We start from the raw sequence: 71492 nt of genomic DNA on the forward strand, positions 1-71492 counted from the left end.
GGAATCCAATCCGCTGCCAGTTGCGTCTCGGACGGAGCTGATGAGGGCGAGCGAGCGAGAGGGGTACAAGAAAGAACGATGCCGACGCGACGCCGCCGGAAGGAATCAGCGGAGCGCGACCCGCCGCCAATTCAGGTGCTCCGCCGCCCGGCGCGGGGACGGCTCGGCTCGGGTCCGGGTGGAACTTGCAGGGATATTTTGGTCGAAAATCTCTATTTCTCAGGTGCCACCGAGAGTGCTAACGGAATGGTGTAATGGATGTCATGGTCAAGGTTAACAATTTCGTTTTGAGTTTATTTTCCGGTAACTACCGAAAATGAAATTCAGCGCTAAATTTTGCCAAAAACTGCAGAATTCGAACGGAATGGTCTGCCAAATTAAAAAAATAAAATCCAGAAATCCCGGACCGAAATCCGGTGTTTTCCGACTGAAAAATGGCGAAAAGCAACCGAGAAATGGTGAAAAGCAACCGAAAAATGGTGAAAAGCAACCGGGAAAGCACCGAAATCCGACCGGGAAGTAACGAAATCCGGTCGGAAAATCCGGTTTTTGTTTTTATGATTTTTTTTGAATTTTTCACCGAAAACGAAAATCCACCGGAAAAATCCACCGAAATCCGGTTCCCGGCTATCAGCGAAAACAAAAAAATAGCGAATTTCGTCGAATTCCGAGCGAAATTGTATTCCCTGGTCATGGTAGGGCTCAGGAAGGAAGGATACAAAATAAAAAAGGAATTAAAGAAGGAAGTTTGAACTTTTCAAAATCAAATAAGAGACTGTTATTTTTTTTAGGGTTATACAACAAATTTACGCTGCAAGACTGTATTCAATTCCATCCTTTTGAGTTTGCATCAAATCTCAGCGATCTGCTTGAGCATCTTCAAGAGATTAGCAAAAAAATTAGCCAAATTTATTGATTTAGCTACTCTCTAAAAAATAGATTTGACAAAAAATACTAGATTGGTCCAACAGAGACTCTGTAAACCTAAGAGATTGGATGGTTAGTGAGGTAGGCTATCTTAGAGACACATTTACAAAGTCTGTTGGATACTTTTTTTTCTTTAATAATAGCTAAATTTATCTTTACAAAATAATTTAGCTAATCTCTAGAAGATGCTCAATATTCCATCCATGAATGACAGCTCTAGTAATAAATTACTGTGACAATTAGGTTTTGCAATTCAGAATCTTAGTACCAGCAGCCTTTGGTGACAGGCAGCGCACCCAGCATTTCAAACTTGCAAGTCAAACAAAATCCTGTAGTTTGACAGGGAGACTTTGATAACCACTGTCAAAGTGTATGTGTTAGTTTAGGTGTACAGTCATGATTTCCACCACTAGTAGTAGCTGACTCCGTCTAGAATTATGAGGTATCAATTTTTCCTACTATTTCTTCACATTAACACTCTATTTGCTTAGCAACATTGAGGACTATTTCTGCCACTGGGATGGCAATACCTATATCATGCTTGTTTTGTTAAGAAAAGGCCTTGAATTGCTTTCAATGCTGAGAAAATTGGTTCTTGGTCTTAAAGTGACTTATTTTTAGGCATAAAATTTGAATCCTAAAGTGACTTATTTTTTAGGACGGAGGGAGTAGTTTCTTAGCTTCTTTTCAATTGAATATCCGGCCCCAAATCAAAATTCGTTTGGTCTGTTGACTCTTCCATTAGATCCGTCCAGAGCTGTTGTTAACCCTTCGACCTAGGGCGCGCAAAATGACCATACTATCCCGTGTTACCTTCGGAGACTTGCGGATACCCCCAGCACCGCTGTTCCTAGCAGCGAACTCCCCCGAGGCGCGGCCAGCGTGTACGTCTTCACGGCGGTCCTCCTGGTGGCCGGGTTCCTGGCGCAGCTCCTCCTCGCGCCGTGGGGCGGCCGGGCGGGCCTCGTGCCGGCCGCGATCAGCCTCGCCGCCGTGCTGGCCGTCAACGCGCAGGACCTCCTGGCGCACGTCGCCGGCGTCGACTACCACCTCGGGACAGCGGCCGGGCTCGACGCGCTGTCGAGGTCGCCATCCCCGCCGTGCAAGAGCCATAGCTCTCGGCAAAGAGCCAGTTTCCGGTTGTGGCAGATCGCTGGCAAAGAGCCATAGCTGTCGTGTTCTTCGAGATTCAGGCTCGATTCTGGATAGGATCTTCGTTCTCGATTTAGCGAGACAGCATCAATCCATATTGATGTTGCTGCTCGAATGGAAATCCTGTTTAATTCATCGTGTAGATGACGGGCTGTCGAGGGCTCGAGGCACGGCCTGAACCTGCTGATAGCCGGGCTCATCTGCCAGGTGTACGAGCGCGCCAGCGGCCACGCCCAGCTCCTGCAAAAGGGCGTACAGGTCCCATTCCTGCTGGGGAGCACCCTCTTCCTCGTCGCCGGCATCTCAACCGCCACGACCGCCGCAGCCGCACCACCGCCTTCTCGCTTCTGGTAACGTACATACTAGCTGTGTTGCTAAGCATAAGATCTCTGATTCCGTCATTTAGCATGTTGGCTTCACAGACCGTTGGCCTGGCTTGGTTAATGTGAACTTTTTTGCGAACTTAGACATCTCTTATATGTGTGCACTTTTTTATGTATGACCTAAATCTATCTCATGTTTCATTATCCTTTGATTTGAAATTATTGTGTATGTGCACACTTCAATTGCAATTGTGAATTTATATGCAATTTAAATGGTCAGTGTGATGTCATCCGTAAATATATATGAAAATAATAAATTTATGCTTTAAAATAAAATTATAACTTTTTGTAGATTATTGATAATAGGCAGCCCTAAAGTACCCTAAAATGATTGTTTGAATTTACTGTATGATGCTGTGGTGTTTCATTTGCCTAAGGGGTAAAAGAGTCATTTCATGTTGCTTTTAACACCATTTTCTTGTCAAACTAACGGAAGGGCCAAGAACCAAAAGGAATTTCGATTTGGGGCCAGATAGCAAAGTTCAATTGAAAAGGGGCTAATAAACCAAGCTCAACTTTTTTGGGGGACAAAAAACTAAAAAAAACCCTTCAATGTTTCATGTTTCATGCGAGATTTTCTTTACAATGCGGCATGACAAAATTAATTCCAATCATATCCGCAGCAGGTCGTGGCGCGACGCAACCCCATCTCTGCCAGACTGGAGTGTTGGTAGGATAATTGAAAATATGGAAAATATATATATGTCTTTCTGGGCTACTGTGCGTAACTGTAGCTGGTTTCTTACTTCATTCCAGCAAAACTATCTCGGGTGCAGCAATTCATTATGCTGCTATGAATAGTTTGCGCTTCAGCACACAGCCATGAGCTTTGTTGACAACTTCACATCCATGGACCTGACTCTGTAGACCTTTGGTACTACTATCGCTTTTATCTTTCACTCAGGAACTAGCAGGACTTCTGAATCCATGTCGTTGTAAGTTGTAACTGTTCTGGTGTGTAAGGATCGTGGCCCAAGAAGGGGGTTGAATTAGGACTTTTTCAAATTTCTATCTAGTACTTAACCTAGACTAGTATGCCCAATCTATAAATTTGAAACCTAGTCATTAGAGCATGCTAGCACAAAGTCCTTAGGTAGGTAAACATACTATCATGATCATGTTGCTTAAAAGATATCACACTAGCAAGATCAAAACATAAGCAAAGGATCACACTATCATGCAAGTTGTCCTAGTCAAACTACAAGCAATCAAAGACAAGAGTAACAACAAAAGGATTTAATTGCTTGAAATAAAAGTAAGAGACACGAGACAACCGGATTTTTTCCCGTGGTATCGAGGAGTTGACGTTCCCCCCTAATCCACGTTGGAGCACCCACACAAGGATATAGCTCCCTTGCTTCACCAAGGAGCAAGTGATCACTAAGAATGCTCTTTCTCCATCTCCGGAACGGCGAGCTTCACACCGTGTACAATCTTCTTGTCTTGGGGCTCCCACAAATACCAAGAGCTCACCAAGAACCTCCCGATCACCAAGACCGGCTAGGTGCCGTCAAACACCAAGAGTAACAAGCTCCTAAGCCTTCACTTGACCTACACTCAGTTGGCCCTAGCTCAAGCACACTTGGTACACTTGCAAAGGATGGAATCTTCAAGGTTGAAGCACAAACAAAGTGCTAGATCTTCTCTTGTTTGCTCAAAGCACTTTCTCTTCTTCTCAAGGGTGGCCTCAATTATTCAGGGTGTCAAAGGCAACTGAAATGAGCCATGGGGTGCCCTTATATAGAGTGGAGAGAGTTACATAGCCGTTGGAAGTCCACTGCAGAAAAACCGTGGGCACCGGAAGAACCGATGGGTGTCAGACTTGAGGCGTCAGTTCAATCGGTCTCTCTGTGTCCAAATTGTAGCCGTTGGGATTCTGACACAGTATCCAGGCTTGCGTCAATGCACCGGTGCATGCTCTGTAGGGGCATCGGTTCAACCGGTGCTGAAGAGTTTCACTGATCAACACAAACAAGCTCTCTGGAACATAGGACGTCTAATGCACCGGTGCTTTGATTCTGAAGCGTCGGTTCAACCGGTGCTGAAGAGAAGTTGAAGTCCACCAAAACATGCTCTCTGGAACAAGGCACATCTAATGCACCGGTGCTTATCTTTTGACCGTCGGTTCAACCGGTGCTATAGAGTTCTTGACTTGATTCCTGCCTTCATTCAGAGAAGATAGACCGACAGGGCATCGGTCCTTCCGCCAAGCATCGGATGCTCCGACGCTAGGGCACCGGTTCAACCGGTGCTGCTGTTTTTCATTGTTTTCAGCTGAATTGACTTGGATTCGAATGTAACTTCGACTGTTTTTTCTTCCAAGTGTTGTGTTGACTTCTATTGACCATCTTGGGCTGTTTTTGAGCGAGTGTGCATGATTTCTAAGGCCAACTCAATTTTGATCAAGCTAATAACTCATGAACCCCTCTTAATAGTACGGTCAAGAACTAAAAACTATAAACCCTATCTAAATCAAGTGTCCTTCAACTCCTTGTGACACTTGAGACTAGAAAGGTCCTTGATCTTTGAAATTGAGTCCTTGGCACGCATGGTTGTTCCGAATTGAGGGGTCTCTTTTCACATTTCATATGAGACTAAATTAATCATTAATTTTTCCTTCAAAACACACGTTAGTCGCATACGGTTGTCATTAATCACCAAAACTTACCATTAGCATCTATCGGCCTAGATGCACTTCAATCTCCCCCTTTTTTGTGATTGATGACAACACAAAGTAGAGATACATACTATAAGAAATTGAAAGCGATAAACAAGCATGCATTACTCGAAATAAAGCACATGTAGGGACATGTCAACACAGAGCATACACAATATCCAAATAACATGTCCATACACAAAATCCATGAAGATCCAATCACGCCACAAACCACCAAGCTCCCCCTATCTCTACTCCCCCTATCTATCTCCCCCTTTGGAAACAAAGCACCAAAAAGAAAGGCGATCTAATCCTGAGCTAGAGAAGGCGGGGTCTTCCGGCTGGGTCCGGTGGAAAACTGAGCGGCGGAGTCGTCGGCGTCATCGTCCGTCCAGTCGTCATCGACCGAAGAAGACTTCTGCTCGACTGGAGTCGTCGGAGCAGCAGAAGTAGCTGGAGTAGCGGTAGAAGCTGGCTCGGCGACGATCGTGGAGTCCGTCGGAGGAGCAGACGTGACGGGAGTCAGGTCTGGCTGAGTGGGGCGCATGACGGACGGACGGAGCACCTCAGGCTGTGAAGGTGACTCGAAAGTGAGAGACTGAGCCGAGGGGTGCTGGAGCTGGTGTAGGATCTGCTGCTGCCTAAGAAACTCTGCACGCTGCTCGGCAGTCCAAACACTAGGCTGTGGAGCAGGAGCCGGAGCAGCAGTAGGAACAGGACTGGCAAACAACCCGGTCTGAAGAAATGGTGACATCGGGAAGGATGACAAGGGTGTCTGCACAAAACCGCCAACGGGTGGAGTAGGAGCTGTGGGCTCAAACTGGAGCTGCTGGGGTGTAGGGAGCTGAGGCTCAGGCAGTCCAGTGTGACGGTATAGCTGACCGAAGCATCCCGAGAAGAATGTGGACATCTGCTGCTGAATCTGGGACTGCTGCTGTAGCTGTAGTCTCATGGCCTCCTGCTGCTGTCGAATCCCCACAAGCACTAATGTCTGGGCCTCCTGCTGGCGAGCCTGCTCGGCTTGCATACTCAGCTGAGCTGCTGCAAACCGGTCCTGCTGGTCAGAGAGCCGAGTAAGTATAGCTGCAAGAGAGTCTGGCTGTGTGACCTGTGCAGTGGTAACTGGAGGAGCAGGGGCTCGTGCTGCACCGGAGGATCCTGCCTCATCGTCAATAGCACCTCGAGGAACAGTAATAGTGGGAATGAAATCCTCGTCATCCTCCGAGTCCTCCGAGTCTGTGACCAGGTAGTGTGGGAGCTGGGCCTCTGCTGCTGCTAGTGAAGCGTCCTCGGCTGCTGTCGGATCATCTGCAACTCTGCCCTCAGCCAAGATACGCTCATCCAGAACCCGCTGTGCTCGACGCTGGCCTCTCGAGTCACGACGACCGTCTCGAGGAGTAGCAGGTGAGTAAAAACTGAAGTGTGTCCTCGACTGCTCCAGCTCATCCATATGCTCATTCTGACTGAGCTGAGCAAGAATCCAGCAGATCCAATGAGCAAAAGGATGGCGACGGTGAACTGTCATCCCATCCAGAATCACGTCCTCTAGCTCGCAGATAAAGAAGTCGACTAGGTCAAAGTCACGACCTGTCATGATATACAATAAGAGCCACTGCTGCAGAGCTGTAATCCCCTCGTTGTATCCAATCCGGAACAGCAGACTCTTCCTCAGTGCTAGGTGGATAGAATGTGCCACGTGAGTCAGCCTATCCGGAGTCCTCGGTGTGCCAGGCAGGAAGGGCTGCTGAAATAGAACACTGATCTCCTCGTCAGATGGGACGTGAGACTCATGAGGACGACAAGGAGGCACCGTGCTGCCATAAGCCTGATAGTGCACGAAGTGTGGCTCCTCGGCAATCTGAACTCCAAGGAGGGTAGCCAGTCGAGCTCGGGTCAAACGATAGTGCCTCTCCTGGAACATGAAGTCAATAAACTGCCGGTCCTCCTCAATAAACAGAGTGGCATAGAAAACTCGAACCCACTCTCGAATGTATCTGGACCTCTCACTGAGTAGAGCAGGCAATCCATCATACCTCTCGAAGAGAGGAAGCACTGGCGTCCCACCTGCTGCTACACGCATAGCCACCCAGTGGAGCAACTTGTGCTCACTGATCTTGATATCCAACTGGCAGTAGGTGTGGTAAAAAGACTCCTGGAGCAGAGTGTGAAAGCGACGGTCAACTCCAATATCCCTCTGCTCAGGAAACCACTGCTCCGGGGTCACATATCTCAGTCTCTTGACCCTAGGTCCTGGAATACCCCTGAGATCAAATAGATCAACCTCGGGCAGCTCCTCACCACTGTCCTGACCTCCTATCTCAGTGCCACTGCCGGTGTGCTGCTGCTGTGCCTGACCTGCTCCCCTCTGAGTACCACCACCTCGAGTCCGTGGACGAGAGCGGGACTCAGGTGTGGTCTGAGCTGTCTGAGTACGTCCTGAGCGACGTAGCTGCTGCTGTGGCTCCCCCTGAGCCTAAGGATCCCTGATCCGAAGTGATCCCTGCCTGTCTGCAGCATCTGCAACTGCCTCAGCTTGCTCTCGCTCGCGGTCCTCACGGGTGCGCTTCTTCTTCTTCTGCACAACCATCTTACCCTTGCCCTTCTTGTCACCAGCCATCTGTCATAGCATGGAATGATATGAGCCTAACATGGTGAGATCTAGTGGATAACAACTTCACTAACACTCTAAAAGGACTATTGAAGTGACGAGATTAGATGTGAGTGATCCAATTAGCATGTGAGTGAGTAAGGCAAGGATATAGAGAAACATGTGTGTAAAGGATAAGAAAACTAAGATACAACACATGCTAGGAGAGGCAGCACCATACCCTTGCTAAACCAAGAAACGGTCGAGAAGAAGTCGAAGAAGAAAGCCTAAGAGGCAATTCCTCGAACACCTTGCGTGCACTCAAACCAAGGGTGGAGGGATCAAATCGATCTTGAATGCACGAGCGTGGGAGGCAGATTAGAGCAGGAGAGGCTGCGCGCGTGGGGAGAGGCCGTCGGCGGCGGTGAGCGGCGGCGCGTGTGTGGCACAGGCGCGGCGTGGGTGCGCGAGGGGCTGCGGAGCAGCAGCGCAGGAGCGGTGTGTGGGCGCGCGCGGGCGGCGGCGCAGTGGAGAGCTCGGGCGCGGCGGCGGCGGCTGAGGAGCAGCGGCAGCGCGGGGGCGATGGTTCGCGAGGTAGACGAGAGAGAGAGACTGACGCGCGGGGCCCGCGGAAAGGTTAAGTGAAACAGGACGAGCGGGCCTGCCAACCCTAAGGCATCGAAAGTTCCGATGGTTCAGAGAAAAGGGCATCGGTGTAATCATCGGTGTAACTTTGACCAGATCTGTTTGAGATGAAAACGTGGTCAACAGGGGCATCGGAAGATCCGCCACTGAGGCACCGGAACAACCGACGGTCGTCGGTGCATTGGCAGGAGTAAAGTCCAGAGACTCTGCAAAGGCCATTACTCCATGCAGTAGCACCGGTTGAACCGATGCTGAGGCGTCGGTTCATTCGCCAACCATCGGATGCACCGGTGGCCATCGGTGTAACGGTCGGAGTTTGTTCCAGAGATGATGCAGAAAACCAAGCCATGAAGTCTTAAGCACCGGTTGAACCGATGCAGTGAAAAACAAGGCGTCGGTTTAACCGGTGGTTAAGGAAAAATTCTGCTGAACTGCAAACTCTACTTCTGATCCAAATTTTCAAAAACAAAGCCATAAACACTTAATTTGGACCAGTTTCGAGAGACAACCTCACCCCTCAAACACTTATACTAAGTGCTCGCAAGCTTTTATATAAACATAGGCAAATTAAGATTCAAGCGAGGTTTAAACACTAAAACCAAATGTATGAGCCACTTTGCCTATGAACTTAGAGATGGAAACTTTAAGTTCGATAGAACGTGGCTCAATAGGCATGAAAGCGCAAAATTGATCTTATCACTCATGTGGAGATGATATTTCATATTTAGCATGAATATCTTTCTCGAAGTGTGATTTGATCCCTTGTGATGCTACTAACGTGATGCAATGCCAATGCAAAGCAAGAAATTAAACATGGATGCATTCTATATGACAAGCACATGCATTGCAAAAATTTAAATCTATCTTGTCAAGTTTGAACCCTCGGCAAGCTTCTTCATGATGAACCATTCTTCATGCCATGAGCAGAACCAAGACCACCGGCTCATGCAAACACATGTTCATCACTATCTTGACAAGGTTAGACAAGCCCCTAGCACATGTACATATGAAATGCATCTATATGACAAGGCAATTATATGACGTTAGAAGCATCTAAAACGTTAAGCTCACTTCGCAACCTACAAAAGGTGCTCTCATCTAGAGGTTTGGTGAAGATATCCGCCAATTGATCTTCGGAACGAACACCACAAAGTAGTATATCATTCCTTGCCACATGATCTCTTAGAAAGTTATTAGCAATTTTAACGGCACTCTCGTTATCACAAAGGAGCGGGATCCTATCTAGTACTACACCATAGTCCAAGAGGCTTTGCTTCATGTAGAGGATTTGAGCACAACAAGCCCCGGCGGCAATGTATTCTGCCTCCGCGGTTGACAAGGCCACGGAATTTTGTTTCTTTGATGACCAAGAGACTAAGGAACGCCCTAGCAAGTGGCACCCACCTGATGTACTTTTGCGATCCACACGGCATCCGGCAAAGTCCGAATCCGAGTATCCCAAAAGTGTAAAACTAGCGCCTTTGGGGTACCACAAGCCTATGCTAGGCGTATGCTTGAGATATCTAAGGATCCTCTTAACGGCACTAATGTGTGATTCCTTAGGATTAGCTTGAAAACGGGCACACATGCATACGCTAAACATGATATCGGGCCTAGATGCGGTTAGGTAAAGGAGTGACCCAATCATAGAACGATAGAGAGTTTGGTCAACCGATTTACCTCCTTCATCCAAGTCAAGATGTCCATTAGTTGGCATTGGAGTCTTGATCGGCTTGCAATCATCCATCTTGAATTTCTTGAGTATATCTTTTGTATACTTTTCTTGATGGATGAAGGTCCCTTCCTTCAATTGCTTGATTTGAAATCCAAGGAAGAAATTGAGCTCACCGATCATGGAGATCTCGAATTCCCTAGCCATCATTTCTCCAAATTCTTTGTAAAGAGTGGGGTTAGTTGAACCAAAAATGATATCATCAACATAAATTTGACATATGAATAGCTCTTCATTGATGATTCTTGTGAATAGAGTTGTATCCACCCTCCCGATCTTGAAGCCCTTGTTAAGAAGGAAGTCACGAAGACGTTCATACCAAGCCCTTGGCGCTTGCTTGAGCCCGTAGAGCACCTTGTGCAACCTATAAACATGGTTAGGATATCTAGGGTCTTCAAACCCGGGAAGTTGTTCAACAAACACCAACTCATTAATTAAGCCATTTAAGAACGCATTCTTCACATCCATTTGAAAGAGTTTCATGTTATGATGTGAAGCGTACGCTAAAAGGATACGGATGGCTTCAAGTCTTGCAACGGGGGCAAAAGTTTCACCAAAATCCAACCCTTCAACTTGTGCAAAGCCCTTTGCCACAAGTCTTGTCTTGTTACTAATCACTACACCATGCTCATCTTGTTTGTTGCGGAAGACCCACTTGGTACCAATGATATTCTTGTCTTGAGGACGTTCTTCAAGAACCCAAACTTCATTGCGGGTGAAGTTGTTGAGCTCTTCTTGCATGGCTATCACCCAATCCGGGTCCTCAAGAGCTTCATCTATATTTGTGGGTTCCAAGCAAGAAACAAACGAGTAATGTTCACAAAATGAGGCATATTGACGTCTTCGAGTTCTTACTCCACTGGAGGGGTTACCCATGACCAAGTCAATGGGATGATTTCTTGAAGTTCTTGTAAGCCTCTCTTGTGCTTGAGACGTTGATTCTTCTAGTGATTCGCCATCTTGATCTTGAGCTTGGGCTTGTTCACTCGTGATGTGCGTGTCATCAAATGGAAGTTGTTCTTCAACCACTTGTTCATCTTGGGCATCATGGAAAGGAGGTGAGGCATCATCTTCTTCATTGAATGACTCATCATGGTGATGTGATGGTGTAGACTTGTCTTCATCCTTTGAGTCATCCTTGGAAGTGACTTCAACTTGAGTGGATGAGACTTGTAGATCTTCAACCTCCTCCTTTGGCTTGACTTGCCCAATAGCGATGTTCTTCATGACTTTTCGAAGTGGTTCATTACCTACATCATCACAAGAGAAAACTTCCCCTTGGGAGCCATTAGTCTCATCAAACTCCACATCACAAGTTTCTTCAATCTTGCTAGTAGCACTATTGAATACTCGATATGCTTTGGAGTTTGATGAATAACCAACAAGAAAACCAACATCACATCTACTTTCAAACTTGCCTAGGTGCTTCCTTTTCTTAAAGATGTAGCATTTGCAACCAAACACCCGGAAGTAGGAGATGTTGGGCTTCCTCCCAATGAGAAGCTCATAGGGTGTCTTTCCCAAGAAGCGGTGAAGATAAACTCAGTTGGATGCATGGCATGCGGTGTTGATGGCTTCCGCCCAAAATCTTTGTGAAATGCCATAGTCATCCAACATTGCTCTTGCAAGAGTGATCAATGTCTTGTTCTTCCTCTCCACCACTCCATTTTGTTGGGGTGTGTATGTTGATGAAAACTCATGCTTGATTCCCAAGTCGTTGCAAAGCTCTTCTACTTGAGTGTTTCTAAACTCCGTGCCATTGTCACTCCGGACCTTCACAACACTTGACTCAAATTCATTTTGAGCTTGTTTGACAAAAATCTTGAAGATCCCCATAGTCTTGCTCTTGTCCTCTAAAAAGAAGGTCCAAGTATATCTAGAATAATCATCAACAATTACAAGACAATAGAGATTACCGCCAAGACTTTTGTAGGTGGTTGGCCCAAAGAGATCCATGTGTAGTAGCTCCAAGCTTCTTGATGTTGACAAATAAGCCTTCATGGGATGTGATGATGCAAATTGCTTCCTGGCTTGACAAGCACTACACAATTTGTTTTTGTCAAATGTAACATCTTTAACACCAACCACCATACCTCGTTTGAAGGCCTTCTTGAGTTGGCTCATGCCAATATGAGCAATGCGGCGATGCCAAAGCCAACCCATGGAGTTCTTGGAGAAGAGACATGTCGCCAAGCTTGCATCATTTGATGAGAAATCAACAAGGTAAATGTTACCATGTCAAAATTCTTTGAATATTAAGCTCTTGTCCTCCTTGCTTGTCACTACAACCTCACTATCACTAAAGGTGCATATTAGTCCTAAATCACAAAGTTGAGCAATAGATAACAAATTGAAACTAACCGACTCAACAAGCAACACATTAGAGATAGAAAGATCCTTGGTTATGGCTACCTTACCCAAACCTACCACTTTTCCTTTTGAGTTGTCACCAAAGGTGACATGTTCATAATCGCCCACATCTTCATCTAGTGAGGTGAACATCTTTACATAGCCGGTCATGTGTTGTGTACATCCGCTATCAAGCACCCAATGCTTGCCACCGGCTTTGTAGTTCACCTACACACAAATGAATCACTTTTGAGGTTTGGGAACCCATGCAAGTTTGGGTCCTTTGACATGAGTTACTAAAGCTTTAGGAACCCATAGTTGGTGTGGTAGCTTTCCCTTAATTTGAGTGCCAATAAATTTTGCCTTAACCTTGCCACTTTTAAGCTTGCTTAACAAGAAATGATTTTCATTGAATTGAGACTTGTAGTTAGGAGGCAAGGTAGGAGGTGGACGAGTAGGAATTGGACACTCCCTTGTGTGATGCCCAGTGATTTGACAATGTTGACAATATGAGCCAACTTCCTTGGTAAAGCATGCCTTGAGCTCCGGCGACTTGGGACAATTTTCCGGAGCGTTGGGAAATGATCCAAGTCCATTTGTCCCATAGTGCCTTGCATTGTGGAAGAGAATCTCCTTGTGCAAGTATTCTCCTCTTGTCACATTGAACATGCATTTGGTCATGCTTTCAAGTTCCTCCTCAAGTTGTTTCTCCCTATCATGGTTAGTCTTTGAACAAGAAGGAGAAGCATGATGACAAGTAATAGGGTGAGGCAACTCCACAAGATCATCACAAGAAGTAGCTATATTGACTTTGATGACTTTCTTTTGAGTTTCTTTTAGTTCTTCATCCAAAGCATCAAAGGCAAGGTCAAGTTCTTGATATTTCATATTTAAGTTAGCATAATCAAGCTTAAGCTTCTTGTTGCATGAAGTAAGTGACTTGTTAAGCACAACTACTTCCTCATATTTAACATTCAATTCATCATAGCAGGGTGTTACAGCAATTCAGTTCAGGAATACTAAAGAAACTACATTACATTTTTTTCAAAAAGGAAAAAAAGGTGAAAACTGGAGAAGTTGCAGTCCCATGTAGCAGCAATTCATCGCTCCCAACTTCCAGGTGCAGGTTAACGATCTGACCTCTGTTTATCCAACCTAAAGTCCTAAAAGTCAACCCTCACAGCCGAACAAACTCCATATTACAACGACTTTCATGTTTCATCACATATGTATAATGACAATGAAAGAACAAAATAATTCTTAAAGAACAGAATACCATCTAGCAGCATCAGTGAGAGGATGAATACAACAGCGAGGGCTGCTCTGCAGAGTGCGGGGCAACCAGCTACATTATATTGATGAGTATATATGTTGACGCTCAAACCCTTTATCTTTGGTGACCTTCCCATGGAGCAGTGAGCAGTCAGCAGGGCGACCTTGTCCGAACTAGATTATGCAGACTTTGGCCGCCCATAGCTGTCCCATTCCCAATCACATAATCCCTCCCATCGCCCATTTGGAGGGCCCATCGGCCAAGGAGCCAACCGCCGCAAACACCTTGCCACCTCTGACCTCTTCCTTGCACGGTATGATCCTCCCCAGTCCCCACCCCTCCCGTTACCGTCTCTCTCGTCCCCGCGCGCGCCCGCACATCTCGTGCCAATCAGTCTATCGCGCATTTGGGCGAGGGTAGATTGCGAATCTCGTGCCCTCCACGGTTTGTGTTTGCTGCATGTTCTCACTTGTCAATGCAGAGATGCTGGTGCAGTGGTGCAGGACGGACAAAGTCACTTCCTGCTGTTATGGTCAACTAGGGGGCTAAACGGGCTCTCGCTTCCGCAAATTTCTCATTGGAAATTTCCCTCTTCTGATCAGCTCGTCCGACCAACCTCTTGATTGTCCTATTTGATTTTTATAGTTGTTGATTCAATAATGTTTTGTGAGAGAGAATAAATCAGAATAAGATGAAAGCAGATAAGCCGAAAAGAGATGGGAAGGAGCGGTCCTGGAGGAGTTTTGGGCTCTTGTGCTCCGTTTCTACCTGGAAGCATAGCAGAATAGCAGGGCACTTATTTTATTGAACCATACGCTCTGTATTTATTAGCAGCGACAGTAGCAGTTAATGCAATTGTACAGAGTATTTGGAAGCAATCTAGCTTGTTGGGCCGTGAATACCATTTTCCTAAACAAAATATTTTACTTGCCATTTCACTGTAATGAATAATTCTAATGGCCTGTTTGGATATGCTTATGAGCCGATTCTCATTGAAAATAATTGAGAATCTCACCCAAACACCTCGCTTAATTTTTTACTTATTTGAGAAGCGGCTCAGCTGAGAATGACCAATACAACGTGAAGCCTGGTTCTCTCGAACGCCTTCTTGAGCTCGCTTCTGATATTATTATTGCAAAATGTAATTAACTGATATGTTTAGCACCTACAAGGGACGAATGGATCATATTTAGAAATCACTGTTGGTCTATCTTTCGGTATATTTATATCCTTAACATATATTTGTTATTATTATAATATAATTATGTAGTCAAGATACTCAACAAATATAAGAATTATTGACTTCTACTCGTATTTAGTAGAAAAATGAGATATCATCGGTCTCATGGGCACTTCAGACATTTTATCACTTAACTCAGAGAATCGACTCAAAACAATTAGGATTACAAAACACTCGGCTTATCTAGAAATCCGATTATCCAGACAGCTAACTTATATCAGAATCTTGCTTCTCAGAAAAGTGAAGTCCAGATAAGCAGAAACAAATAGGGCATAATTCTGATCACTGACCCCATATATGACTAGCAGGTAATAGTAAGTCAAAGTGCCAAACAATAACAAGGTTATGGAAGATTACGTACACAACACAACAAGTCAACAACACTTATCTTTAATTATGTGCTTAGGATAACATGACCATAGTGTATAATCGAGCAGCAACCGTAAAATATAAAGAACCATGTTGTGCGTGGCTGCGTGCATGACATGTTGCCCCTCCTGGTAAAATCACATTGCTAAGAACTGGGTGCCTTATGGTCAACTTCATAGTAGAGTCCTTAAAACATGGAACTACTTGCTGATCCAATGAAGTTTCACTAGAATAGCTGCTGCAAATCCCACTCCAAAGCCCGCACCAACCAAAAGAAAAAAAAAAAACAACATCCACACTATGAGAGGAGCTTTTCGGATTTGTTTCGCTTTCAGTATCCAGAGAGCCTTATTATTTCGATAGAGGGGGTCCACAGAGCCCCACATTGCCATTAAATGAGTTATTCTGGAACATCTCGAATTGATGTGATTGTGGTATCTTTCCATCCAGTTGGTTATTGCTCAGGTTCTCACACTCCAAAAATATTTAATTTTGGAATGTTTATATCTTTTAGAATGTCCTTGTCCATCGTCCATATTTTTCTAGCAATTACTCTCATTTTGTTTTTGTCATACTAGGTACTAGGTTGTTTTACTAAAGTACTAGGTTGTTTTACTAAAGTACTAGGTTGTTTTTTGTCACATCATTCGTAGTTAGATTGTGCTGATTCTTTTTCTTTTTGGTGTTCATTTCTGTTGGATTCAGTCATTAATCTTTTCCTTTTGGATTGAAATTTCGCACAAATGGAAGTGGAGCAATATCATTTGTTACCTCAAATACGTTCTACACTTTCTAACAAATTTTGTTTGAATTGAGATTATGCCACTAAAGTTGCTACCTTTTGTCAGATTATTTGTTTCTTTCCAAATCCCAAATCACATCTTGCTTACTTTCAGAGTGTCATATTGTTCCATTCAGTTTGTTCCTCAGTACAAAAGATATCTTGCCATGCAGGGATAGAATGAAGCTTTTAATCACTCTGGATATGGATGATGTTTCAATTTGAAGTATTTTTCATCTGATTCCAAAGTATTTTGGAGATCAGGAATCATTTTTCTAATTGGATGGAAAATGTTGATGTGGAGATGAACGCGCAACGGGATAGGAAAACTTTTGAGTCCCTAGGACCCACATGCTCTAACGGATGATAACTCATCCGACGTTGAGGGTGGACACATGTCGCTGGTGCATAGAATGTTTTTTTAACATACAATTATGCATAGATATGAAGATGTGTCCTTAGAGAGATCACTAGAGACATCAAGGCAGCGAGGCTGGAACATAGGTTGGGCAGCGTCGCACATTGCGTCTTTGCCAACCACACTACGGCCGCTAGAAAACTAGGAATTTGTCGGTGGACGCTAGTACCGGTCACATTAAAAACTGATACTAAATGGCCTCGTAAGCTATTTTTGTACCAGGTCCAAATTTGAAAGCCCCGAAGCTATTTTAGTACCAGATCAAAGCACCGACCGGTACTAAATGTCACATTTTAGTATCGGCTGGTGTTTAGGCCCTTACTAAAATAGCGCGGTCATTTAATACCGGTCCAAAACACCACCCGGTACTAAAAGGTGACATTTAGTACCGGTCGGTGTCTTAGCTCGATACTAAATGGTCCTACATGGGTTAATTCAAAAAGAAAGCATCTCCTACCTAGTTACATATGCTGTGTAGGTGGGATGGTAAGAAAGGTTCACGCAATACCAGAGGTCGTGAGTTCGAATCCTACGGACCGCGCATGCTTGAAATTCGTGTGACTTGTGAGGACGGTGCGCATGTACGGTGGCCTCTTGGCTCTTCCTCAGCTTTTTCTTTATTTTTTGGGCACAAAGTCGTTTTGTACCAGTCGGTTTTTTTCCTTTATTTTTTAGACGCAAAGTATAAAGTCGTTTAGCACCCGGCGTTTTGGCTTGTACTAAATGCAACCGCAATTATTACCGACCAATCGGCACCGGACGCCCGATCGGTATGGGTTCCGGGCCAGTACTAATGCCCAGTTTTCTAGCTTGTACGCGGTCCTCGACTTGTTTGGAGTAGTCCTCATCCTTAGAAGCATGCAATTTCACCAAAAGATGGCTTGGACATAAAAAAAATGAACACTGTAGTTCAGTTTTTCTAAGTAAGGAAGGTAAATACATATCAATCACTACTACAGAACGTGTCCTTAGTTCTACACATTTATTCCGGCCGCCATTGGACCTGGAACGAATGAAAGCTTTAGTCCTGGGTCTAAAGTCTAGCAGCTAGTGGAGAGCAGAAAGAGACCTTTTATCCGGGTTGAAGACTCCCACCGGGACAAAATAGTACCGTTTGGTCCCGGTTGGAGTCACCCACCAGTGTTTTAGTCCCGGTGGGTGACTTCAACTGGGACCAACGGATACTATTTTGTTCCGGTTGGAGGTACTATTTTGTCCTAGTTGGAGTCTCCAATTAGGACAAAATAGCTTCATGGCGTGGGCTGGATCTGCCTCTCATTTTATTTAACTCTACCTCCCCTCTCTCTCGCACCCTTATCTCTTCGACTCTTCCTCTCCCTGGGCATCTCTCTCCCTCGAGCTTTCCTCCTCCACCCTACCCTCCCTCCCTCAGCTTCCTTGATCTGGTCCTCCCTCCCTCCTAGACGCGGGCGGGAGCCGGCGGGAACAGGCACACGGCTGCGGGCCGGCAAGCTGCGGCTAGGCGTCGGCAGGTGCGGGCATGCCCGGGTGCAGGCCGGCAAGTTAAGCCGACTAGCTACCGCCGCCCCGCGTGGCCAGGAGCCGGCCGCCGTGGCTCGGCCGGCCGCTGCCGCTGCACATGGCCAAGAGCAGGCCGTCGTGGCCAGGCCAGCCGCCGCAGCGAGCTCGGCGCAGGGGGGGCGGCGAGCTGCCGCCAGGCGTGGGCGCGGGCTGGCAAGCCATGGCCGCGCTGGCAGGGACGGGCGCAGGTGCGGCCCAGCAAGCCGCCGCTGCGGCGCATGGCCAGGCGCAGGGGGTGGGCACGCCCGCCGTTATGGGCCAGCGGGGGCAAGGATGGGCGAGGACGTGTATTTTTTTTTGGTTTGTGATTGTTCTGGTGGATCCTTGCATGATGAATCAAATCTATCTCTCATGTTGTGAATTAGATTTTTGTTTTTTTACTTGTGTGACGGTCATGTAAGATAAGAATGTTTCTAGCTTCAATCTGAAATTTTTTCTAAGTGCGATTGTATCTTTGTGAGGGAGTTTGAGCATGTGTTGTGATGGAGTGATGGAGTTGGAGCTCGAGGAGGGAAGAGCTGGTGGTGGAGTGGAGCTGCAACAGGGGACGAGCGGATGCGATGTTTTTTTTTTTTGTCTTTTGTCCTGTCTTGAAACTTCAACCGGGATATAAAGTTATTTTTAGTCCCGGGTGCCTGAGCCGGGATCAAAGGACCTCATCTTTAGTCCCAGTATGGCGGTTCCGGTTGGGAAACCGGGATAAAAAAGGTTTTCCAGTCGGGACAAATTAAGGGTTCTGTACCAGTGGATATAGATCCCCCATTGGGGAAAGACAACAGCAAATAAAAGCTAGCGCTACATATATTCATTCACTTTACACATCAATCACATCAATGTTGGGATACATGCATGATGTATTAAATGTAGATAAAAAATTGGTTTTCACATATTGCTTCTAAATTGCGAGATAATTTTTTGAGCCTAATTAGTCCGTGATTAGATAATAAATTGCTACAGTAAACATATGTTAATGACGGATTAATTAGTCTTAATAAATTCATCTCGTAGTTTACCGATGAGTTCTGTAATTAATTTTATGATCAGTCTATATTTAATACTTCGAATATGAAAAGATTCGATTATAAAATCTTTATAGGGAGCAAAGTAGTGATGAAGGGGGAGAAGTAGGTAAAGGGCGCTGGATGTGGGGGCGGTGGTGGCGGTGCTTCATTCATGAGACGGCGGCGGCTGGCTAGAGGAAGAAGCGCCGTCATCATCCTGCATGACGTCGATGATAACCTCTTGACCCGCTGTTGATTGTTGTATCCCTGCTTGGCCCTGACAAATAAATATAATTGATGTTGTGTATATACTTACTAGTTGGTGTTGTGTACAATGTAATTGTATGCAGCAGCGTACCTGAGCAGGTGGATCGAGGTCTTTCCATGAGCGGATCCGGAAGATGTAGTCCCACCCCATCTTGATGACGACGGGTCCTTGTCCTGCTTGTGGCGGATCAAGGTGCCACCTGTGAACGCCGGCGTGATAGAGCAGAGCCCAGAGATGGGTGATGAGCTCGCCGCCCTGCGAGAGGTGCTGCATGTGCTCCTCCACCATGTCCGACGGCGCCGCGTACAGCAACGCCTTCACCCAGAACTCTGCCAGCATCTCCCACCGATCAGCAGCAGGCATGCTTCGGAGTACCTTCCCCAACGCCACACCCGCGCCATAGATGGTGGAGGATCCCATCAACACACCGTACTCGGCGGAGTACATTCCATACTTGTGCTCACAATAATCGCAATACTTGAACGGGTCAAAACTTTCCATTGCCTGCAGCTTATTGTCTCCAGTAGCAGTGGACTTGACACTCCAAATTGCCACGTCTCTTAACTCCAGCGTACAGTTTCTTTGTATTGTCGGAGCGCCCAGGGAGCACGCGTGGCGCTGAGACTACCAAGTATGCGCAATACTTGGACAGTATGCGCAATACTTGGACAGAGCTATGGCCACGCGACGATTCTTCTTGCCGTCACCACCGCCCGTGTCCATGCGCTGCGAACAACCACCATTGTTGTCGTCGTCGTGCTGCTGCTGTGCAAGCTCGCAGTAGCATGTCGCAATGTGCCACATCAGAATACAAGGCACGCCAACCTCATCATCACCATCTTCGAAATGGGAAGATAAACGATGACGCAACTCTGCAACAGCATATTCCAAGAGTAGGCCACCTAATTCGGTATTAGTATTGCTCTCAACCTTGGAGGATGCCCAACCACTTATCTCATCGCCCCTCATCTTCTCACTTACAAAATCACCAATGGATGCCTTCACATCAGCGTGAAACTCAATGGCACCACCCCCTGTGTTGCAGCTGCCCCAAAACATTTCTCGCACCTCTCCATGTATGTATTGCAGTCCAAACACCTTCAAAACTTTCCGGAACGTTGCCAATGGAAGATTGGCTGACAGTATTTTCGTGTGCCGTGGAGTGTGGGTAAGAGCAATGACTGCAAGTCAACCTACCGATTGCTTGTTTTGTTAAGAAAAAAGGCCTTGAATTGCTTTCAATTATTTTATGTTTCATGCGAGATTATATCACCTCTTTCGTTTTTTTTTCTTACAATGAGCATGGCAAAATTCCAATCATGTATGCAGCAGGTCGTGGACGACGCAACCTTGTTGAGATTCTCTTTCCTCGGACACGACCAATCGCATCTCTGCCAGACTGGAGTGTTGGTAGGATAATTGAAAATATGATAAATATACATGCCTTTCTGGGCTACTGACTGTAGCTGGTTTCTTACTTCATTCCAGCAAAACTTGGTATCAAGCCTAATAATTGTTCCATGTTTCCTAATCTCTTCTGCAGCAGTTCATTATGCTGTTATGAATAGTTTGTGCTTCTTTCCATGAACTTCAGAAGTTTTGCTCGGAGCACACAGCCATGAGCTTTGCTTGCATCCATGTTCCTGACTCTGTGTCTCTGCAGACCTTTGGTACAATATACTATTGCTTTTATCTTTCACTCATCAGGAACTAGCAGAACTTTTGAATCCATGCTGTTGTAAGTTGTGACTGGCCTGCTGTTTCTAGTACATACAGACAACAACGACTCAACGAGTTAGGTCATGTTGTCGACCGCCTGAGTCGCCGCCGCCGGTCGTCTCTGGGAATACAGGGCATAGTCACCGGGAACGTTCTGGAACGGGGAACATTTTCGTTCACGTTGTGTAAAAATCCATCTCAAACGTCGTTATCTGGTCCGCGTTCCGGTAACTTCGGTGACTATGATACAGGGTCTGGTTCATCAGAAATACATATGGATGGAATGGAATGCAGGCTTCCATTTCAGATAGTTCAAGCTCTAACTTCATTCGCTCTGTCAAGCTTAATCGGGTACCAATGCAACCGTTTGATCCAATTTGAATGCGATTCATTTCGGCCAATCAAACTGGACAAAAATGTCCTCCGGGTCACTGGGTTGTTCGTGTTGAAGATGCACATGCAGCGCAGTGGTATCACCATTTCAGTCAGAAATGGTGGCATGGCCATCAGTTCTCAACATCTGCTACAGCTTTTTGTGAAAATAACTGATATTGGGCATGAATGAACAGGATGTTACAAGTATATTTGGGCAGGCCCAAGATGCTACAAGTTACAGAATCAGATGACTAACCTTTAAGGCCGAAAAAATCACTGTACAAATCAAGCAGACACAAGAGCAGTTCGATATCCACTTCTTCGATCCGAATAATCTTAGCAGGGTGTTACAGCAATTCAGTTCAGGAAAACTAAAAAAGGAAAGAAAAAAAAAGAGGAGAAAACTGGAGAAGTTGCAGTCCCATGTAGCAATTCATCGCTCCCAACTTCCAGGTGCAGGTTAACGATCTGACCTCTGTTTATCCAACCTAAAGCCCTTAAACGTCAATTCTCACAGCCCAAAACTCCATATTACAACGACTTTCATGTTTCATCACATCTGTATAATGACAACGAAAGAACAAACAAATTCTTAAAGAACAGAGCACCATCTACAAATTCTTAAACAAATGACAGCTTTGACATAAAAAATGCACACTGCAGTTCAGTTTTTCTAAGGAAGGAAGGAAAATACATATCGATATAGATCAGCCATAGTCGCAAGCATGCATGGGGACAGACAACAGCAAATAAAAGCTAGCGCTACATATATTCGTTCCCTCTTGGATCTAGTAGTGATAAAGGGGAGTAAGTAGGTAAAGGGCGCTGGACATGGCGGCGGTGGCGGCGGCACTTCATTCATGAGACGGCAGCGGATGGCTAGAGGAAGAAGCGCCGTCGTCATCCTGTACGACACCGATGATCACCTCTTCACCAGTTGATTGTTGTATCCCTGCTTGGCCCTGGCAAATAAATAAACACGAAAAATAACGAGTGTGGAAATTAAATAAAAGGTCCATGTTTGAGAAAGCATGCAGTGTATATACTTAATTACTAGTTCGTGTTGTGTACAAATATAAATGTATGCAGTACCTGAGCAGGTGGATTGAGGTCTTTCCATGAGGTTGATTGTTGCATCCCTGCTTGGCCCTGGCAAATAAATAAACACGAAAAATAACGAGTGTCGAAATTAAATAAAAGGTCCACGGCTGAGAAAGCATGCATGCAGTGTATATACTTAATTACTAGTTGGTGTTGTGTACAATATAAATGATAAATGTATGCAGTACCTGAGCAGGTGGATTAAGGTCTTTCCACGAGCGGATCCGGAAGATGTAATCCCACCCCATCTTGATGCCGACGGGTCCTTGTCCTGCTGCCTGTGGCGGATCATCAAGGCGCCACCTGTGAACGCCGGCGTGGTAGAGCAGAGCCCAGAGGTGGGTGATGAGCTCGCCGCCCTGCGAGAGGTGCTGCATGTGCTCCTCCACGTTGTCCGACGGCGCCGCGTACAGCAACGCCTTCACCCAGAACTCTGCCAGAATCTCCCACCGATCAGCAGCGGGCATGCTTCGGAGTCCCTTCCCCAACACCACACCCGCCTCGTAGATGGTGGAGAATCCCGCCAACACACAGTACCCTTCGTTGTACCTTCCAGTCTTGTTCTCATAATAATCTCTATACTTGGACGGGTCAAAACTTTCCATCGCCTGCAGCTTATTGTCTCCAGTAGTAGTGGACTTGACACTCCAAATTGCCACGTCTCTGACTCCAGCGTACAGTTTCTTTGTATTGTCGGAGCGCCCAGGGAGCACGCGTGGCGCGGAGACCACCAAGTATGCGCAGTACTTGGACAGAGCCATGGCCACGCGATGATTCTTCTTGTCGTCACCACCGTCGTCCGTGTCGTCGTGCTGCTGCTGTGCAAGTTCGCAGTAGCATGTCGCAATGTGCCACATCAGAATACAAGGCACGCCAACCTCATCATCATCACCATCTTCAAAAAGGGTAGATAAATGATGACCCAACTCTGCAACATATTTCAAGAGTAGGCCACCACCTAGTTGGGTGTTATTGGTCTCGACCTTGGAGGATGCCCAACCACTTATCTCATCGCCCCTCATCTTCTCACTTACAAAATCACCAATGGATGCCTTCACATCAGCGTGAAACTCAATGGCACCACCCCCTGTGTTGCAGCTGCCCCAAAACATTTCTCGCACCTCTCGACGTATGTACTGCAGTCCAAACACCTCCAGAACTTTCCATGCCAAGAACCAAATGCATAGCCAAAGGAGACAGCAGAGACACTGCAGGTCGTCCGTTAGCAGGCCAGAAAAGCGACGGCCGACACAGTCACGGATGCCACCCACACTGATTGATTCCATTAACGAATGCTGCCCGAGCTTGTTCTGCCAGAGGTATTGGTATTTGTCAGACCAGTCAATCTTGATAAGAGATGCTCTCAATCTCATTCTCCAACCAAATTTCCCAATAACCCAACGGAAGATCTTACTGCAGTCGCGGGCAAACGAGACTTTGGCCCAGTTTGAGGTCCAGCAGCGAACACCTGCAGCAGAGCTAGAGACGCCAGTATCACTCCAGTAATGACAAGGTCCGCTACCGTGGTGTCCACAAAGGTGCTGCCAGTAGGAAAAGAAGCACGACGAGGAGCAGCCCTCGACCTAGGTAAGACAGCCACTGTCGTCCCAACAAAACAAATCCCAATGAGCGAAGCAAACGGCCAGATGCTGGCACTCTTGGCTTCGTAGTAATGGAGGAACGTGTTGCTGGTGTACAAGACATCATACAGAAAAGCCAGCTCAGTCTCAACCAGCTTCAAGGCCCTCTCGTAGTTTTTAACCAAGGGCTCCCTGTTATCCATTGTTGGTTTAGCACTGTTTAACCCAAGGAAACGCCGGTGCAGCAGATGAGACAGAGAGAGGGAGACGCACAAGTCCTTGCAGACATTGAGCTCTGATTCTAGCGGTCTAGCCTACTGTCTTGGAACCTCATGGAAGCTATGTCACCCATTTCAGTAGGTCCCCACCATTTTCTCATAATTATGTCTAGGTCGGCATCGACAAGTAGATTTTTTTTCTTCATCTGGATTCATGAAAGAGAAATTCTGCCTGGATTTTGGAATCTCATTGACCATGTTCGGAAAGAACTTGGTAGCACAAGCGCCATTGACCTATGGAATCCCATGAGGAATGTCACGGCGGCTAGCAAGCAAATGGCTATGTTACCGATATCTGTAACACCCTGCCTCCGGACGGTCCGCTCTGGCAACACCCAGATATTTATCTGGTTGTAGGACCCGCATGTCATCTCCTCCTTTCTCCTCCTCACGTCGACCAGAGACGAGCGGAGCTCGTCCGCTCGCGCTGCCGTCGCCCCCTTCCTTCGATCTCCCTCCTCCGGCCACCATACCTCGATTCCTTGCGTGAGCATCTTCCCTAGCACCTCCTCCACCTTCCCCAACCCCCAGCCCAGCTTCTCCCGGCCGGAATCGCCCCCGCCACCGCCGGTCACCATTGGAGCCCGCTTGAAGCTTTGCTCCACCATCGATCCGCTTCTCCGGTCATCCTTCGCCCGAACTGACCGCGAGAATGGATTCGTGGTGAGTTACTTGTGCTCCCTGGCCTTTTTTCCCCCTCCTGTTGTGCGTCCCCGGCGCCGAGGAACGGCTGCCGCCGCTGCCGCCACACCTGTTGCCGCCACACCTGTTGCCGCCGCTTCACGTCCACGTTGAGCTCGGCTGACCATATGATGGTGGGGCGGTCCTGTAGTTCGAGGCATGGAGGGGAAAGGTCGGTGCATGGGGTCCGACGGGGTTTTTGCGTGCCGTGGTGGTTAGGTCCACCTTGCAAAGTTAAATCAAATCGATTCGCCGTCAGTCGCTCTCGGTCATGGGCACCTTGATCACCGAGTCGCAGCGTAGAAATATGAGATGGAACTTAGATTATTTCACATATGTGGATTCTACTTTGAATTGTAATAAATATTCTACCATGTTCGTTTTAGATGGTTTATGCAAATATTAAATCATGGTTAATCTATAAAGAATCTGGAGCTAAAATATTGAAAATAAGAATACACTTTTAGCCATTTTTCTGCAAAATAAACCACCAGCCAAAAACTTTGCATGTCTAGATATGTGGGCTATGAATACCCAGAGTCGGGTAAGTCTTGCTGAGTATTAGTTGCTCAGGGTTTGTTGTTTATCCTATTTCAGGTATAGGAGCTAGCTAGGTTTCACATCGGTGGGCTCAATGTGGCGCCTTGTCTTCACGCCTCAGTAGTTCTCGACCTATTTCGTTTGTGTTATTTATTCTCTAGTAAAAATGCTTTGTAAGTTAGATTATTTCCCACCGCTATCTTTTCTTTTGTAAGTTTTCAATTTAAAGCTGTTTTGTAAAAGTCTTAATATTATTTACTATTTTTGTAAGATTTTGTTGTGCTGGTACCTTCTGCGCTCGCCTTCGTGCGAGACTTCTGGTGTGTTTCGGTCGGCCTGTGGGTAGGAAGCAGCCTGTCAAGTGACACTTAATTAAGCTAATGCGCCTAATACGTTCAAATGATGGCGGTTATGCTTAATTAAGCATTTTAACTCGGCGGGTCTGTCACAGCTGGTATCAGAGCTGAAATGCAACAGGGGGTACCAGCATTATTATTTTTGATGTTTTCAAAACTAAAAATGAGTTTCCGAAAAATATGTTTCCTTGCGCTTAAGGATTAGGGGGAATTAGTTCGTAAGCCCTATATAGTGTAGATTATATCAGGTGGCTAGATATATAATAGCAACTAACTTCCAGGCAATTATCATTCTTGGATATAAATATATATATTGTGATTCTTCTGCAGGTACACTAACCCCGTTTACGTACGAAAGAATTACTAGTAGATGGCTAGTATATAGGGAGAGTACATATGGTGCCACCGCAAGGACCTCCGTATATTGCCATAGTTTGAGTGGCAAAATTTTTATTTTTGTGAGGACATATAGGTCATGCATACATCATATCGTGCGTGCTGTTTTTGCTTTGTATGGTTATTAACATTTTATTATATTGATCGTATTGTTTTGCTTCAGGTGTTATTAGTAAGTTTTGTATAAATTCCTTCCCACCCGTCGCATCTCCTTTCAGTAATTTCGAACTATACATGAGTAGGAAAACCTGAAAATCAGTGTATCGTGTTCAGTATCGTGTTTGAACAAAATGTATCTATTTAATTAAATAATTGAAAGGCGGAGTACGAATATAGTAGTAGTTAATGTTCTTCGTTTCCGATGATGAAGCCTTCTGATTGATCTTATCATCTTGAGAGTCAAAATAACGACGTACATGTTAGTCATTTAAATTCATGCACTATGTCATTCATTTAAATTCATTTCTTGTGTTTTGTTGGTTGGTTGAAAATTTTGTGCTATGCTGTCATTCGCGGTCCTCACCATTAAGATCATTTTAATGATAAGAAGTTTTAGGAAGTGTGTTGATTAGGACTCTATTTTATAAAAATTTGAATAAATTCATGGTTTCAAAGTTGTAGGTAACTCAGTTTTAGGTGTTGTCAAGAATTGTAAATTTTTAGATCCTTAGTTTGTGGGTTCTGAAATTTGACTACTGCCACATCGAGATGTTAGACAAAATTTGTACTCTGCAGGGTGTCTACAATTTGGCCGTTTCGAAATATGAAGATAATAAGAGAAGAACCCTCAGTAGTGGTAGACCTCTTCGATACCTTTTCAATATAGACTTTTTATTCCGTGTTAGATTATGATCTAGGAAAAATAGCTAAGATCATTCTATCTTTGGTTCATTGACCATTCCAGTTTATTCAAATATTGATATTCCTACTGTTGGTCAATGTTAATTTGTCTCTAGGCTATTCCTTCAAATGCTCGAAGATCACCCGTCCCAATCATTCTTGATAACTAAAACCACCCTGTTGTTCTTCTAGTATGAGTATTCGTTTATTTCTAATCGCCTTGATTCCTATACCTAGAGTGGACCCGCTTGCATTCTTGCTCAAAAAAATATAAATAAGTTAGAAACTTTATCACATTCAGTATAGCCATCCAGCATTAATAAGGTCCCATGTTTATTGCATGGCAACCACACTATTGCATCACATCATATTGCATTGTTGGGTCATGCAAGGTTAGGAAAAAATTTGGTGGTAGTTTGGCTGACCTTGTGGATTTTATGCCTTTGAACATATTTTCTGGCTGCTCTCTAATCTCTTTGTATCAAATCGTGTTATTCGGATTTCTATTATTGGTTCTTATGTGGTGGATATTTGTCCCACGCCCTATAGTGCCGCGACGGGATCTAGGGCCTCGCGTGTGTGGCCGCCATGCGATTGTGCTCCTGGGAGCGCGCCGGTGCTTAAGTGTGTGTGGATGAAACTACACCATCATGTCTTTTTGTGCAATATTTGGAATTTTATTTCTCCTGCGTTCATTCTTTAAGGGGGTAGGCTCTCGGAGGGTATGCTAACGGGTTGTTTGACGTTTGAATTTCTAGGGATCATAGCCACTAACCTGCATAGTAATATGTGCATCTTGCATCATACCACCTAATTAATAAACGAAGTTGAGCAAGAATGTAGTCTTGGTGCCCTCTCTTTCTGATTTCAATTAGTCCATCGAAGCTTTCAATGTGTAGGTAATGATTCATGTTCCAACCAAGCGAGAATTCACTCCCTTTAAGAATCGACTTGATCTATGGTTATTAAGAGTAACGTCGTTATTCTAAAAGTAAAGAAGGATGAAAATATGCCGAGGGTTTAACCATGGTAAGGTTGAAGTTCATAGTAGGTGACCCATTAGCGAATCCACCACGAGAAATGTACACCAGTTTTGTTGAAGAGAGACGGCAAGTAGAAGAAATCAACTTGACCTAGCTTAGAACCTTTCTTCTCTACAGGATCCTATTAGACAACCGGCCCCTTTTCAGCTGACTTTGATAGTGATTGAGACCACACATATTATCCCCAGTCACTCGCTGCAAAAGCTGAAATCTAGGAGCTTTCCTGTGACACAATTGATTACTCCACTCAGCAGCACGGTTAGTCTCCATTTAGGTAATGACCGTCTGGTTGCTAGGGAACTTATGTCCTCCAGAACCATATCAAGTAAGAAATTATCAAATCAGCTGAAACTTAGGAATCCACTTTCGGCCTTTTCATTTCCCCTTAAATCTCGGGACGAGATTCTTTAAGGGGGTGGGATTGTAACACCCTGCCTCCGGACGGTCCGCTCTGGAGCGGCGGACGGTCCGCTCAGGCAACACCCAGATATTTATCTGGTTGTCGGACCCGCATGTCATCTCCTCCTTTCTCCTCCTCACGTCGACCAGAGACGAGCGGAGCTCGTCCGCTCGCGCTGCCGTCGCCCCCTTCCTTCGATCTCCCTCCTCCGGCCACCATACCTCGATTCCTTGGGCGAGCATCTTCCCCAGCACCTCCTCCACCTTCCCCAACCCCCAGCCCAGCTTCTCCCGAACGGAATCGCCCCCGCCACCGCCGGTCACCATTGGAGCTCGCTTGAAGCTTTGCTCCACCGTCGATCCACTTCTCCGGTCATCCTTCGCCCGAACCAACCGCGAGAATGGATTCGTGGTGAGTTACTTATGCTCCCTGGCCTTTTTCCCCCTCCTGTTGTGCGTCGCCGGCACCGAGGAACGGCTGCCGCCGCTGCCGCTGCACCTGTTGCCACCTGTCGTGCAGTGTCAAAGGGATGAACCGCGGACGGTCCGCCCAGGAGGGCCGGACAGTCCGCAAGTCAGGTTAGAAGTTGCCCAGAGACGTTGTTGTCTCTGATGGTTTCGCAGAATTGAACTGAGGACGGTCCGCTAAGGAGGGCCGGACAGTCCGCCGTTAGGATTAGAAATTTGTCCAGAGACGTCGTTGTCTCTGGTGAATTGGCGAAGGTGTATAGTGGACGGTCCGCCAAGGGTGAGCGGACAGTCCGCCAGTCAGTCTAGAAATTCTCCAGAAATATTGGTGGTTCTGGTGGGTCGGCCGAGTTGAACCGCGGACGGTCCGCCACTGGATCGCGGACAGTCCGCCATATAGTTGTAAGTTTATCCAGAGACGTTGGTAGGTCTGGTAGGTCGGCAAGTTTGAGCTGCGGATAGTCCGCTGCTGCATAGCGGACAGTCCGCCAGCTAGTTCATTTTTTGAGTATGATTCTTTTGTAAGTAGGGAATTTTAGCTGCACTAATTTGTGTCATATGCATGTGCATTAATTGGCACTTCATATATATTCATGCATATGCATTATTGCACCTCATTTAGGTGAAATAGATGTACACGTGTGGACGTGAAGCACGTGGTGTTGGAGTCGACCCCCAAGACGGTGTTCGACGGATATCGCCAGAAGATGGAAGGACCGTTGAAGCAACCAAAGACCCGGCCCAAGGTTGGAAGGGCCCAAGGCCTTGATAATATTAACACTAACCTAGTGTTACCCCAGACAAGCCCCGGTGCATAACCCTTATTTCAAATTATGCAACATGATATATGTATATATATCTATTCTTGTGCATTAAAGCCATAGGAGTTGAATGGAATCTTAGATGCATAACCCTTAGGTACCATGAGTTCTATACTAGTATATGTCAGACGATAGACGTGCTATGCTAAATAGGGTTCGGTAGAAGTCGAGTAATTTCCAGTTACTCGCGAGATATAGGATATTTTATGTTTTCATATATGAGTTACTAATCTTGGAATTGAAGGGAAAATAGAATTTGAGACCGGACGGAGAAAGGGTAGCTCCATCTGTGTCGGTTAAGAACCGTACCGTTGTCGGCCCTGCTGATCATGTTTGAATTGTACTAACCGCGTGCCGGGAGTAGGAGGTAGTCGAAACCGGTAAGCCGAGTACTGCCTCACCTCGAAAATACAGGACTCCATCTCACCTCCTGGGGTAGTCGAGTAGTCGCGGAGAAACGGGGATGCATATGTTTACTTTTGGTGGTCTCACGTTGAGCTCGGCTGACCATATGATGGTGGGGCGGTCCGGTAGTTCGAGGCATGGAGAGGAAAGGTCGGTGCGTGGGGTCCGACGGGGTTTTTGCGTACCGTGTTGGTTAGGTCCACCTTGCAAGGTTAAATCGAATCGATTCGCCGTCAGTCGCTCTCGGTCATGGGCACCTTGATCACCGAGTCGCAGCGTAGAAATATGAGATGGAACTTGGATTATTTCACATATGTGGATTCTACTTTGAATTGTATTAAATATTCTACCATGTTCGTTTTAGATGGTTTATGCAAATATTAGATCATGGTTAATCTATATAGAATCTGGAGCTAAAATATTGAAAATAAAGATCCAATTTTAGCTGTTTTTCTGCAAAATAAACCACCAGCCAAAAGCTTTGCATGTCTAGATATGTGGGCTATGTATACCCAGAGTCGGGTAAGTCTTGCTGAATATTAGTTGCTCAGGGTTTGTTGTTTACCCTATTTCAGGTATATGAGCTAGTTAGGTTTCACATCGGTGGGCTCGATATGGCGCCTTGTCTTCACGCCTCAGTAGTTCTCGACCTATTTCGTTTGTGTTATTTATTCTCTAGTAAAAATGCTCTGTAAGTTAGATTCTTTCCCGCCGCTATCTTTTCTTTTGTAATTTTTCAATTTAAAGCTGTTTTGTAAAAGTCTTAATATTATTTACTATTTTTGTAAGATTTTGTCGTGCTGGTACCTTCTGCGCTCGCCTTCGTGCGAGACTTCTGATGTGTTTCGATCGGCCTGTGGGTTGGAAGCAACCTGTCAAGTTACACTTAATTAAGATAATGTGCCTGATACGTTCAAATGATGGCGGTTATGCTTAATTAAATGTTTTAACTCGGCTATTCTGTCACAATATCACTGGAGATGGTCGAGATGCTCATCAGAGGAACGTATCCAAAGTAGAGGCAGAGCTGATACAACATCTTCCAGAGCTGACTCCTGCTGTCGAGGCTGGATGCTGCGGCGGCTGAATCGACGCAGCAAAGGAGGGCCAGCAAGGATACCGCCCATAATGGGTACATCTCGCTCTTCGCTTGAGAAGATTGCATCAGGCCAATGCAGTAGGTTCCTAGGGATAGAAACAATGCATTTGCAGCCAAGAAGCCCTTTTGTATGAACCAACTATTGGACCAGCGGCGGCAGGACCCGAAGGCAGCAAGAAAGGAGAGAACCATGGCCACCAGGGCTAATGACTCAATTCGGAGCACTGTCCCCCTTGGACTATTCCACAGATCCCTCAGCTCATGCGAAAAGCTTCTTGATGTTGCATTTTTTACCAAGTATAGTTGATGACGACCCATATTATTCCCCATTAGACCACGGTAACAATTACTGCAGATCGAGAAAAGGCTTTGTTCAATATTCAAGAGTGTAATATATTACTACTGATACAACCAGGAATTGTTAGTATTTTATTTTTTTTCTTCTCGCTGATTTTTATTGTAAAAGCACCAACGTACTACTCCAAAGTTAGTGCCCTATAAGTGTTTTACGGTTTTGGTTTTGAGAGTAGAGAAAAATCTTACTAGTTGAGAGACCAGTTATGTAAATTACGACTTGATTTGTGTAAACTACTTGATTATTACTACTTAGTTACGCTTACACCAATTAGAGTGAAAAAGAATAAACGGTGATCCACTTTCCTGATGAATCTTAGGAAATAAATAATCTTGGATTTTGATTATTTAGGCCAATCTCAATGGAGGTATCATAGAAATATCATGAATATTAAATTTGCGGACGTGGCAGAGTCATTATGAAGTGAGAGGAGAGCAAGATAAAAAAACTAATATCACATTCATGGTCGGATTTAGGGGGAGGAGGGAGCTACCAAAACATATAGGGGAAAAAGAGGCCCATCTAATTTGCTTCTGTAAGAGCAGTATGACTAAGAACTAGTGCAAGTATTTTGTAGCTTAATAAAATAACACATGATGCTAAATCAGTTCAGCAGCGTTACCATATTTTTCTCGTGGGCACTGCTACGGTACTCCTATTACCTCCTAAGAGGTAAGAGGTTGATTAAATCTGGACCTTTAAATTTTAGAAGAAAGAAGCCAATTAATTAAATGCAAAAAAGATTTTACATGCTGTTTCAGTTAGCATGCATGCGGCCATGCACGCAGGGGGAATCTGGCATGGCGCTGACTGCTGAGGCCCTTTTTACTCGGAGATGATTCAATTTCAATCTACTACACGCATGTTACATTTAGTTGTTGTCACATTAGAATAGAAAAAAAAGTGTACAAACGTGTCATATTTAATTAGATCTATTTTGCTAAAGGCTTGGAGAAAATCAGATAGACTGATTCCATCGTATATGTAACCCTTTTTAAAAGAAAAAAATATGTCAAGTTACGAAAAATATTTCAACACACACATCTCATATCTAGTATAGATCTACTAGATATTTAAATCACACGCCATGCCACTCTTTTTTCTAGCAAATCCAATTTCACAAGATATGATTGGCACATGTCACGTGGCGAGATGGCAAAAATGTTGCATGCAATCTGCTATGGGTATGTGACACGCTTGGAGGGGACAAAAAAATGTTTCTTGTCTCAATTTAATGGGTAAATAAAAATCTGGTTGGCAAATGTCATGTCATGGCAAAAAAAAACGTTACACCCAATTTGCTAGCAGTATGAGACGAGTGATGGGTGTGTAACGTGCATGTCATGGAGGGGACAAAAAAATATGTCTCAATTTAATGGCTAGCACATCATATGGCAAAAAAAAACCGAAATCTTGTTGCCAAATGTCACGTCATGGCAAAAAAAAAACGTTACACCCAATCTCCTACAACTATGTGACGAGTGCATGGAGGAGAATTCTCAACTAATCATGTATGCAAATTAGATCTAATCCTTAATTTTCGGATTTTAAATACAAATAAATATTAAAACTATTACCTCCTAAGAGGTAATAGTCTATAAGATCAACGGTCCACAGTTATTTCGGTGTACCGTAGCAAATGCCTTTTCTCCTGCTTCTGTTTTTTTTATCTCAACCTTCCTGCCGGCTTCTTGCCTCCAGAGTTAGGCTAGCTGCTGCCTTCCCTGAACGCTGCAATGTTTCCTCCTTCAAATGGAAAACCAGATGCGCTCGAGAGTGTAAGCTAGGCTTCCAGTATGGGCAGGCTTTGGATGCTTTACACTTTTGTGTCCTGGAGTGAGTACCCTTTGCGTGTTGTCAGGTAGTTTTTCTTTATTCTTTGCTCATCACCAAGGAATTCTGCTTTCTGTTAACACATAGATCGGCAGGGCATTCTCTTTTACTACGTCATTTACGCGCGTGGCTACTGTTCTACTACGTCATTTGCATTCTCTTTTACTTTTGCCATTAATTTACTGACTTTGTTGCATCTGTCTCTAGGAAACCATTTTTTCTAGAAAAGTGGACATTTTGATAATTTGAAGACATTACACCTATTCTATTTTCAAATAGTATTAATCAGAATAATAGACTCCCTTTTCTTTTTGCATGCACCGAGGATGCACGCATTGGTGCTTCATTTACCGGCACAAACACCATGCACCGGCGCAAACTAACGTATTCCTTCTGCTACCAGTAGACCTCGTCGGCCAGGAGTTATGCTAACGTTTTTACGTTGTGTTTGCCTTTATTAATTTAGGTCTTGTTTAGTTGCAAAATTCCAAAACGATTTTATGGAATGAGAATCTTACATGCATGGAGTATTAAATCTAGACGAAATAAAAACTAATTGCATAGTTTGTTTGTAAATTACGAGACGAATCTATTAAGTCTAATTAGACTACGACTAGTACTAAATTGCTATAGTAACCATGTACTAATGATGGATTAATTAGTCTTAATAAATTTATCTCGTAGTTTACGGACGAGTTTTGTAATTAGTTTTATAATTAGTCTATATTTAATACTTCAAATAAAAAAAGATTTTATTTCAAAAATTTTACAGACGCAATTAAACAAGGCCTTATTTATGGCTGTAACTTGTGTGTGGCTCCTAGAATGCAAAAACTGGAAACCAAAATTTCTATATTGATGCGAAACGGACAAGAAAATATATAAAAGATAATTTCCCGGTAGGGCACAAACAGAAAAGTTTCCTATCGGAGTGCCAATTTGGGAATTTCAAGTCATCAACGGGAAAATCCCCAATAACCTGGTCTAGACTTTTGTGAGGGCCCTTGGCGCGTTGGGAATTGGGATGGGCTGGGCTGGGCCGTATTTCAGCTGTTGGAAGACTGGGCGGAGCCAAGAAGCCTCCGCATGTCATGGCCCATTTCTGCTGCCACTGCGGCGGCTATACCTTGTCATGCTTGTTTTTTTTTGTTAAGATAAGAAAAAGGCCTTGAATTGCTTTCAACGTTTCATGTCTCACGCGAGATTACACCACCTCTTTCGTTTTTTCCCCTTTACAATACGGCATAACTTGGTATCAAGCGTAAAATTTTTTACGATTTTTCTAACCTCAGCTGCAGCAATTGATTATGTTGTTATGAATAGTTTGTGCTTCTTTCCATGAACTTCAGAAGTTTAGCTCGGAGCGTGACACGAGCTTTGCTTGCATCCATGGGCGGATGGGCCTGACTCTGTAGACCTTTGGTACTACTATTGCTTTTATCTTTCACTCAGGAACTAGCAGAACTTTTGGATCCATGCTGTTGTAACTTACTTGTATGTTGTAGCAGAAATTGGTTTCTTCTTTTTGGGACGAACTGCGAGTTCGTTCGTCCGTACTATGAACTTGTTTGAAGCTGCTAGCAGTAGCACTGACGCTCTAACTTCTGTCGCTATGTCTAGCTTAATAGGGTACCAATGCAACCGTTTGATCCAATTTGAATGCGATTCATTTCGGCCAATCAAACTGGACAAAAATGCCTGTAGGTCACTGGGTTGTTCGTGTTGAATGAGATGCACATGCAGCGCAGTGATATCACCATTTCAGTCAGAAATGGTGGCATGGCCATCAATTCTGAACATCTGCTACAGCTTTTTGTGAAAATAAATGATATTGGGCATGTACGAACAGGATGTTACAAGTATATTTGCGCTGGCCGAAGATGCTACAAGTTACAGAATCAGATGACCAACCTTTAAGGGCGAAAAAAATCATTGTACAAATCAAGCAGACACAGGAGCAGTTCCATATCCACTTCTTCGATCCAGAATAAATCATAGCAGGGTGTTACAGCAATTCAGTTCGGGAAAACTAAAGAAACTACCTTACATTTTTTTCGAAAAGGAAAAAAAAAGGTGAAAACTGGAGAAGTTGCAGTCCCATGTAGCAATTCATCGCTCCCAACTTCCAGGTGCAGATTAAAGATCTGACCTCTGTTTATCCAACCTAAAGTCCTAAACGTCAATTGTCACAGCCAAGCAAACTACATATTACAACGACTTTCATGTTTCATCACATCTGTATAATGACAACGAAAGAACAAACAAATTCTTAAAGAACAGAACACCATCTAGCAGCATCAGTGAGAGGATGAATACAGCAGCAAGGGCTGGCTCTGCACTCTGCAGAGCAACCAGCTACATTGATGAGTATATATGTTGACGCTCAAACCCTTTATCTTTGGTGACCTTTCCAGGGGGCAGCGCGACCTTATCCAAACTAGGAGATCCCCAGGTTGACCATTGTACAATTTAAGATTATGCAGACTTTGGCCGCCCATAGCTTATCACCATCACATAATCTCCCCCGGAGGAGCCTATCACCGTTTGCAGAGGGCGCGCAGGGCCAACCCTCAGCCATCGCTCCACCAAGTTGCGCACAGGTTGTGCAGGATTCACTGACTGGCCACAGCAGCTTATTTCAACCTGTAAACGCCAGGATTGGGACTGTTCAGTTAAGTTTGCGAAATTAAAAAATCAAAACTGAAATGCACATAGCCTTCTAATTACAATAGAAGAACAGACAGACCATATCAACCCCCATACAAGGTGATAAGAAACGCTTGCAATACAGCATGTGTAATCACACCTTGGTTTCTAAGATAAGATGTAATATATTCTGGAACATGCCAATATGTACTGGTTCCGGCAATAATGTAAGCAGCATTTTCACTACAAAATCTATGGACTGCTTAAATATTTCAAGAAAATTAAGCACAGAAAAATAGTTACTAAACAACATAGATGGGTAGGAGTCTTACCTCAGATTCGCTTAGAAGACTGAGCTTCTGCATAATGTACTTTTGGATGGATGATGCGGGTATGCTTCCATCCCTATCATTTGGCAATGCATTAGCCATAGTTGAAATAATATAGTTCATTTAAATAAAAGAAATAGTTGCCAATTGAATCGACGGCTCTGCTATTGTAGACTTACTAAGATAACATTGAGCTGGGCTAATTAGTGCATTTGCATATAACACATGACTATAAGTGATAGCAGTTGTGAAGCTTATGGCAATTAAAAGATACCCACGCAGGACATGCCCATGACTAACATATTAATCATCCTATTTGGTTCCAGGGACCAAAAACATGAAACTGGATAGCTAAATGGAGAGCAAGGAATGTAGTCACAAGCACCGCACATGTTATATTTTTTTAGCTTATTAGCATTATGCATTTTCTTCAGTTAAAGACATGCACTTGTGCATGACACCATCTCCTATGATCAATGAAATATATAAGTTATATTTTCCTTTTCCCTGCTTGATGCTTATCTATTATGGATATATATAATAATGATTCAATGCCAGGAACTTCAATTTTTGGATGTATGTTTAGAGAGTTATTGATATAAGATCAGAACTATCAGTACATCAATAGCAGAACAGAGTAATATAAGCTCACTTTATTCTCAAATAGTGGGTAGGTATCTGAGGCAAGGGAGGGTCGCCTTTCCTGGAAACAATAAGAAAAACAGAAGATCAAGGATCTAAACATCTAATATATTGCTTTGACTAAAAAGTTATGATAACTGTTAAAATGATGCGACTTACTGGTCAAACGAGGCAATTAATGAAAACCATATTGGGATGAATTTCTTCCCATTCTGGATAGCTGCAGCACTGGAAGCAGCATTTGCTGAAGGTAGGGGATGTTTCCTCTTCCGGCCAGGCCCTTTCTTTCTAAGCAGCACTATTGGCTCAGGATCATCCTTCTTGTCATCCTCAACTTTGGACTTCTGAGGAGGCTCCCTAGCCTTTGTTCTACTAGAATGTTCACTACTGGGAGATTCACCGGGCTTATCTCCCTTAAAAGCTGGACTCTGTGAACTTGTCCGAGGCTTTGTTTTGCTTGCAGCCTCTACAAGACAATTCAAAGGTTTCCAGAGCTCTGCCTTATCAAAGTCCTTACTATCACCAGCTTTATCTTTACCAGAGGGATGACTTGATGTATCCCCATTCGACAATACCTGTAAATGTTAGTGTCAAATCAATGCTTCCCATTGTCTTCATTCTTCCATTAATTCATTTTGATGAACTTCATGCAACATACTCCAAAGATACACAAAAAACAGGGTATTATTCAATTAGAATGATTGAGTATTTTATTACCTGTCTTCTTGTTTGAGGCATTTTGCTCAAACTATCTAGCAAGCTTGAATTTTCAGTTTTCTTATTAGAGTTATCACTATCCTTTTTCAAAGGATCTGCAATGATAGGGCCAAGGCCACGTAATGCAGCAGCCTTCCTGGTAACCGCTCTTGTTCGCCGCCCTGTCGAACCTGCTGTTGTTATTCTAGGTGTATTGACCACCAATGAAGAAATAGACCTCTCTTTCCTTTTAATAGGTAGTGCAATGGGAGATTCGGCTTCTTCAGCATTAATCTTCTTTCTTTTGAATGGAAAAACTTTTGACCTCACATCTTGTATATTGTGATCAGCTCTGAAATCATTGTATCGAAAAAGTTAGAAAAAAGGGTTAAAACTTAAAAAGATACAAGCTAAAATAGAAAAAAAAATCCCCTAACTCAGAAAAGCAACATGATCAGGATTGTGAAGATGTAAATGTGCCAGATGTTCTCTTGGCCAAATAGCCAATAGAAACATTCAACCGTGTTTCAAAAGACAAGCATTTCTTTGAATCTAATAATACAGTGAAGTGTCGCCAATAGAAACATATACTACATTATGACCAAATGGTTGGGAAGAAGCCCTGAAAACACAGAAGTGCAGTAATAGCTATGTTTTGTATTATTAAAGATCAAAATTATGTCATATAACTGTTAGAAAAATAATGACGGATGAGAATGAACACCGGGTGCCAACCATAGAATGCATATCTGGGAGGGGACTCATAGGGATTCTTATTTGAGCTTCATGGTAAACTATGCAATCTTTGGCATGAATCTCATAGGATTCAAGACAGTAGAGGATAGCTACTGTTCACTGGAGTGCAACAATTCCTAAAGGCAGCTCTAAATTATATACATGAGCAACAAAGCATGTTCAAGCTTATCCAGAAAGTGATGTGAATGCTTCAAACTGTTGAATGTGTAGTTTTGTATAATCTGATTTTGGTTGCTCCTATCCGTAGTCAGAGCAACTATCTATTATGATGATTTTGTGATAAAGTTTTTGTTGCGGCATCTTGTTATCCAATAGAAATACATGCTAACAGTATGAAATCCAGGAAAAAGTCAAAGTAAGGCTGATAAACGTGTATTTTGGAGGTAAGAGAAGTACAAGAACATTTAGTGAACCATATCATTTGTAGTACAGCTAAATTTACAGTTTCTCACAGATTCATAATATTTTCAAAAGAGAAAGGTCAGAAGAAGAATACCTTAGCTTCTCGGCAGGAGTGCAGCCTAGATCAATTTTGCAAACTGGGCAATGATCTAGATCCTCATCATTGAGCTTCTTATAGATACACTTTCTACAAACTGCATAATACAAAGAACACAAGGAAATAGAGGTGAGGATTTCAAGATACAGAGAAATTGTATAAGATACAATGCAATGCTTAATTTCACATAAAAAAAGGAATTGATGTATACAAAGAAATTCCTTTCCATTGAAAACACAGAGACTGTTTGACACTGCAATATATCCATATCATGAGAAGTAAAATGATGGATTCAAATGAACAAAAGAGATCAGCATTTGCACTACAGCGCTAGAATGGACAATATAACATGAACTGCCCTGATCCATTTAGAACTAGACCCAGAAGCTCAAAACACAAAGCAAAGCTTAAGTTCACCAATGTTGGAATCAAATCAGAGCTTCCTTAATATTTCAAAAGCACACACAGAATCAACAGTTACACCAATTGACTCATGCATGCAGAGTAACCAAATAGTTTGCAGCAATTTTACAGTCTATGAATCCACAATGTGGCCACAAAAAACTCATGTACAGTTCCACTAATTACCGGCCAACATGGGTCGAACTTGCATTGAATAAAAATTACCAAGAGGGAGGGGGGGGGGGCTAATGTGAATGATGAACTCCAACTGAATAGCAACTCAAATTACAGCACCGGAAGCTTGCATAACGTTGTCAAAAGTACCACCTGAACACTATCTCAACAGGGCCCAAATCACTTAACGGATTGGGGCAGAGATGGCCAATCAACAACCCAGCATTCAAAGTCTACGTAAAATCCTGATGCTGAAGCCCAGCATTGATGCAACATTGCATCAGGACTCAGCAAACCAAATTGCAGCTCTGCCTGATAAAGTAAGAATAGAAAGCAACGAAGCTCCCAAACATGGTCAACTCAAACTAGATTTACGTGGAATAGAGGCGAAACCGCAGCACGGGCCGTAACGTGCGCACGTCGAGAATCTCGCAATCGCGCATGAACGCCCAGAAGGCTGCACAGCGCCGCCGCCGCCGGATCGCTGGAAACGAATCAACGCCGACGGCACCAACCCACGTCCCCGGGCCCCCGGCGACCAAATCCGGAGCAGCCCCAGGAACGAGGCGTGCGTCGAATCGAATGGCCGTTGCGGTAGGTCCAACAGAAACGCGCGGAGTCGTCGGAGAGATGCGAGCGTTCGAGCCCGCCGGGATCGGCGGGGGGGCGGCGGAGCAGGGAGGACTCACATGTGTGGAGGCACTCGGAGATGGTGGTGGCTTCGCGGAGCAGGCGGCGGCAGACCGGGCACGTCATGCAGCGAGCGAGCAGCTCCCGCTTCACCATCACCACGGCGCCGTCCCCCCCGGCGCCGCCGCGCCGGCGCCGCGGCCGACCGACTCCCCTCCCTCCCTTCTCCTTCTCCTCCTCCTGCTCCCCCTCCTCGCCCTCGCCATCCGCCTTCACCACCACCTCCTCCTCCTCCTCCTTCGGCTGCGCCCCCTCCTCCACCTTCGCCTCGGCCGGCTCCAAGGCCGGCGGCTGCTCCGGCGATGCGGGCCCGGTAGTCTGCATGGCGTGGGCCCTAGCCGCGAGGCTAGCTCCGCATGCCGGGGAGGGGCGGAGCAAAGGCGCCGCCTTTATTGCGCCGACGCCTCCCCTCCGCGTGGAAATGGGGAGGAGAGATCGAAGAGGAGGAGGCCGACGCCGAGGTGGAGGCGGAGAAGGGAGTTGAAGCAGAGGAGGATTGAGGAGAAAAAAAAATGAAATTTATTTACGTGCTTATCGAGGGACGAGAAGCCGAAGGACGAAAGGCAATGGAGGAACACAGGTGGTTTTATTTCGCTCTGGTTTTTCTTCTTTTCTTTTTTTTTTTTGGTTTTTTCGTGTTGCTTTTTGCGTGAAGAATAGAACCAACTTGTTTGGATTTATGTACATATTGTTGTCACCAACTTTTCCTTGTACACGATGATTTCTTTGGAGCTAAATTCGTATTTTGCATGAACTTTTATTTCCTTGCCACTTTTTTTTGTTGTTGTTCAGTGTGATTGTGGTTCTTTTCCCTTTTTTCTTAAAAATATTTTATGTGCTCATGTTAAATTTTCAAAGATTTAGAGTTATGATTGCAATAAGAATCTAAAGATTTGTACAACTATAATACGTAGGTATATCAAAAGGATATACAAGAGTAAAGAAATTTTTAGAAAATAATATATTAGATGAAACGGCTAATAACACACTATGCTAAATCTCGGGACCGTTTTTGTGGCAGCTACTATTGATCTCGGTAACGGACTTCCATGAATAAGGGCAAACGGACGCGGTATATGAGCAAGCAAAACCGCGGCGCAAAAAGAACGGTGGGCATTGTGACACCGTTGCAATTGCAAAATGCCTGATATAGTTGTACAACATTGTGTTTGGAATGTTGATTGTAGAACGCGTGGATATATCGTACATTACTTGTGACGATTGCTTTTGCTTGTGGCTTCAATTTGGTTTGCGGAATTTATCACCTATGATTGCCGAAGAAAGGAATGGGGGTATTGGTAGTTTCACTAGCTTAGTTAACATGCGTGACAATGGATTACATTTAGCGCACAACATAGCCGCGATAAGTTATAAACGATCTTTCAACAAAACTTTTCCGATAAGCAAGAAATCTAAAGTTCCAAATTTAACAATGTACTAATAATTCCAAAACGTATGTAGCCGAACTATATTCCCTTTTTTTTCTTATATAAACTGATTTTGTATTTCCAAAGACAGGAAGCCAAAAACCATGGGCTTCAAATGTATGAAAAATACCCACCGCAAGAGAGGCTTAACCTACGTGATATTCGCTTCCTTCTTTAATGTAATCATGTCACATCTCTAAACGGCGTACGGAAACAAAACGCACACCGCTTGACAAGATACAGAAGTAGCCTGGACGGGGCCAAGAAGAAAGTAATAAACTCGGTGTTCACGTGTTCTTTCTTTCCTTTTGAATTTGGTACTATCTTGAGCTTTTTGCAGCCAGCAAACGAAGTCGCAGATGTCAGCTCTATGTCACAACGTTATCAACTCCATATATGAACAGTTCAACATCACTAATTTTGCAAAAAATCAGCTGACATATCGGTGAATATATGTAGCTCCGGCCCTAGTTTTCTATCGCCTCATCGGTGTCCACATGCAGGCACGCAGCAGGTGCAGTGCGCAGCCGCAGCATGTACAGGTCTGTGCTGTCGTCATGCATGGTCAGCGACGACCGCGGCGACAGTCGGCGGCCACGTGAGCAGTGTGTTACTGGGCCGAGGACGCCGAACAGCAACACTCCACTCCACTCCACGTGGGCCCAACAACTCCTTCGGCGACACCCGGCTCATGGGCGGCTGGCTGGACGCGCTTTTTTTCATTTTTATATTTAAAAAAACAAAATTTCAAAAATATATGTTGAATTGGGAATTTTTCAAAAATGGTGCCTGTCGCCCATCCAGTTGGCGATATGACCTAAATGTAAAAAAAAATTACATTTAGATCCTGGCGCCTAGGGCGCATTAAACAATAAATTTGTAAAATCGATATAAAATCGTAGAAAAATAAAAAAAATACAAACTCAAATGTTCTGGATTCTATGAAACAAGATCACATAAAGTTTTTCATTTGATCAATGTATCTTGCTCTATTTTAAATATCAGTTTAATGCACTTTTATTTAAATCTCAAGATCCATCCTTTGGATGCATGTCATCTTTGGCCAAAGTGTTGCATATGGTGAGCATAGACTTGTACAAAATTGGTATGCCCAGAAAATATTTCTAGAATAAGTTTTTAAATTAGATCTTGCAATATGTCTAGTTTAAATCTTAAAATTCATCCTTTAGATGCATGTTATCTTTGGCTGGCTGTAAGGGAAGGACTTGGGCCCATGTGTAGCTGGTCTTCGGCCGACGAGCAGGCCCGTACCCTGTTGGGCCCATACTGTAAACTCAGAACCAGACCGGCCCACCTCGTCAAGCCCGCCGCCGTCGTCCCGTCCTTCCACGTCACGCCACCACCACCACGCGCTCGAGGACCACGAGGCCCACCGACGGGATCCGCGCCGCCCGTTTCGTAACGGACGGCCCAGATCCCGCCAAGCTGTCCGGGCCGTACGATCCCCACCTCATCGCCATCCCCCGCATCCCTCTCTCCACCTCCGCCCCAGCCGCGCCGTCGCATGACCGCCGCCGCCGCGCTCCGCCCGCCGCCGACCGCCGCCCCTCTTCCTCCTCCTCCCCGCGCGCTCCTCGTGGGGGCGGTGGGCCCCGCGCCCCGGTCCTTCCCCTCCTCCTCGCTTTCCTCCTCCCCCAGGTGCGTGGCAGACCCGCCGCTCCCCAGCTGCAATAAACAATATCTCGAGGAGCAAAATCCGAGCAAGCAATCGCCTCGCTAGTCAAACTTTTAGTGGGTGAGGTCGGTGGAGGATTAGAAGGGGGGAGGTTAGCGGATTCGGCTACTCCTCGTGGTTTACTTTGACCTGGGGTGATTGATCCGCGCTCGGTGCGCTGCGCCGTGCTGTGCTGAGGCTGCAGGGAGGCGTTCGGGTGGGCGTCGCTGCTGCGGAGGCGGAGGGGGCGGAGGAGGAGGGCGGCGGCGGCGGGGGCGCACACGAAGATGGCGCGGCCGCCGATCCTGTCCGTCGCGCTGCCGTCCGACACCGGTCGCGTGCTCAGCATCCAGTCCCACACCGTCCAGGTGCGCCACCTGCTCTGCCATGCCTGCCTGCCCCATCCATATGCTGGTCGCGTTCCTGCTTGCTGCCCTCAGCCACTGATGGAATTTGGACTCTTCCCCCTATGTCTATGACTCTCTTCTGTGTCTATGTGTACTGGCATATTGCTGTGGCTTGGTGCCGCTATGGCCGGCATGAATGGTGGATGGATTCGGCTGCCATCCAATGGTTTTTGTGAGTGATACATGCAGCCTAGGCTGAGAACACTGTTCTGTGGAGTCTAGGGTACGGTGTGTGCACCACCTCACTGCATGAGTTTTGCATTGATAGATTGTGTCCTTGCAACTGTTCCCTTGATGAGTTGAATAGCTGATGCCATATATATATACATGATGATGCTGGCAAGCGTGCCGCGTGCTCTCACGCCATTGGCGTGACTGTTGCCTGCCAAGCGGTGGCACGATGGTTGTGTGAGGGACCGGTGGTTGTTACTGCTTTGTCTTTTGTACGACGGGCGGTCGCAAGTTTGGTTCCACCCTCAACTTTTAGTCGTGTCGGATTCTTTCATTGTGGGTTTGTTTAGACAAAATAAGCTGCATGGATTTTGTATCAGAGTAGGAAATTTTGAGTGTTTTCACTTTCTGGTTTGATATGTATGCTCGTCTGTTGGCTCAAGCTGTCATTGTACTAATTCAGGGGTATGTTGGCAACAAATCAGCCGTCTTTCCCCTGCAACTCCTTGGCTTTGATGTGGATCCAATAAACTCTGTACAGTTTTCTAATCATACAGGTACGGGTAGAGTGTGCAGCATCTCATGTTTAATTTGGTTGGGACACCCAAAATAATTCTCATTATGTGTTATCTCAGGATACCCAACATTTAGAGGTCAGGTTCTCAATGGAAAACAGCTCTGGGACCTTATTGAAGGACTAGAGGAAAACCAGTTACTCCATTATACCCATTTGTTAACAGGTGAAACTGTCACGGCTTCTTATAATTGGACTTACCCATTATTCATGCCTAGGAAAGAGCTAGTTGATTAATTGCTTGTTCTTTGCTGATATTACTTACAAATATCATTACCTTTTACTGCCAAAAAATATGGTTTGTTATGCATTGAGTGACATGCTGTTTATGGTTCTCAGGTTATATAGGCTCAGTTTCCTTTTTAGATACTGTGCTACAAGTTGTTGACAAATTACGATCAGTCAATCCTGATCTTGTATATGGTAATCTTTCTGACCTTTCATTATCCGTATGCTTGTGTTACAAAATTTAATAGGGACAAGTACTTGCCATAGCTTGAGACTGACTAGAAACGGTTAATTCTTGTTTGCTAATTGCAAACATGCTACAGTTTGCGACCCAGTTCTAGGTGATGAAGGAAAACTATATGTTCCACAGGAGCTAATATCTGTTTATCAACAGAAGGTAATTTGATCCTATATGCTTATGTCATATGGTACAAAATCATGGGAATCGCTTGTCCTTGAGCTTTTTAGCATGTCAGAGGTGTTATTTATCGCAAATACTAGTTTCACAGACATGCTTTCACTATATGCCAAAATGCGGTGCTCATGGGTTCTATACTTTCCCTTTTGATCCTTCCCGTACATTAAACTATTAGTTGATATTATAGAACACTATATGTATACTATATGTCCTGTAGAATTGATTAGAGACAATTATGTGCTAAAACTTTTATTCAGACCAGAACTTAGTCTTGTTAGTTTATTTTCCCTTTGTTACTGAGATATATGGTGTGAAAGTCATGCAATAGGTCAAGGCCTTTCATTTCAAATATGCTATTTCTGAGTTCTGATTCTTATAGCATGCTCATAATATTTTGCAGGGCCCCATATATTTTACTATCCTAATTTATTCATTTTGTCATGAAACCATCTGTAGGTTGTTCCAGTTGCTTCAATGCTTACACCTAACCAATTTGAAGTTGAACTACTTACTGGATTGAGGTAGCCATGCTTTTCTTCTGAAAAGAGAAAATATAACAATTTCATGCCATATTTATGCTATATTGCTATTGTTAGATTACGTGCATACTTTTTTCCTAATGCAATGTATATTTACAGGATCACCTCTGAACAAGATGGCTTGACGGCTTGCAATACCCTCCACAGTGCTGGACCACGGAAGGTGCGCCTCTTACCTAACAGATAAATGAGCTGTGAATTGTTTTTGATGGGCTACATAGGATACTCATGACCTCTATGGTTCACCTCTTTTATTCCTTTTTTCACCCTTTCAAGAGGCCGGTAATGAAGCTACTTGTGTACACTTGTGATTGGTTTCTATCATCTTCCAGGTGGTTATAACTAGTGCGTTTATTGAAGGCAGGCTGCTCCTTATCGGAAGTCACAAAAAAACAGTGGTAAGCTCTCAACAGAATTATGCAACTAGTATCTATCTACATGCTTCTAGCAATGTACTCCCTCCCTTCCTAAATGTTTGTCACCTGACTTTTGGACATGACGTTTGACCATTTGTCTTATTAAATAAATTTGTAGATATTGTTTTGTATGGCTTGTTTTATCATTGTAAAGGTACTTTAAGCATGACTTCCTTTTTTTGCATATTTGCACTAATCTTTTCAATACAACGAATGATCAAACGTTGTTATCAAAAGTCAACGGTGACAAACATTTAGGAACAGAGGGAGTACCTGAGTTACAAGTGGAAAAAATATTTGTTCATTAATGTTCTTTGTCAAAAGTATGTAGGGTACTGACCAGTCCATGTAGTAGGATGTCACAGCTTTGAATCATTCATGTGGACTAGTGGTCAACTAGGCTAGGTGCAGTGCACTGAATAGTTGACAGATTGACATGTAAGCCAGTTTTTAGCTTGTAGTGATTACAATAACAGGTTGACATGTAAGCTAGGTTTAGCTTGTGGTGATTACTTGTGTAGATGGGTGCAGTGTGGATGGGTGTAATTTGGTTCGGAATATACTGGTATGGTATTATCATTTGCATACAGGAGATTTACTCATCTTTTTTTTTCAGGAACAACCGCCAGAACAATTTAAGATTGAGATACCGAAGATACCAGCATATTTCACGGTATATTGATGTATTTATTATTTCTTTAATTGTCAACTTCTAGGTTGGAGTGTGGAGCAAGGAATATGATTGTTGACTGGTTTATATAGGAGTTCCCCATATTAGTCCATTTAACTGAGTAAGTCAGTGAGCATGCGGATGTTGGACGCATGTAACAAACTGACGAAAGGAAAGTACAAAATATATTAGCACATAAAGTGGGTGACAAGCTTCAAATATAAGATACTGGTATTTTTTTGCAGTTGAAGCTGGTGTTTTAAGTATGGTAGAAACGACGGAGACAATCATATGATCATGTGTGCTAGCATTTGAGATGAAATGTTTCAACTTTCAAGTGCGCAAAGAGTTGTGTGCTTGTGAAGTTTCTCCTAATTGGGAGAGAAGTGGATTGACCTTTCAACATGTTCTGCACTGCAAGCTTTGTGTTTATAGCGTCACTAGAATTCATTACTTGTATATAAATTTTCACCTTGCTCCATAATGCTTTGCAGGGAACTGGAGATTTAACGACTGCTCTTCTACTTGGATGGAGTAATGTAAGTCCTGGGGAAAGTTCACTGATGTTCTTATGGGCCTTTTTTTTAGGAGAAAGTCTAAATTACTCCCCTCAACTATAGCCAAAGTCTGGATAACTCCCTAAACTATTGTTTGGTTCATTTTAGCCCCCAAACTATACCATTTGATCCAAATTACCCCCTAATGTAATTTGTCTTTTTCATTTCTCCATGCATAGGTGGAGTTTTAAGTTGAAATTTCACAACATAATAGTACACACCATAACACATGTTAGAAAAATAAATCATATTTTTTTTATCATTATTTTGATAGGTTAGGATATTTAATAAGAAATTAATCATTGGAGTTCAAAATTATATGAAAACTATTGGGGAAAATTATAAAACTTTTTCTAAATTTTCATTGTGATGTCCACTACTACCTTACAAAATTTGAAATTAAAATTCAACTTGTGTATGGAGAAAAGAAAAGGATAAATTGTGTTATGGGGTAAAATAAACTAAATGACATAGTTTAGGGAGTAAATGGAACCAAGTTATAGTTTAGGGGGTTATCCGGACTTTGGCTATAGTTGAGGGGTTCCTTTTTTTATCTTATCATGGTTTCTTTCTAATGCATGGTTGCTCTGCTTGTGATAAACACAGAAATATCCTGATAGCCTCGAGACAGCGGCCGAACTGGCAGTATCCAGTTTGCAGGTATCTCAGTCTTGCTGCTTTATATATGATCTAACATTTAGCATGGTTTGTTATGCCTTCTGTATGCTGAATTTGGGCAGCATGTTGTATTAGCTATCCTGATATCTGGTTTATATCTTTCATGGATTTTTCTCACATGTAGTTAGAACTAAACCGTTGATCTCAATTCATTGGTAGGACTGTGTTACTTTGTGGCACTAACACCGTTGTACATATATAGTAGCTATTCATAGTTCTAACAGATTACACCTTGTGCAGGCACTCCTAAAAAGAACTGTGGAAGACTATAAAAGGTCTGGCTTTGACCCATCAACCAGCAGCTTAGAGATCCGGTTGATTCAAAGCCAAGACTACATCCGAAACCCAGCTGTCACATGCAAGGCTGTGAAGTATGGCAACTGAATCAATAGTGCTCATGAGAATCACAGTCAATAATGCCAGGTGCCTGAAGAAGTGTTGTTAGATCAATTTGGTCTCTGCTCTTTCACAAGTATACTAGGACAAGCCTGCCCCGACTTTCACGAATCGTTGGCTTCAGTTTTGGAATACAGTTCTGTTATATTATAGGCCCAAGACCATAAATAATCAGGTTTCAGGGGGGAGAAAAAGAATAACGGGGCAGGCTGCTTTTAGTTACAGTTTGTCAAGATGCTGTGGCCTTGAGACTTAGATTGTACAAATGGCAGATGCATCCGTTACATACAATGAATAACAGCCTGGTTCTTCCTGCTTCTGTTGTTTTGGCAATGAGTTGAGGCTTTTTCTGGAGCTTCATTGATAGTTCTGTCATGCTCGGATCAGCTTGTGTTGTTATAACACTGACAACAATAGCGCTTTGAGTCCCTTTTTTTCTTGAAGAAAGGAAGTTGATGATTTCCAGAGATTATATAGGCTAATCAGGTCTTTGTAGATACCGTGATTTTATCCAGAATAGCAAAGTTTACAGAAAGCAGTAGAGCTGCTGCAAAATGCGAAAATGAGACATCTATCTCGTTGCTATGTACAGAATATATGGAATAGATCATGTGCACCCTGCGGTCGACACGATTGGAGGTCTTTTTTTCCTTTATTTTTCTTCTTTTTCACTTGGAATATAATTCCTTGGGATCTCACTACCGTGGAGACAGCCTTTATTCACACGAACCCAAGGACATAGAATAAATGGAAAATGATATTGGTAAGCCAAGTTGCTTCGGTTCTCTCTGGCACGCACAGCAGGTGGTCAACGAGCGTTATGCCCTTGTGGCTTACGAATACTGCCGCTCTACAATGCCAGGCCACGAGTCTGCAGTAATCATGACCAGTACAGTGGATAAGAATTGGACATTATCTTTAAAAAAGAAAGAAAGAAATGAAAAAACCATGCCTTTCCGGGAGGTTTTGACTAAAACATACCTAAATTTCAAACATTAGTTCGGTTAGGTTCTATCTTCTATGTGATAGAACATATCCACCCAAATTCAAGTTTTCAATTCACCTCAGGCACTCGCATTTTCAGTTACTTATCTTTGAGTAGTAACGGTTCTCAGTTAATCATTCTTTTAAGTGGCGGAGCCAGGAATCACGGCAGGAGGGGCTGCTTCCCCCTTCTTCCTCCTCTAGCCTCTCCTCTCCTTCCTTCTCAAATTTGTAGGAGGGGCTGGGGGGGGGGGGGGGGCTTCATGGAGATCACAACGGTAGGGGGGCTTCCCTCCCGCCCCACCGCTGCCTCCGCCGCTGCTTTTAATATAGTACATAACGTGATTGTTAAGAATAAAACAGTACATATGTTGTAGCTTCACCAATATGATATATCAGAAATGGGTTCTTTGCAAGAAAGAATTACTTCTACCAAAAAAGATCTATAACTTAGATCCAAGCCAATATAATATATATCGGTTTACTCTCTCAGAGATATATACACAAGTGACTAAATGAGGGTGGGTATCAAGGTTTTTTTGGCACAACTTTCACTAGAAGCTAAAACTGTTGAAGGAAAATAAATTATCTTCACATTGATTTCTATTTCATTTTGGCATGTGAAACCAGGTGAAGCCTATTTTCACTCTGTTCTGCTGGCAGCGGCTGGTGGCTGGTGCTGATTTATTGTGAGAAAAAAATACTGTTAGCTGGCTGATAGCTGGTGCTGGTTTGGTGTAGAAAAAAATATTGTTGGTTAGCTGAAGAAGTAGCTAGCAGATTGCCATGTGTTTTTTAGCTTCATCATGGCTTCACTGGTGAATCCGTTTTGACATAAGCTATGCTAATCAGCCTCTTATATTTATAAAACAGTTTTACGCTCCAATATCTCGATTTGCCTCAAACATGTTAAACTGAACCAAAATAAGGTTTGTGTTTGGTTAGGGGTGAAAAAGTTTTGATGGAAACTTTTTGCAACTTTGACCACTAATTAGAGATATTAAATTAAGTCTAATTACAAAAGCACATCCACAACCATGGGTATTGTAGCAATATTGTACCTAATGAGGCATTTGACCGCATGATTTGACGATGATTAGAGCATGGTCACTGTAGCATACTGTATCTAATCATGTATTAATTAGGCTCATTAGATTCGGCTCGCAAAGTTACATCCATCTCTAAAAAAGTTTTACAAATAGACTATATTTAATACTCCATGCATACAAGATTTTCTTTTTTGCGAAATTTTTACTGTTACAACAAAAAACGGGATGTAAAGCCCATGGCAGAGTAGGGCGGTAAGTAATGTACTACTGTGACTTTTAATTCGATGAACAGAAAACAATCCTGGCCGTGTTTAGTTCGAATGCAAAAAAAATTTGCGATAGAATTTACTAATTTGAAGTATTAAATGAAGTCTATTTATAAAACTTTTTGCACAGATGGGTTGTAAATCGCGAGACGAATCTAATGATGCTAATTAATCCATGATTAATTAATAATTAATGGATGGTTACTGTAGTATCACTGTTTCAAATCATGAATTAAGTAGGTTCATTAGATTCGTATCGCGATTTGCAGACCATCTATATAAAAAAATTTATAAATAGCTATATATATTTAGTACTCCTGTCAAAATATTCGGGCGCCTATCGGAGGAAAAACTGTACTGACGGGGGAATCTTTACCAGTAGCCGTGCGGCCGTACTCGTTTTGAATTCACGGCGCGCCTGCTCTCCCCTCGATCTGCCCGGGCCGTCCAACGAACCTTAATTTATTATTCTGCACGCAGTCACGCACCCACAGCCCCCCGCATGGGATGAGAATGGAGATGGGATCCAGTCACGCGTGGGCCCCACGTCGCCGTCGCCGTCGCCGTCGCTGCGCACCACCGGTGCTGGTGCCCGTTGCCGACCACGGGACCGCCGGTACGTGCCAACCACCACTGGCCAGCTGCTGGACTGAGCTGAGCTGAGATGAGCAGCCCACACGCTCCAGCTCGCCTCCATGACCAAGGAAGACCTCAAGCAATCTCTTTTTTTTTTCTTTGAAAGATCAAGCAATCTGAAAACTGAACGGTGTGTCTGCATTTCCATAACAGAAGCGACGGGCTGCGTCAGTGTTCCTCCACATAACAGAAGGAGCAAGCATGTTTGGAATCCTTTGCCCCAAGCTCAGTGGTGACGATGGCGTTGGCGCAGAGAGGCATGGCAAGCCGTTGCAGTATTCCTTTGCTCCTTTCCATGCTGCTTTCCTTTTCCAGGTTGACCTCTTTTCCAGGCATGGCCGAGAGAGAGAGAGAGAGCGAGAGCGCACTGCATCATCACACGATCTGGCGCGCTGCCACCACAACACGCCACACCATGCCCTTTTGTCCTCACAATTTCAACCCTGGACTTTCAAACCAGCCATCGACTTGTCCCTGCATCACGCTGATTGCCTGATTGACTAACCCTAGAAAACTGGCGACACAGAAATTTTCAGCTCGGAAAACAAATCAGTTGAGTGGAGCCTCGAAATCTCAAGGGAAAATGACACAGCCAGACAAGGAAACGACGCCAGGAAAGAGGTCAGTTTAGTAATCTCGCCTGCGCACCACTAATCTCCTTGAGTCAGCCTCAGATCAGGCAGCCCACACATGAAAGCGAGCTGCTGCTGCTGGTGGTGTATTGTTAGCAGGCACTGACACGTCACCGTCATTATCACTCTCGTGTTGCTTCAGCACATGGAAACCATGTGTTGGCTCTAATGGACTGACATTGGACCATTCAACCACCATTAATCAAACAGCAAAACTCTGAATTCCAGGGTGGTGCTGATAGTGATGATGATAATAATATAGGATAATATTATATTATATTATATTATACAGGTTGCTTCATTGGAAATCCAGCAGGATATTACAATATACAAAAGTTCAAAAGAAAAGATCACAAATAATACTCATAATTTCTCTCACTCAGCTCATCGGCTGACTGACTTAACCTAGCTGCTGCTGCTGCTGCTCTCTGACTCGCTCTTGTAGCCACTCACTCTTTTGTACAGATTCTCCATGGCCTTGGAATTTCTTGGTTGCATGGACGGACGGACGGACAAAAACAATTCCATCAAAAACCAAAAATAAAAAGGGCATCATTGATTGATGAACTAGGACAGATTACCTAACTAATCCCAACCTCCCTCCCACCAAATCCAATGACTAATAAATCCTCCTCCAAGAGAGATGGCAGGGACAGATCAGTTAAATTTGATTAATCCAAGAGGGCTCTCCTTTTTTGTTGATACGCCCTTTTTCCCTGCTCCTCTCTGGATTTCTACCAATTCTCTCCCCCAGCTAGTGCTCCCAAATTTACATGAGGAACCTGAACCTGAAACTTTATTTACATACAAAAAGATCTGTGGTAAAAATTACCTAAACTCATTATAGTTGTGCAATGGATTGGATGGGTGGATGGGATGGCTTATATAGTTTTTAGGGGTTAAATTTAGGACAAATTGATCCTCTCAATTCCTCACCTCCCCTCCCCTCCCAGGAGCTTTGTGGTAGCAAAAGGAAGCTTTTTGCACCATGGAGGAGAGGAAAGGCTCAGGGTTACTTGGTGTTGTATGCACATCTAGGCCATGGCGGTGATGCCATGGCCACGGCCGCCGCGGCTGCGGTCGAGGCAGTCAAAACCCTCGACGCGGACCGCGGCGGGCTGGAACGCGAACCGGGCGCGGGCGCACGACGCGCCGCGCGGCGACATGGACGGCGCCACCGACGGGCGCGGGTTGGGCCCGGCCACCGGCACCGGGGTGGCCACCACCGGCAGCACCGGCAGGGGCACGGGCATGGGCGGGTAGTCCATGCCGAACCGGCTGTCGTGGACCACCGGGTTTGACGCTCGCCGCGGCGGCGAGCCGCAGAACAGCGGCGGCTGAGGGGACGCCGCCATGAGACCGCTCTCCTCGCCCTGCTAACCGGACACGAACCCATTAGCGCCTTGCAGGAGGCAAGAACTCGTGGATCTGAACGCGAGGAGGCAAAAAGATCCCACCTTTGAGAGGAGGAGGTCGAGGAGATCCACGCCGGCGCCGGCGTCCGAATAGCCGCCGCTCTGGTGGCACCGCAGGGGCGCCACGGGGCGCCGGGGCTTGGGGCAGAAGAGCGGACTCTTGGTGTCGCTGGCGGCGGCGGACGCGGCGACGGGAAGGGGGCTCTTCATGGCGGCGAAGTGGCTCATGTTCTCTTCTTTTCTCTTTTGGTTTTTCTGGTTAGTTGATTATTAGATCTAGAATTTACACAACCCTGCAAGAAATAGAAACATACAGGCAATCGTTAGCTACCTCAGTTGAGTCTTGAGTGGCAGCAAAGAAACAAAAAAACGAAATAGGAGTATTTCAGGAAATAGATGCGACAGATCTGAGTTTGGACGGAATAAAACAAGAACTATAGGGTGGGTATGAAGCTTTGGGAAGGATTTGTGAGACATGAAATTCAAATCTCTGAACAGATGTGGCAACAAAGTGTGCTCTCTGCCGACGAAACGAGTCCGTGTGAAGATTCGTGACCACTAGCCTCACCACAGTTAATTTTTCTAGAGATTTGCAGCAAGGTAGGTTACTAGCAAAGATGAACCGGGTGCAAGAACAAGAACAGATCTCAGCTATTCAGAAGGGAAAGCAAGATAGATACCTGAAGCTTTTGCCTCTGGACTTATCTCTCCTAGGATAGAGAGAGGAGGAAGAAGAAGCCAGGAACTATTGTTACTCCTACCAAGAAAATAAAACAAAACAAGAAAAAAGAAAGCTCAAGCTTTGAGTTGAGCTGCTGGATGAGGAGGAAGGAGAGGGATGGAGGGGAACGGGTGCCTTAAATAGGCCGGAAATGATGGGGCACCATAAACCACACAGGAGCGACAGCTTACCCGCAGGGTAGTGGCAAGGGGCATTACTTTATTCTTTTATTTTTTCCAAAATTTTAAAGGGATCTTTTTTGTGTGCATATTTAATCAGGAGCCGTTTAGTTCTCTAACGAAAATTTCTTGGTTGTCAAATCAACGGTTTGATCAGATATTGGGAGGATTTTTCGGACACTAATTAAAAAATTAATTTCAAAACTCATATGGAAACTTGACACGAATCTTTTGAGGTTTTTGACCGCATCATTAGCACATGCGGGGTTACTGTAGCACTTATGGTTAATTATATACTAATTAGGCTCAAAAAATTTGTCTCGTCGTGTACATCCAAACTGTGTGATTAGTTTTATTATTTAACTACATTTAGTGCGGGAGAAGCACAAATTTCAAGCTGAAAATTTCAAGGTGATGCAAACGGGGAACAGATTGAGCAGAAGCTGGTGGGGGACAGGACAGGAGGAAATTATTGATTTTATTTTCGGCCTGCACGGCAAAACTGGTGGCATGATTGAAGAGTTTAGCAATGGGGTCCTTTTCATCCTCTGCTTGGTGATTGTACCTTTTTATTTTCCAAACTATTTTTTTCTTAGAGGATCTGGTCATGAGAAACGAGATACAGTTGAATTTTTGAGAATTTGTACTCCACTTTCACCCACTCTTTGTTTCTTGCTATGTGCGGTGTTCTAGAATTCAGAATGGTGCCAATGATTTCGGAATTATTTGTGCTGCATGTGGATACAGTCATCTTCTACAGTAACAGCATCCTTTTGTATTTGTCTATTTAAATTATAATTAGCATTGATTACTAGTGGTATTTTCAATAAAAATATTTGAACCTACCAATTATTTCAAGGCATCCCAACCCTCCACGTCGGATGATTTCTATGGCAATTATAGTGAAAGGAACTACCAATGTGTAGTTTGTGCGTTCTTGGTAACACGAGACGTGGATGTACGAAATCATGAAATCAAGGAGTTTGCCTACCAAAATGAGTTAGCGTGCATCCGATTGATCTGGGCCTACAGTTCTTAAGTTAGAAAGCTCAAAAGGCAACACACAAAAACTAAACATGCGAAAACAATTAATGTTGAATATCTCTCCGTGCACCGCGGTTCAAATATCATATCTAAGATCGAATTTCCCATGATAGTCTTCAAATAAAATCAAGGCAATGCATTTTATGCAAGTTTTGAATTTTCATTCTATTTTCACCATTTTTACGAACGGCCTAGTGAGAATATTGATATAGCATATCAAACCTTTTATGAATTGCTAACCTTATTATTAATAAGTGGCTGGTAAACTACCATGCTTAAAATACCATGCATGTACCAAAACTTACCAGGTTCTATATTTCTTACTATGCCGCAACTCATTTTGTTGGGTCAACTCACAGTGGGCAGCTCACGCTAACTTGCCTTACCTTGAGAGGGTATGGCTCTGTTTAGTTCCTAAAAAATTCCTATAGTATCCGTCATATTGAATTTTTAGACACATATATGAAGTATTAAATATAGTTAAAAAAATAACTAATTACACAGTATAACTATTTCATATGAGATGAATCTTTTAAGCCTAATTAGTCCATGATTGGACATTAATTATTAAATAACAACGAAATGTACTGCAATATCAAAATCCAAACTTTTTCACGGACTAAATATGGCCACTGTATCTTTATTTTTCATGTTGTTGACAATCAAGCCGCGCAACTTGGGTTCCTATATGCACAACTATACGTTTACTAGTTGTACGATGAGTTTCACACAAATATAGATTTGCCAAACCAACATTTTCAACTAAACATTATGGACGAGGTTACCATTATTCTTTTTCAATAATTGTGTATGCTGTTCCGTGTAGGTTGCATTGTTCTTCACCACTATACCTCTCAATGTGTGTGCGCGTAACAACGAACTAAGAAGAAAATATTAGTTACACTTAGAAGGTACTATGAGAGAGAGAGCACATGGATACCTTGCCTTACTTATGGGTACATATCAGATGCAAACCAATATTTTTGTGCAAACTATAGAAACTTCAATTTAGATCATCAGATCAACATCCAAGGGGAGAGGCGCAGAGAGGTGGGAGGGGGAATTTGCAAAAGTGTCATTACCCAATTCAAGGACGGGTCTAGATTGTAAAATTACTCAATCCTCCATATCCCTTGAATGTTGATCCAATGACTCAGATTGAAGTTTCCATAGTGTCGGTACCCTGTAGCAGGGATACTCACTCCTACTGCAGCAAGGCATGACTCGCGTAGTCATCCGTAACTACGCCATAAGGGGCGGAGCAGCCGGGCCCCATGGGTCAGGCTCTTTCCTCACCGGGCCAACGGCCCCGGACCCGCTCCCCGCTCTGGGACGGGTCCGGTGACGCCACGTGTCTCTGAGGAGGGGAAGCTCCGAGCCAACAGCCGAGGGTGCGGACCCCCCATAGGGGTACGGGACCTCCACGCGTCCGTCCGGACCTCCCACGCGCGTAGAACCAGCATACCGCAGGGGCGGGGTCCAGGGGCGCCACGTGTCCCGCAGGCGCGGGCTCGAGTCTTCCGCTGGAAGACTCGCCTACCCACCGCATTCAATGCGGGTGGTTGAGGCGTGCTCTGCCGCCGCGGCACGCAAGGCAGCCTTTGTCAGGCCTCACTGTAGACCGCATATTACCGAGGTATACAGTGCAGCTGCATGCGCTGCATCCACGCAGAGCCCGTCTTCCGCATTAAATAGATATGACGGCACGGCACCTTTTCATCATACCGCCTACGCCGCAAGCTACACGGCCCGTTCAGCTACGCTGCAGGCAACGCCGCAAGCTACACCCTGGCACCGTTTCGACAAGACAGGGCATGGATATGCTGGACGGAGGATTCCCACGGGCAGAGCAAGAAAATCCAAGAATGAGATCTCATTCGCCTGCAACGCCATAATGTCTGAACAGTATGTCGTCTTATACTACATCATTGGGCCCACCTGTCGAGGACCCAACGGCCATGTATGCGCCTCCCTTGAGATATAAAAGGGAGGCGCTTGCTGCACACTACGGACTCTCTCCAGATTCCCAAACTCTCTCTAGACTCAGACACGCCAAGATCCTCACAACACGAGCAATACAACACACAGTGGACGTAGGGTATTACGCTCAGGCGGCCCGAACCACTCTAAACCAGCTGTGTTCATCGAGTTCTTGCATCTAGATTGGACTAATCCTAGCTAACCCCCGAGTACTCACCCTCTGGGTTTAGGCGGGTGCACTACGCCACCCGGCTGTGGATTTGCACACCACAACATTTGGCGCGCCAGGTAGGGGAAATAGCTGGTCTTAGTTCATCTCTAGCTCATCTCCATGGTTCAGATGGTTGAGCACTCCCACCACGACGACGACGTGGAGATAACGGAAGGTGTGGCGTCATCCGCGCCACACGCCTCTCGCCTTCCTGCGCCAGGGGCAACCGTGCCCGTGGAGCAGCCACCGTCGGCAGCGGCGCGCACTGCACGTCGGCAAGAGTCAGGGCGCCCGTCAAGGGTCCCCTCACAAGCTGCGAGCGGCGGAGCGCTGACGGCAGCTAGGGAGTTGCTTCGCAACCCTCCGGCTGCTGCTGCCTCGCCAGACGCCCTGAGGCAGTGGCGGGATGACATTGACCGTCTCCTCCATCTGGCTCAGGCCTCCCCCAGTTCTGCAATGATTGGGCAACGACCTCCGCCTGGCAATGCGGTGGTACCCTACCACCGGTGCCAGGGCGGTGTGTCGGTGTCCGTGCGCTCCCCCACGGTAAGGGGTGCATGAACAGAAGACCTGCGGGCGGAGGTCAACCGTAGGCGCGCGGGTGAGGACGCCCGCATCTTTGTGGAAAGGGCGTGAGAACGCCGCCTCAACATTGAGGGCCGCAACCTCAACGCCGACTTGGATGTAGCGGCACCCAAGCCTCCGGGAAACGCCCGGATACAAGCGGGCACCCTGGTGGCTGGGGTGGGCTGCGCTGCGCTGGTGGATCACCTCCGCGTGGTGGCATGGTCGTCCAAGTTCCGCCCACACCTGCCGGAGAAGTACGACGGTACCACTAATCCGTCAGAATTCCTGCAGGTGTACATTACCGCCAACACAGCAGCTGGTGGTAACGATGCTGTCATGGCGAGCTACTTTCATGTAGCCTTGACTGGGCTAGCCCGGACTTGGCTCATGAACCTCACTCCGGGATGATTCAGTCTTGGGAGGAGCTCTGTGCGAGGTTCAATGCGAACTTCGCCAGTGCGTACCAGCAGCATGGTGTGGAGGCTCACCTCCACGCCGTGAGGCAGAAACCCGGAGAGACGCTCCAGGCATTCATCTCGTGCTTCACCAAGGTACGGGGTACCATTCCTCCTATCTCTGACGCATCTATCATTACTGCATTCCGTCAGGGGGTACGTGATGAGAAGATGCTCGAGAAACTGGCGACACAGGAGGTGGAAAGTGTTACCACGCTTTTCTCCCTAGCTGACACATGTGCCAGGGCCACTGAGGGCTGCGCATGGCACTCAGCCCCCCAAGACGGAGACGCCAAGGCTGGTGGCTCCGGGGCTACCGTCCAGGGCGGTGGTAAGAAAAAGAAGAACAAGAACCGGGGTTGCGGGGAGCCACATCCAGGCGGTCCGGTCACTGTAGCAACGGCACCAGCTACTGTGGCAGCGGCTGGGGGCCAGAATACGCATGGCAAATGCCCGCGCACGCAAGGTGGCAGCTGAGGTTCATGCCCAGTTCATCCCACCGCTCGCCACAGCGCCGCTGTCTGCCGCGAGATCCAGAAACTCACGAAGCGGGTCAGTGGGCGGCGTTAGCAGGCCTCCAAGGACGGCTCACCCCCTCCTCGTCAGCGGTCTGGCAAGGAGAAAGCCTCCGACAGTGAGACCGCTGCTGGGGAGAAGGAGCTGGGGTACCAATCCCCCGCTCGGGAGCTGAAGGGCGTTTACAGCTGCAACAACTCTGACTCCGACAACGAGGAGCGCCGCAAGAAGCTGTACGTAATATACGGCGGAAGCTAGGAGCTTGTCTCCCGGCGGGACGTGAAGACCCTTCGCCGAGAGGTCCTTTCGACGAAGCCGGGGGTCCCGAAGGCGGCGCCGCACCACAGGTGGAGGAACACCACCATCTCTTTCGGGCCATCTGACTGCCCGGAGAACATGGTCGGGGCTGGTGTACTACCTCTAGTCACTGCCCCTGTCATAGCCATCATTAGGCTCTATCACGTGCTAATTGACGGTGGGGCTGGCCTCAACGTCATCAGCTATGTAGTGTTCAAGCAGCTGCAGATCCCGGAGTCCAAGCTGACTCCCTCTCGCCCATTCTCCGGAGTGGGCCCACATCCGGTGTTCCCTCTGGGGAGCATCACTCTGCCGGTCACGTTCGGGACCGAGGAGAACTTCCGCACAGAGAGCATCCAGTTCGATGTTGTGGAGGTGAACCTCCCATTCAATACCATCATTGGCAGGCCGGCTCTCTACCGCTTCATGGCCATTGCCCATTACGAGTATTTGGTCCTAAAGATGCCTTCCCCTGCCGGTGTCCTCACCGTGCAGGGTGACCGCACCGCTGCCGTCGCTGCAGTTGAGAAACTGCATGCTCTGGTGGCAGAGGCTGCACGTTCCGAGGAGGATCCATCCACCTTGCGAGCTAGGGCGCCCGCAAAGGCACCTAAGGTTCAGTCGTCCGATCCGGACGATGTTCCCGTGAAGACCGTGCAGATCGGAGCGGACTCCTCTAGGAACGCTCTCTAAGGCTCTGTTTTGGTTACGTCGAAGTCGAAGCCCTTCACAAGCCCCTGCTGCTTGATCTACTTGCATGGGACAAGATTTGCCCCCCGGGTCCATTCTGCCACGGCTACTTCTTGCTCTTCGCCAGAGTCGTCAGATTCCTCAGCTTGTGCCATGTTTACATGGCGCTTGAACTTGTCCTGGTACAGCTCAGGATGGTAATGCTCGTACGCTGTAAGCTTCTGCACCAGGTGAGCCAAAGATGTGAACTCCAACTGGAAAGCCGCATCCTTGATCGGCTTAGCGAGTCCCAGGACAGCCAGATCGACTGCCTCCTTCTCTGTGATGCGTGATGAGTAGCATCGGTTCTTGACCTCCCTGAAGCGCTGTATGTACTCTGACACGGTCTCTCCTCGCTTCTGCCTGACTTGGGCGAGGTCGGCAATTCCGGCTTCTGCAGCTTCCGAGTGGTACTGGGTATGGAATTGATCTTCAAGCTGCCTCCAAGTCCGGATCGAATCCGGAGCCAGTGATGCATACCATCCAAAAGCTGGGCCTGTCAGGGATTGGCCAAAGAACCGGACCCTCAATGGATCCGATACTGAGATCATCCCAAGCTGCGTTAAGTATCGGCTCACATGCTCGATGGAGCTGGCTCCTTCTGACCCGTTGAACTTGGTGAACTCAGGAAGCCGATACTTGGGTGGCAGTGGGATCAAGTCATAATCACTTGGATACGGCTTGGAATAGCCGATCGCCTTCCTCTTGGGCAGGATGCCGAACTGGTCTCTCAGTATTGCACTGACCTGTTCCACACTAAGAACTCCTAGGGCCGATGGCTCAGCACTCGGCCCAGTAGCGTACTTTGCCAGCCACGCTTGTTTTTCTGCGTCTGCTCCAGGAGCTCCTGGGTTGACCATCTGCACCGAGCGTGCTGGACTGACGCTGTCAGGGATGTAGGCGCACGTGTAGCCGTGCGGAATCTCCTTAGGTGGCTCGGTGAGGAACTAGCCTTCTCCAGGATCACCGCCGATCTTGTGGACGACGTAGATCGGCGAGCTGTGTGGTCTGGGAGCTGCAAACGAGAATGGCAGTTGCGGCCTAGAATGCAGTGCAGCTTCCTCTGTGTGACTCCCCAGGATTGGCCCCGATGGAGAGTACTGGTTCTTGATTATCTCCTGGATGACGCGATGCGCCATGCGCTCGAGTTCGTTCATCAAGCTCTGAGAGTGCTGATGAAGCGCATGGGCCACCATATAGTTCATCTCCTGACGCAGGGCTCTGGTGCGTTCTTCAGATGGTACAGACAGATCTACATTGTCCAGAGCGCCTTCTGGTGAGAACCCCTTCCACTTGATGCCATGGTTGCGAGTCCTCTCAAAAGAGCCGATGAGATCGGCTTCCAGCAGAGCTTTGATCTCATCATACTTCTTCTTGTGTTCAGGAGGAAGCTCATCATATGTGACGGGCTTGGGAGCGGGTTCTTGATCTTGAGCTCCAGTCATCATTGCGATGGATGTTGTTGCCGAGGGTCCCACCAGGCGTGCCAGAATGTGTTGTCGGTCGAAACCCACCGGCGAGCAACGACGGGCAACATGAAGAGCCGAGAGGTTGCTGGTGCGCTGGCAGGCACTGCTCCCTCGTCGACGGCCCGCAATTTCCGTCACGCGCCCGGAGAATGTGTGAAAGCCGGGCGTGCCACCTGACCTATACCCGATCAGGAGGGTGTAGACGTGCTCCGAACAGTTTCTTGCATACAAAGACACGTGTAAACATAAGTCCGAGCCGTGGTCGGCTCCCCGGGACGACTCTTGCATCGGCTTTGAAGAGCCGATCGAGTCCCGGTGTCAGACGGGATCTGATTGTATCCGGATATGATAAATAGAGCAAATCACTATAAAACTGCTTCAATCAAATCTAATTGATCTTAACCCACGATGGTAACAGCTTCACTGCTAGATCGTAACATCCTACACGTGACTAGGCCTAGCGAACGTAACAGACAACTAAACCACAACCTAAAATAGAGGCCTAAGAACTAGCAAGAGCCGATTCCCGGAACAATCCCTATCAAGGCTAAGATAAAGCATCTATTACGCCACCGGATCATCCAATCCGTATGCAAGGCCTAACCTAGCAGATATTATGCCAACTCTTAGGATAAGAGCAAACCATAACAGATCGGATCTACTAAACATGAAAGAAGCAGGGTGTTGTCCTGTGCGACTAATTCTATGCGATAAGAACTAGCGAGAGATTGAAACATAACTGCACAGAGACAACATGATATTCGCAGATGATAAGCAACAAAGCACAAAAGATCTATTAAAAGCCATGCTACGAACATCATGATAACTAGCACTACTCGCCATCAAAAACGCTTCAGTACGAGTAATACCAAGGTAAAAGCAAGAACAATACTGCCCTGATCGCAAGAAGCAATCAGGGCAGCATGGCACTTACTTGGTTGAAACCCTAGGATTAGGGGTGGCGATGCGCCGAGAGTTGTTGTTTGCGAGTCGTGATGACGCCCTCCTTACGAATAACAAAGGATACATATTTATAGTCCGGAGACTTGGGAAACAATCTAAACTAATCTCGTCCCGATTGGACTCTATCTCTAATCTTGAACTAAATCTAAGGATACACGGCCAATGTGGCCCATATGCTCACGCAGGAGCCGATTTACAAGCCTTCCTCAATCTTCTGCTTTAAGCCCATCTTGCTTTCGGCCCATAAATTAACCCTTGTTAATTTATGGCGATAACACATGCCCCCTGGTTTTGGCAACGATAGTTCCAAAACCAATCCGTCGCTTCATCTTCCCGTTAATGCTCATTAATCATACTGCAACCACCAAGGAAGACGCAACATCTCTGCAACTGGCTCCTCGTAGAATGTGAAACTGCCGATCCATCTTCTATCTTCTTACTATTTAACCTCCCTCTGCATCGGCTCTTCTTCACAGCAAAACTCCATCTTCTTCCCAAAGCCAGTAGCACAGAAACCACCCCAATCCTCCAACAGCCATAGCCATCTCTTCCTCCTCCGGCTCCAACTCGTTCGGAGACTCTTCTTCTTCTTCCTCTTCCCCTTCTTCTTCTTCCTCCCTCTCGGCCTCCTCCATCAACCCTATCCCAGAGAGCCGACTCCTGAGTGGGACCCAACAGCGGCCTACGAGGCGCTGGCTCCTCTGCACTGGGACGCAGAGGAGTTCGACTTCAGGGTCGCCTCCGAAGAGGACGACCCCATGACTGAAGGAGAAGAAGACCTCCAGTTCCTATTCCAAGAGGAACTGGAGAGCGGCGAAGACGATACCTTCTCTTGGGAAGGAGCCGACTCCTCTGAAGAAATCAGCTCTTCCTCCAGTGACGACATGGTGGCGGGAGGAAACCCCCACCAATTCCTCAAGGCCCCCTCGGAGGGGAACGAAGAAGGAAGCGGCAGCAGCGGCGGCGGACGGAGCAGCAGCAGCGCCGATGACAGCGGCGATGGTAGCAGCGACGACGACGATGATGATGACGACGATGGAGATGCACCGTCACGAAGCCCGAAGCGCCGTAGGTGCTCAGACACCTACGACTGGTAGATGTAGGTAACATTATAGGATCATAAAGCCGAAGGATTTGATTCCTTTGTACAATCGGCTTTCCCTGTAATGAACTTTCCCTTTAATGAAATCGAGTTCCGTCAATCTTATGTGTCTTCGTTTACTTTCCCAAAAAGCCGATGGCAACGCATCAGGCTTCCATAAATATCCCAGAGCCGACGAAATTCAAACTAGAAGCAACCCGCACAAGAATAATACTTCCAGTCTGAACCAAACTCGACGAACCCTCAAATTCGAGTGCAATTCGAAAACCAAACTCTACAAATCCGAGCAAGAACTCTCCAGGCAGCCGGAATTCGAACTAGAATCTCCAACAACCAAACCCTAAGTCCACAGATCTGTGACCATGGCGGATTCTGCAGTTCAGACAACAAGCTCTAACGATGCGTCAATCCATGGCCTGAAGGTAATATTCGGCCTAATCTTTTAGTTTTCTTCAGCTCACTAAGCTTCTGAAACTGAAACTCTGAAACATGACACCAAACGCATATTTCTGAACTTCTGAACTTCAGGTGTCAGACATCCTTCTGTCGCATCCCTCCAATCCAAAATCTTTCTGTCTTGGCCCACAAACCCATGAAACCCCCACAGATTTGATCTCTTGTGAAGCAAATATGATTCCTTTTGTGAGCCAAAACATCGATTTGAACCTCTGGGCCGACTGCTTAAGAGCCTGGCCTAATCCACCTGAAAGCTGGATAACATGGTATAACAGAGTAGCAAAAACCCACATGCCCTTGTGGCAAGATTTGAGCATAGCCGATGCACTTAGCCTATCACTGTCACCCCTTGACAAAGACGAAAATCTTCTGAAAACCATCGGCTATTTCTGGTCTGATGCTCTGAATTGTTTCCTTTTTTGTCACGGACCCATGACCCCTACTCTGCTAGATGTTGTCATGATCACCGGACTAGACATTAGCTCTCCTAATCTTGCTGCTCACAAAATGGCAGAAGTCCCCTTTAAACTTTCTTCCAAAGTCAACTGCACAAATTGGGGTACTTACATGAGTCAGCACATGAAAACAAAAGGTCCAGTGACTGAGAAGGAACACACAGCATTATTAAATCTTTGGCTAGAGCACTTCATCTTCTGTGGCCCTTCTTTAGCTCCAACTAAGAACTATCTCCCCTTGGCCTATCACCTGGCCCATGGTAATCACACTGGCCTAGGCAAACTTTTTCTTGGAGAAACATATAGATATCTCCACTTAATGACATCCAATCTGCTCAACCACAAGAAACTGAGAACTGGAGGCCCTTGGTGGTTCATTCAGTTATGGGCACAGCTGTACTTCCAGCATCATATTCCCAACTTCCAAGGCCTGACCAAGAACTCTTTCCCTGATGAGAGTGGCAAAACAATTAGATGCACAAGCTATGGCCAAGCTTTATTCAGTCTCCCCGGCAGTAAACTGAACTCAATAGATGCAGCAAACTGGTTCAGAGTCTTCTACAAAGGACTAGTTAATCCCCTCTACTTCCCATTTACTGAATCTGAATCCTTCGAAAACCCAACTGCCTTTAGATTAGATAACTTTGCCGATGACGACAGCACTCGGCATCTGTATTCTTTGATGATTCGACCTAGCTTCCTTCCTATTGGTATCAGCACCTCTAATAGAATTATCAAGCCAGACTATGAATCTTACCAGCCAGTCGTAGCAGCTCGGCAACTTGGCCTAGGACAGGTCCCTCCCCACTTCCATATTCACCACTTGGTGGAGAGCAGAGCCGATCTGCCCGAGGGTCTGTAACAACCTAATTTAAATTTCAGCATTTATCAATAAAATTAATTGGCTTTATTTAATTTTCTAAGGATTTTCTGTGTTAGTCTGGCATTTAACCCAAATTTTTGTTCCTCAAGTAATTAAAATTTATCATAGGTTTAAATTTTGTTGTTGCATTCATGCTGGTGCATGGTTTTATTTTGTTTGTTTGTAGAGGAGTTTGAATTCAAATTCATTTGAATTCAAATTGTTTTGAGATGAGAGGAAAGGAAAAAGGAATAGAAAAGAGAAGGAAAAGGAGAAGAAAAGGAACCCATAACCCAATACCCGAAGCGGCCCATGGCCACTTTCTTTTTTTTTCTTTCCCAGCCCAAACCAGTTTACTTCCACCCGCAGGCCCAGCCACTCCCCCTCATCGCGCGCCACCGGCCCAATCCGCTCGCCCGAGCCCAAGCCAGCGCGCCCGCTCTCACCCGCCTGCCACCGGGCCCCGCTCGTCAGGCCTCCCTCTCACGCCCGGCTCGCCCGCGTTCCCGCCTCCTTCCGCTGACGGCCTGACCCCACTGGTCAGATCTTTCCCCTTCCTCTCTCCGCGATCCTCGCCGAGTCCTCTGCACTGCTCCGCGTCGCCGCTCCGCGACCCGCTGCCCCGTGGACCACTCCAGCTTCGCAGGGCCTACCGGCCAGCCTCACCCAAACATCCCCTCTTCCAGAAGCTTCCTCCCCCGAGCCAGGAAATCCCACGGAGCAACGGCCCGGTCCGAGCTTTCCTCGCCGCGATCCTCGCTGGCTCCCAATCCGCGGCCCGCCTATCCAGGATCACCGCCGACTATTAATTGACCCCCCCGCGGATCCCTGCGTCCCCATCTCCACCCCGCAGCCACCACCATCACCCCAGCACCCCCCTCGCCTCGCTCCGCCGTGCAGAGTACTCACGCCTCCACAAACCGCCACCTCGAAGGCCAACTCCGGCCCCTGCGCCGCACTGGAGCACCGCATGGAGGAGGAGGTCGCCTGCAGCCGCTCTCTACGCCCTCTACCCCACGCTCCGCACGGGGATTGCTCATCGGAGCATCACCGAGCCGCCACCACCGAGCCGCCACGCCGCCGCCGTCCCTCCGCTGCAACCCGGACGCCTCGAGCCCTCGGTAAGAAACAGCTCCGCCACCCTGTCCTTTTGCGCTAAGTTCTAGGTCGGGTAGCGCACCGTAGGCTCCCTTGCACTGGTCACCGGCGAACCCTCGCCGCCCCTCACCGTGGTGAGCTCCTGCAAAACCCAAATCCCCTTCCCAGTGTGCCCAGTTGGTTTCGCCATGATGCGGGCTACCTCCCTGACCCAAGACCGCTCCGTTAGAGCCCGGGAACGCCGAAACGCCGAAGTCCGGTGAGTTCCCAGTGCCCCGCCGCCGCGGAAATTGATCTCCGGCGGTCAGCGCCGCCGCCCCCGCGCCCGATGGCCCTGGGCCGTCAGATCTAAAATAAACGCAGGAGATTAGAACCCACATCGATCGGGTCTGGACCGCTAGATCCCGATCCATTGGCCTGAATCCACCCGTACCGGTTCGCCCTGGCGTTTTTGTTAAAGAGACCCTGGAGTTTTCTTTAATCAACCCGCGGTCCAGCCTTAGTCAAAAGTATTTACGGTTTGGTCCTGTTTTTAGCACATAACCCCCTGGCCTTTCTGGAAATAGAACCCGCCGTCCTTTGCTGCTAATTTTGCGAGTTAGACCCTGAAGCTTTAGTTTAATTATGTTTAGGCCCTCGGTTTTTGCAGAAAACCCCCTGGAACTTAGTTTTTCTTGCAGATAAGCCCCTGAACCTTGTTTTAGGCCTAGTTTATGCGTTTTAGCTCCGTTTTTAGCGTTCTTTATATCCACGCGATCGTTGTAACGAGTAGAACAGTTTAGGCTTAGTTTTTCTTGCTGTTTTTATGTATTGATGTACTGTTTCTTAGTTTTTGTTAGTGTTTGCTTGTATGCTTATTATTGTGCATTGTTTTGGCCATGTGTTCGTGAGTAGACGTTGATCCATCTGAGGAGCCCCAGTACCAGTACCTGGAGCAGCCGTCTTCCGAGCACTTTGAGCAGCAGCAGGAGCAGTACGAGGAAGGCAAGTATAACATGAACAACCCATCACCTTTTAATACATTTACATACTGCATTTTAATACTGTATGCCTATAAGGATTTTCCTAGCCACTTTATATCCTTTATATATCCTTTGGGTTGCATTTTGGTTAGTTGTGCTAGGTGCCGCGCTATAACACATAATGGTCCTTTTTAATTAATATTGATTAATGGTATATGCAACTTAATTCTGAGAGTGACCCTCTGTGTGGCTTGAGTGGTTCACGTCTCGTTAAAATTGGTTTTGTTAGAAACATGGTTTAGGGGGCCAGCACGGTGCTTACTGCTAGGTTGGCCACTCTCCATAAGGACCGGTTCATAGAGCGACAATCTGGGACAACAGCGCTACCACAAGACTGGAATGGGACGGTCTTGGCTTACTAATTAGGTCATTTTGGTTCGGGAGTAACTTACCTGCGGGGCAAGAGGGGAGTCGAGCTTCAATGGTCCCTATGCTACGAGGCTGGTCTGTGTTGTCTTGTACCCCCTCGAGGTGGGCCCCATCGTTGCATTGACTGAATCCTTAGCGGTTACACCTTACCAACGTGTCCTTTGTAACGTCCTCGTAGTGAGTTTGCTAGTCATCTCACCTACGGAAGTGTGATGAACAACTGGCGTAGCTCACGATTTGTGGGTAAAGATGTGCAACCTCTGCAGAGTGTAAAACTGGTATACTAGCCGTGCTCACGGTTATGAGCGGCCCAGATCCTCCTTTTGATTAGTGGGGTTAGCCCCTTCCGACGAGGGGGTGCCTCTCGGGGTTACCTTGGTGGCTTGGTTTCGGTTTGGTTCTCAGTAGTATCATGATTAAATTTGACTAATTACTATGTAACTGGGTTAATGGTAATACATCAACTCGTAGTAAATAGCTTTAATAAAATTTTGCCAACACTTAAAAGCTAATGTAGTTGAGTCAGCCAACCTTAGAGCCTCATAGTTTGTGTTATACTTGTTGAGTACAAGTTGTGTACTCACTCTTGCCTCTTCTCTACTTTTTCCTCCTGGCTACGCTACTGCTGCTCAGTTCCTGCCGACACGAGGAAGTTCGTCCAGCGCTACCAGGACTACGAGGACTTCTAGGCGTTCGTCTCCCAGTCGACGTCCCTGTGGCGCGCTGCTTCAGCTTCGGAGAGCTTTATTCGTATTTGTACTTCGCTTCCGCTGTATCAGACATTCTTGTCATTATTGTAATAAATAACATTCGTATTCGTTTTATTATATCTTTTTACGTGATATGTGCTATGATATACTGTTCATTCTGTTGTATATACGTGTGACTTGATCCTGGCACGTATATGATTGCTCGGTTTATGTTCTTTTATAAACCGGGTGTTACAGAGTGATATCAGAGCTGTATCGACTGTAGGACGAAAGCCTAGATAAAACTGGTCGAGTTTTAGGAGTTCTTCTCTCCAATCCATGTCTGCTGAAACTATTTTACTATTATACCCCTTGAATTCCATGACTTTTACCCTTCTTGCCTTGATTTCTCTCTCTGAAGAATAGTTTTCGTGGATTTTGGCCCGAATCAGTCATCAGACCACCATGAGTATTAGCTAGTGACCCTTTTTATAATAATACGATAGCACGCTCTGCGACGCGTTGTGTTAGTCGAGTCGTATGTTAAACTCGGCTAAGTTGTGAAAAATTGTTTGCTTGTTATTATGCTACATGTTTGATTTGGATTTTTGAATGATTGCATAGCTTAGTAGTTTAAATTTGTTTAAAGAAAATCACTCTTATATTAATGTTAACTAATTAATAAAATGAGTTAGATCGTTGGGGGTAAAACAGTCTACTCTATCCTGTCTACTTCATCATGTCTGAGTCTTTTTCCGCAAAGAGTTATCATATCCATCTGAATTATTTCTGCAATATCCTTACTCGTGAAATCTTTTGTCCAAAATCAGATCGTGAACACCAGGCGTGGTTCTGACCAGCAGGGGCAGAACAACCAGGGTCAGAACACTCAGGGGACCGGGATCCCGATGCCGCCGCCTTTGACTCCGGAGCAGTACTTCCAGCTCCAGATGCAGATGATGGCCACCCTGAACAACACTGTTCAGGCTCTTCAGCAGGCTCACACTCAGCCTCCGCCTCCTCCACCGCCGCAGCCTCGCGACAGGCGTGCTGAGTTCCTGAGGGGTCACCCGCCGACGTTTTCCCACACGTCCGACCCTCTTCAGGCTGACGACTGGCTCCGTGCAGTGGAGCGTCAGCTGGACATCGCCCAGTGCGATGATCGTGAGCGCGTCTTGTACGCAGCAGGACAGCTGCTAGGGGCAGCTTTGGACTAGTGGGAGTCCCACCCAGTTCACGACCGCGAGGCTCTCACTTGGCTCCAGTTCCGAGAGCGGTTCCGCAACCACAACGTCCCCGCGGGCGTTATGAAGATGAAGCAGAAGGAGTTCCTTGCACTGAAACAGGTAATCTTAAATATAATCATTCAGCGGTTTCTTTTGAGCTAATGCCCCTTGTTCTATCCTTGTGAATCTTATGTTAATCTTTCGATACCTATCTGTCTTTGTCACTTCAGGGGACTATGTCGGTCACGGAGTATCGTGATTGTTTTCTGCAGCTTGCTCGCCACGCCCCTGCCGATGTTGCGGATGACCGCAAGAAGCAGGAGCACTTCATGGAGGGTCTTGAGGACTACCTCCAGTACGCGCTGCTCAACCTCCGCTTCGACGACTTCAACCATCTGGTTGACAGCGCGCTCAACACTGAGTGCAAGCACTTGGAGATGGAGGACAAGAAGAGAAAGATTATCCCCGTTGCTTCCGGCAGCAACACTCGTCCTCGCCTCCAGCAGCCTCAGCAGTACCAGCAGCCTCAGTACCGGCCTCCTCAGCAGTACCAGCAGAGGCCACCGCAGCAGTACCCGCCTCGACAGCAGCAGGCAGGTCAGGGCCCGAGGTTACCGGCACCTCCGGCTCGTACTGCTCTTCCAGCTCCGCCAGCAACTCAGGCTCCACGGCAGGCAGCTCCTCCTGCTGGGCAGCAGGCTCCAGCACCTCCTCGTGTGTGCTATCACTGCGGCCAGCCGGGGCACTACGCCAACACTTGCCCCCGGAAGGCGCAGGCGGGACAGCAGGGGCGCCCAGCTTAGCCCAGGGCGCCAGCACAGGGCAGAGTGAACCACGTGACGGCCGAGTCAGCGGCCGAGGCTCCTAACGTGGTTATTGGTACGTTCATGGTCAACTCTCTTCCAGCTACAGTACTTTTCGATACTGGTGCTACTCATTCTTTCATCACCAAGTCATATGTTGAGGAGCATAGTTTCTTTACCACTGCATTAAGGAAGTGTCTGCTAATCTCTTCACCGGGAGGGGAGTTGAGATCCCATATTGTTTGCCCCCGAGTCAGTGTAGCCATAAGGGGGGCAACGTTCAGTGCTGATCTGAGGGTGCTAGACACCAAGGGTATCGATGTGATTCTGGGAATGGATACTCTTGCCAAGTGGGGAGTCCGTATTGATTGTGCTAATCGGGCAGTTCACCTGACAGCATCTGATGGCCAAGAGGTGACAGTCAGTGCTTCAGAGCCCTCGGGATTTCTTCATCAGATGGAGGCTAGACCCACGGACGGTATTCGCGTGGTGTCTGAATTCCCGGATGTCTTTCCGGATGATCTGCCAGGTATGCCGCCTGAACGCGCCATTGAGTTTTGTATTGATCTCTTGCCTGGCACAGCTCCTATTGCAAAGCGGCCCTACCGTATGGCACCTATAGAGCATGAAGAGGTCAAGAAAACTATTGATGAGTTGCTAGCCAAGGGCTATATCCGTCGCAGCTTCTCTCCTTG

The 71492-nt window shown here is 45.9% G+C and overlaps 3 protein-coding genes across 4 annotated transcripts; 1 reads left to right on the forward strand and 2 right to left on the reverse strand.

Moving 5' to 3' along the window:
• Positions 1 to 35534: 35534 nt before the first annotated feature.
• LOC120700036 (E3 ubiquitin protein ligase DRIP2-like) lies at positions 35535 to 40997 on the reverse strand. Its single transcript, XM_039984190.1, has 7 exons — positions 40446 to 40997; positions 39178 to 39277; positions 37947 to 38277; positions 37389 to 37804; positions 37240 to 37290; positions 36591 to 36663; positions 35535 to 36255 (listed from the first exon to the last, which is right to left on the reverse strand). Exons 1-7 carry the CDS (start codon positions 40768 to 40770, stop codon positions 36088 to 36090), a joined length of 1464 nt encoding a protein of 487 aa, XP_039840124.1. The 5' UTR covers positions 40771 to 40997; the 3' UTR covers positions 35535 to 36087.
• A 2376-nt stretch (positions 40998 to 43373) lies between these two features.
• On the forward strand, positions 43374 to 48968 carry LOC120700037 (pyridoxal kinase-like). The gene is made up of 13 exons (XM_039984192.1): positions 43374 to 43532; positions 43754 to 43916; positions 44590 to 44683; positions 44762 to 44866; positions 45040 to 45123; positions 45252 to 45325; positions 45803 to 45867; positions 45985 to 46048; positions 46218 to 46283; positions 46918 to 46974; positions 47466 to 47510; positions 48135 to 48188; positions 48447 to 48968. The coding sequence occupies exons 1-13, from the start codon at positions 43399 to 43401 to the stop codon at positions 48588 to 48590; spliced, it is 1149 nt and encodes a 382-aa protein (XP_039840126.1). The 5' UTR covers positions 43374 to 43398; the 3' UTR covers positions 48591 to 48968.
• Positions 48969 to 52411: 3443 nt separating this feature from the next.
• On the reverse strand, positions 52412 to 54434 carry LOC120700038. 2 transcript variants are annotated; one of them, XM_039984194.1, is made up of 3 exons: positions 54265 to 54434; positions 53627 to 53877; positions 52412 to 53542 (listed from the first exon to the last, which is right to left on the reverse strand). In XM_039984194.1, exons 2-3 carry the CDS (start codon positions 53810 to 53812, stop codon positions 53204 to 53206), a joined length of 525 nt encoding a protein of 174 aa, XP_039840128.1. In that variant the 5' UTR covers positions 53813 to 53877; positions 54265 to 54434; the 3' UTR covers positions 52412 to 53203. The 2 variants fall into 2 exon arrangements, with proteins under 2 accessions (XP_039840128.1, XP_039840127.1); XM_039984193.1 differs by having other exon boundaries at positions 52412 to 53545.
• Between the last annotated feature and the right edge of the window lie 17058 nt (positions 54435 to 71492).

Source organism: Panicum virgatum, chromosome 3K (genome assembly GCF_016808335.1).
Source record: "Panicum virgatum strain AP13 chromosome 3K, P.virgatum_v5, whole genome shotgun sequence".
Classification (NCBI taxonomy): Eukaryota; Viridiplantae; Streptophyta; class Magnoliopsida; order Poales; family Poaceae; genus Panicum; species Panicum virgatum.

Excerpts from the sequence above, each read along its gene's own strand:
- LOC120700036 (XM_039984190.1), bottom strand. The coding sequence starts at position 40,770 with ATGCAGACTACCGGGCCCGCATCGCCGGAGCAGCCGCCGGCCTTGGAG. Across the intron at positions 38,278-39,177 it reads ACTCCTGCCGAGAAGCTAAG|AGCTGATCACAATATACAAG; the intron begins GTATTCTTCTTC and ends CAATGATTTCAG. Across the intron at positions 37,291-37,388 it reads TTAATTGCCTCGTTTGACCA|GAAAGGCGACCCTCCCTTGC; the intron begins GTAAGTCGCATC and ends TATTGTTTCCAG.
- LOC120700037 (XM_039984192.1), top strand. The coding sequence starts at position 43,399 with ATGACCGCCGCCGCCGCGCTCCGCCCGCCGCCGACCGCCGCCCCTCTT. Across the intron at positions 43,917-44,589 it reads TCCAGTCCCACACCGTCCAG|GGGTATGTTGGCAACAAATC; the intron begins GTGCGCCACCTG and ends GTACTAATTCAG. Across the intron at positions 46,284-46,917 it reads GAAGTCACAAAAAAACAGTG|GAACAACCGCCAGAACAATT; the intron begins GTAAGCTCTCAA and ends TTTTTTTTTCAG.
- LOC120700038 (XM_039984193.1), bottom strand. The coding sequence starts at position 53,812 with ATGAGCCACTTCGCCGCCATGAAGAGCCCCCTTCCCGTCGCCGCGTCC. Across the intron at positions 53,546-53,626 it reads TCGACCTCCTCCTCTCAAAG|CAGGGCGAGGAGAGCGGTCT; the intron begins GTGGGATCTTTT and ends GTGTCCGGTTAG.